The following is a 72,089-nucleotide window of genomic DNA, read 5'->3' as shown; positions in this document are numbered from 1 at the left end:
ATATCATTCAAACATTACCATGTTTGAATATCTGGTTAAGTATCAGTTTTAGTAATTTAGAACTTCTTTAAAGCTTCACCGATCACTTATTTTTCGACCGAATTTCAAACAATTATTACAGTTTATAGATCACCTTTTCAGCTAAATTGTGAAAAGAAAAAATCAATTTTCGTTCAGTAAAACAAAAGTTATGATGAATTTCCTGGTGTTCAAAATCGAAAAAAAAACATGTAAGGAGGTGAGCGACGCTTTTTATAACTGCTTTACATAGCAACCACGTTGCTTCAGCGATTACTGTTGCTACTAATTCGAAAAGAGAAGTAACACGTGAAACAGAGAATGAAAACATGGAAAGGTAATAATTGGAGGGATTTTATTGAAAGCAGACGAGTGCCTTACATTATTATTACATATGTGTTTATGGGAGCAAACAAAAAGACTGAAATTTAAAAAAAAGAACAAGTGAATTTATTGGAAGCCTGGAAAAATCATGGATTACAATAGAAAATGCGAGCATGAAAAGTAATATGGTTAAGCTTAAACATGGAAAAGTAAATGATTAGTTGTTAAAACTGGAAAAGAAATGGACAAGATATTCTAGTAAAAAATATAATAAATTTGTATCTTAAATATGGCAGAATTAAAAATTGATAATATAATGTTATAAATTGAATTTTAAAAAAATCTTAATACTGCAATATTTTAAGTTAAATTTATTATATTTTTTTACTAGAATACCTGGTCCTTTACTTTTTCATGTTTTAGTTTAATCACATTAATTTTCACGCTCGCATTTTCTATTGTAATAAAGTATCGCTAGTCCCGTTTCTTTTTAACAGCAGCTGGTTCAAGATCCTCTTGTTTCTGAATTGTAACAACACGATCAAACTGATACTTTGTAATCATTGAAAAAAAGGTTAAAAAGCAAAACATTTCGTCAGTTCTCAGAATTGTCTATCATTTTTCTAAAAGAATAATCACCTGCCTTTGAAAGTATGAAACTTGTCTGCTGTCCCTGTCCATAATGAGAAATCAACGTTGTAGAAGTAATTAAGACGAAGGTAATGAATTTTAAACGGAGTAAAATTTGAACAATAAAAAGTACAACATCCAATTTCTCGCATTTCTAGCGACAACCATGCATTATGTAAATAGTTTTAATTATACATCTGCTACCATTTCAGACACAGGCGCGGTTTCAGTAACGCTCATGTAAATCTCGTACCATTCGAGAAAAAAAATTATTATACGTATTTTTTACAAGGAAACCTATCACAGAATGTTGTTAGGCGCAGATTGTTTTCCCGCCTGAAATCTTTAAATATTTTCCCCTAGATGCACACGCACCACCCCACACACTTATATATATATATATATATATATATATATATATATATATATATATATATATATATATAACTACTTCATTTACTCACATAAAATAAATATACAAAAGTATAAATTAATGCGTAAACTTTAAGTATTTACTTCAAAAGTGCTCAATACGTAGGTAGAGCTAGTTAGTTAGTTATAAAATATATATGGCAATTAAGCTACACTGAATATTCCGCGTTTCATCCACTCTAGGATTCTTCAGGCTTATGCGCGAATTTTGTGGTGGTCTGTCCTTTTTATTCAGGCACCTTCTATTGAGATTTTAGTTAGCCAATCAGCTTTCTAGTATCCACCGCGCCCTTCCTATCAGCCAATGGACACGCACTTACCGGACAAAGGCCTATTTGACCTCTGGTTGACCTATTCCTTTGTGTATTTTCTATTTTGCCTGGATATCTAGCTTTAAATTTAGGTTATTTTTTATGTTAGTTTATATATATATATATATATGTACACACATATATATATAAATAAATAAATAAATAAATATATATATATATATATATATATATATCCTTGCTTACATTTCTAAATTTCGCTATGTAATCGTCTTCTCGTTACTCCATCATCCGCTGGAGGATGCACAAACGACCGGAAGACGTGCCATTTTTCCTTGTTTCTCTCATCCGGTTCGATGAGTCGGCGACGCCGTATTACTGTGTTTGGCAGGAGGCCCAGTTGTTTCAGTATTTTGCCGGCGGGTAGGTAGGGGTGCCCAAAAGGAAATGTTTATACATTGAGAAGAAAAAAAAAGACGTTAACAATCAAGACAAACATCCTACTTTTTCTACACCCGTTTATGTTACGTTGATCCATCAACATATAAGAGGTCACTTACAATATTGTACAATATTATTAATTTGTTATCGCTATAAAATAAGTTATTGCGTACTTCCTCGCGTGCTAAATGCATAATATATGTGTGGCATGTCCGAGGATGTATCGGACCTTGTGTTTTTGTATTGATACTATTTGAGGTTCGCCTTGGCACCATTTTGGCATTTAATTTCTTATCGGAATAACGAATGTCCCGGTTTGGGTATAGGAAGTGCACCCTCCCAGGATTTACTTTTACCTTGTTAAGGTGGTTGGTTAATTGCCGCTCGCCCGAGACGCACTTATCGGGCATATCGACGATTCCGTTATAGGCTATTTTTGCAGTCAACCAGGCAATCTGGTTTTTCCAACTTCTGGTCTCCGGGCAATCTGGTTTTTCCAACTTCTGGTCTCCGGGCAATCTGGTTTTTCCAACTTCTGGTCTCCGGGCAATCTGGTTTTTCCAACTTCTAGCTTTGTGCCTATGTACAATTAAATAGGTTCATTGATTATTTGTCTTTTCACAAGAGCAGATTTTCATAAATGTAGTTTTTAATGAATATAAAATAATGCTCGCCAAAATGTGAACACTGGATTGAAATAAAAATAAAAATGTTCTTTCTATCTCGAATGATTACTTCATCTCTGACATTGTATCAGAACAGTTACTACACGTTGCTACTATTCAAAAAGCCAAGCAATTAAATAAAATCGATTCGAGGATACACTTGAAACTATAGTCCGATAACCAAAGTAAACGTAGCTTTTCCTTAGTAAAATTTTACAAATATTTCAATAGTGATATTTTTGGTTATAGTCAAAATTGTCTACTCTTTCTGACTTCCGGTTTCTGCTCTGCAGATGAGAAAAATATTGCCCTTCTGATTAATGATAATATTTCTTTTAGATAACGTGAATGCGCCTCCTTCACTATGTTAAGACATCATTTATTTTCCGCTTATCAATGTCTAATTATTGACTATGAAATAAATAATAAAAATAGGAAATCGTAGCTATAACCCATACTTATGCTTGTACAATTGTATTTTTTTACAATATTATTATCGCAACCTATATTCGCACTAAGCATATATCTATAAAAATGAAATTGTCTGTCTGTCTGTGTGTTTACATTTCCCTATCAAATAACTCTGTCAATTTTCAGTCTACAAACTCGATATTTGACATAAGGGGTATTGAGATTTGGGAAAATCTTTTTAATCGGGTTTCGGCCAGAAATTTGGCTGTCAAAATTCAACGATTTAACCTTTGAAAACTCTACCAAACTCCTCTGCCAATTTTGAGTCTAAACACTTGAAATTTAGATGTAGGTACCTTGGACATAGATCAAACTTTAAAAATTTAATTTGAGCCCGAAACACTAAATGTTAAGAGGTGAAAATTAGTGTCAGAGTATTAAAAAATGTATCCCTGCGGCCTCTACCAAATTACTCAGCCAACTTTTGGTCTAAACATTTGCAATTTAACATAATGTGTATTCAGGCATAGAGTAAGCTTTTTAATCGTTTTTTTGCGGATAATTTAGCAACCAAAGTGTCACTGTTCAAAAGATTTGACCTTTGTGGTCTCTAGCAAACTATTCAGCCAATTTTGGGTCTAAATATTTTAGATTTTACATAAAGGGTATTCGTACACGCAGCAAGCTTTTTAATCAGCTTTTGGCCGAAAATTTGGCTGCCAAGAGGTCAAAGTTATAAGAGTTGATCTTTGACTACTCTATCAAACTCCTCCGTCAATTTTGGGTCTAACCACTTGAAATTTGAGATGTAGGTTACCTGGACATGACTCAAACATTTTATTATATATATATATATATATATATATATATATATATATATATATATATATATATATATATATATATATATAAACAGAGATGTGTGTGCCACAGACGATTTCTGATTGGTTAATCCAATAATCACATCTCCTAAAAAACTATAGTTCTTACGCTCTTAACTTTACCATAAAATATTTTGGTCTTATTTATTGTCCATCTTGGAAGGGTTTAATTTTTTTCTAACTTGCCATTCACAAATTACAAAAATACGAAACTTACACCAGACATCACAATCCAACCTCCGACTCAACGTCCGCGATTCTGGCGCTATCCGCACACACGTACACACAACAGGAAAGCAAACGCTGGACAGATTACTACTACTACTACTACTACTACTACTACTACTACTACTACTACTACTACTACTACTATTACTACTACTACTACTACTACTACTACTACTACTACTACTACTACCCAGCACACGCGCACACACGCACACACACTCTTTATAACATGTTCTTTTGAAGAGACGATTTTTTAAGCTGTTGACACACATGTTTTAAAAATCTAGCAAAAATTAATTTTCCTGAAATTTTTCAATATTTAAAAATAAATTATGCCGGCTGATAAAATTTTAAAACTTTTTTTTAAAGCTAGAAAGATAAAATTTAAAAATACTTATATATATATATATATATATATATATATATATATATATATATATATATATATAAAACTAAACTAAAAAAAAAGCGCGTTCACTCGTGGTCTTTTCATTTCGGGTTTGTATTACTGTACACATAGATTCGAAAAAGTTGTCAAAAAACAAATATATAACAAATAAATGTTATCAAAGGCAAGATAAGTTACTTTTCTGCCAAACTGGATATATTTTTCGTGTTTTTATTCAATGTAACATATTTATTCAGCTCGAAAAACATACAGTGTTTACCGATGTATTTAAAAATTCAAGATGGCGTCTCACACCCTCTTTAGCACCGTAAGTTTGGAAAAAGGTGTTATAAATAAAAAACTATACAAAATACGGGCTTGTATTACTGTACACATAGATTCGAAAAAGTTGTCAAAAAATAAATATATAACAAATAAATGTTATCAAAGGCAAGATAAGTTACTTTTCTACCAAACTGGATACATTTTTCGTGTTTTTATTCAATGTAACATATTTATTCAGCTCGAAAAACATACAGTGTTTACCGATGTATTGGAAAATTCAAGATGGCGCCTCACTCCCTCTTTAACACGGTAAGTATGGGAAAAGGTGTTATAAATAAAAAACTAGAAAGAATACTATTAAAAACCCGCTGAATATATGTCAAGCTATGTCACGGCAACATATATTGAGCGAGTTTTTAACAGTATTTTATCCAGTTTTTTATTTATAACACCTTTTCCAAAACTTACCGTGTTAAAGAGGGAGTCAGACGCCATCTTGAAGTTTCCAATACATCGGTAAACACTGTATGGTTTTCGAGCTGAATAAACATGTTACATTGAATAAAAATACGAAAAATATATCCAGTTTGGTAGAAAAGTAAGTTATCTTGCCTTTGATAACATTTATTTGTTATATATTTGTTTTTTGACAACTTTTTCGAATCTATGTGTACAGTAATACAAACCCAACATTCATTTTGATTTTAAAAAAATTCATTTTGATTAAAAAAATAGTTTAATTTTAATATTTGTTTATTGTCTTAACTCATATCAAATGTTTTGCTTGTGTTCTGCTTCAAATATTCATAATCTTACATGCATAATTTTCATTTAATTATATTAAATAAACTTCAAGTTTACTACAAATCAAATCGTGTTCCTTCACTTTTTAAAAATGTAATTTATAAGTAATTAAAGAACGCATTCTAATCTTTAAAATCTATAATACAACGAAATATTCAATTGCTTATAATACTTAAACAAACAACTTGTGTTTTTTTTTTTTTTATTATTAATATTAGATGAGTTTCAGTATAAATCACCGTGTTCTTTCTTTATTTCTTTATTTTAATCCAATTTTGAAGTTTTGTAACGCTGTCTGTAAAAATTACTGTTCATTATTGACAGTCTAAGAGTTCCACATATCTTACTTGTTGAGACCTCGGCGATGACGTCATTTTTTCAGCTGGCCGGCCATCTTTATAACGAAGGCCACGCCACCATCCCCCCACCAAAAGGGGAAGCCTGGCATTTTCTCACCCGAAAGGGGGGAGCTTGGCAGTTTCTCCCCCAAAGGAGGGAGCCGGTGTTCCCCCAAGGGTGGGGGGGGGCGAAGAGGCCAGGAGGAGGTGACTTTTTTCTTTAGGGGGGGGAGAAGCCTCCAGGCACCCTCCTCCCTGAAGGTGGGGTTGGGGATTATCTCTCCCTGAAGGGGGGAGGCCGGCACCAAGCATGTAAATCCAGAGGGGTGACTTTTTTTGTTACCCCTCGGAGTGCGAAGGGGGCCGATCACCCAGGCAACGCCGGGTAACCCCTGCTAGTATATATATATATATATATATATATATATATATATATATATATATATATATATATCAAAAGCGTCTTATATTATTTTATTTATGAAATGTTTACATGAATTCCTACTTCTTAATCTGGTAAAATTGTTAAACTTAAGTATTTAAATTGTTTTTATAATTGAGATCCTTTATTCTTTTTATTCGTGTATTCATTTTTCTTGTACATTTTCTAATTTTAACATTACATTCCAAATTCATGACTCCAGTTACTAGTATTGAGGATGGAGTATACTATTTACATATGATGTCCTATTAAAGTGTTGCATATTTTTACGATAACATTTGCTTCATTTGAAGTAAAATATCTAATAATACAAACAAGAGTTTTGATTGTCTTTGATACACAAAATATATATAAATCTATCTATATATCTATAAATGTGAACGTGTCTGTCTGTCTGTCTGTCTGTGTGTCTGTCTGTGTACATTTCCCTACGAAATAACTCTGTCAATTTTTAGTCTATAGACTCGAAATTTGAAATTCCGGGTACTGAGATTTGGGAAAATCGATGTGACGGGTGTCAGCCAGAAATTTGGCTGTTAAGGGGTCAAATTTCAACGATTTGACCTTTAAGAACTCTACCAAACTCCTCCGACAATTTTGGGTCTAGACACTGAAAATTTTAGATATAGGTTTCTTGAACCTGGATCTAACTTAATAAAGTGATTTGAGCCCGAAACTATAAATTTTAAGGGGTCATAATAGGGGTCAAAGTTTTAAAAAATTAACCATTTTTTTTGTTTTTTTGCTTTTTTTGCACAGCATACACCTCCAAACACCCGAGCAACGCCGGGCACCCCTGCTAGTATATCTATAAAAGTGAACATGTCTGTGTGTCTGTGTACATTTCCCTACGCAATAACTCTGTCAATTTTTTGTCTACAGACTCGAAATTTGATATACAGGGTACTGAGATTTGGGAAAATGCATTTGATTGGTTTTCGGCCAGAAATTAAGCTTTTAAGGGGTCAAAGTTTAACGATTGGACCTTTGAGAACTCTACCAAACTCCTCCGACAATTTGGCGTCTACACACTTGGAGTTTTAGATAACGGCTCCTTGGACACGGATCTAACTTTATAACTTGATTTGAATCCCAAACAATAAATTTTAAGGGGTCATAATAGGGTCAAATTAAAAAAAATTGACCGTTTTTTTTTCTTTTTTTTTTTGCTCAGCATGCACCTCCAAACACCCGGACAACGCCGGGCACCCATGCTAGTATAATTATAACATCCAAAAATCCCCGTCTAAAACGCTGAAATTAATTGTAAGTTATCGCAATTTTCTATGGGTTATGCAATTAAATAAAGAGATTATGTCAATATTGTAGTAGTAATATGTGTGTATAGTGTAGAAATAAAAGTTCAATTTTTAAAGTAGATTACGTAGAGAGGATTTTCTTTTAACAAAATAAGGTTAGTAATTACCTTAACGTGTTCAACAATGTGAAGCCACGAATAGGAAGTCTGGAAAGTGATACGTGGCAAGTATGGTTAGATCATTCTACCGTTCCAGTTGGTATCTCACTGTTGATGCAGTACTCTATATGTATAAAAACGCAGTACGTTCTAAAATGGAGTGCTGTTGCCACATCTAGGCAAGAACTGTTCAGTGCAACCTATCCTGCTTGACAGAGTTCAGAACCGGCTTCGAAACCTAGTAGATGATGTCGTTTTCACTCCTTGCAAACTCTTTGCCACAAAAGAGACGTTGCTAGCCTTTCTCATCTCCATCGCTATTTTCATGGCAGGTGCTCGTCTTAGCTTTACCTTATGCCATTCCTTGGGAAACTTTCACAAAAGAACACTCGACTAGCTAAAACCACTATCAAAGATTTCCCCCCAACTCTCTATCTGTGGCGAAATCTAAATGCAGATTCCATGAACAAAGTCTCCTTTCTAAAACTGCCCGCCTGTAGGTCATTGTTCCGCTGGCTTGCTTCTTGTCGTAGTCAATTTCAAGTCCAATGTAAACAAGTTCTTGTTGAACCGCATCCGTAAAATATCAAGTTCTATCCAACTTACACTATTAACGATTACTACACTACTGCCTAATATTCATTAACATTTATCTTCGAGTAGCTTTTGGACTTTGATAAGTGGTGAGTTCCTTGTAAATAAAAGTTAAACAAGGGGCGTGTCCGGTTGTTGCGTGACAAATGTTTTCCAGAAAACTTCTACATCCCTTTATGAGATAGACTGGCATATTAGACATAATAGTTTGTGTTAGACTGATACTCATACGTAAAGTGAAAATATGTATACTAATCTATAAAAAAAAATCTATGTCGACCGAAAAGCTAGTGGCGCATGCTTGAGACCATATTGAATTTTCATAGAACTATACATAAGAGTATTAAAACTAAGAGCAATAAATAAATGTCCGTTTTAATTACTATGAAGATACAACAGAGCGACTGATGCTAGTAGCAGCAGCAGCAGCCACCGCGTAAAGATATGCAAATGACCAAGTCGGCTGCGCAAAGGGACGTCATAACAGAGACAAAAGATGTGTGGTGAGAGAAGCAGATGTTCAGAGAAACCCATATCCGAGATGTGTTCGGAGAAGCAGAGGTATTCGAGACGTGTTCTGCGAGGAGAGATGTTCGAGACGGGTTCAGAAAAGCACGTGTTCGAGACACGTGGGCGACGTCACAACCGAGACGAGAAGTCAAACGAGGCCGAAGAAGGAGAAATTAACTGTTTAAATATTTAGAAAAAAAATGTGTTGTTGGAAATACTAGATATAAAGGATTTTTTTAAATAAAGAAAAAGCGTGCGGTTTTTTTCTTTTCTTTTTTTTTTTCTTGCGAAGGAGCTAGAAGGATTTGGGTCCATTAAAATTTAACGGCATCGTTAAAAAAACTGTACAACCATACAAAGAGACATAACAATTTCCCTGTTGCTAAAATCGTTGTTCACACCAAAGAAGAGATAGATGCAAAATGTTATGAAGAAAAAGAGATAGACAAAGGGAGATACCAACTCTACAGCGACTACCAAAACAAATATAACAGCTATTACTGACAGATAAAAGAATTAATATAACAAATAACAAAGAGTTCGGATCAAAAGGTGAGAAGGCTACGTCTGGGGAGGTGGATCTCTTAGAATTGAATTGGATAAAAACCTATACCTCAACCAACATAGAAAAATGCATCTTGACAATGGCTTACACTCTGTTGCCTTTGGTGTCAAGAGACCCCCCCTCCCGGCTTTACATGAATTCCGTAGAGATTTCTGAGTTCGACAAGGAATGCTTGAAGATTGACGGATGTTGTTCTTTTTTTTTTGTTTATTTGCCTCCCCGCAAGGGCAGAGTTAGACATAAGGTCGGTTTTAATGTGGGGGTGGGGAAAATCAGTTCCTCCCAAAGGGGCACTCTGGCTAGTAACAGAATAGTAACAAAAATTAAAAAAAATATGTCAGTCATGAAGGATTTCTTCTCCATTAACCGAAACTAAAAAATGAAATTCAGCATTAGAACAGATACTACACTTTGATCTTGGTCAGAAATCCAGGAAACAAAAATGGGAAGATGGTCGGATGTTGCAGGGTTCTCTTTTATTAAATAAAACAAGAAACTGCAAGTAACGTTTCCTAAAAATCAGCACTGTTTGTATAATACCCGTCAAACATGACATGATCATTTATTTTCACTATAAAAGAATGTCTATGATTGCTTTGGAGTATTTGGGGGTCATATCTTCTTGTACTTATTAAAAGGTTCAAGAGCATCTCGGTGTAATGAATCTATCACGAGAAGTGTATGTTTTTGCTAGCGTACATTATTTAAAAATGATATATGCGATATATGTATGTAGGCAGACGGAATGTTAAGATATATCAGACGAAGGTATGAGACTGAAAAGGGGATTGAAGTAGTAACAAAATTCCAGGTAAATGCACACTCCAGCGGGCTGATGATCGCCAACGAGAGGAGATAAATGTAATGAAAATAAATGGTAAGCAAGTACACTGTTTTTGGTGAGGGCCATTAACATTGCGCGCGTTCATCCATGCAGATCTCGTGCTGGTCACGGCCGACGAGATCTCGTCGGGCAGATGTTCCGACGCCGGGAATGCAAGCGTGAGATATGATTTTTATTTTTTTATTTTTGAGCAGGGCAAAAATGAATGTTACATGACGAGTTGTGGATGGCGAAGACGTGAGAGAGGGTGGTGGTGATGGTAGTGGAATTTTTTTGCCAGGTTGCGGAGGGGAAAAGAAAAAGCGTAAACTGGACGAACACGAGACGAAGAAACGAGTTGAAATACTGACAGGGATGGCAGGAAACTTCGGGGTATAGATTATTATGACTTATGAAAGAAAATGGCGTACGAAAATATTTCTGAAGTAAATATTTATACGCAGCCATGTGGAATAAGAAAGTATCAAAACTAAGGCAACACACACACACACACACACACACACACACACACACACACACACACACATATATATATATATATATATATATATATGAATTTCATATTTCTAATTATTTTTTTATTTTATATATTTACTAGCTGGGCGCCCAGCGTTTCCAGGTCATACAATACGCTTAAACATGATATCGTATGTATTATTATAGAATCAATCCACTATGGATTATTATATATTACGAGGAATAAGCTCGGTGGACTTATTCGTAAAACAAAAAAAAAAAATAGATAAAATAATTAAAATAATAATAAATAAAATAAATAAAATATTAATGATAATGTCGTTCATCAAATTCCGTCTGTGTTTCTTTACATTATCACGTCAGCTGATATTAGGGCTTGACGATCTTAAAAATAGTCTTTCGTCTCTTACAGATGAAACAGAACAATTTTTACAAGAGGCTATTTTAAGTTACACCAACCAAGGTTACACAGGTGTAACGTAAAATATTCACCTGTAAAAATTCTTTTTTTAATCTATAAAAGAAGAAAGACTATTTTAAGATCGGATTTTTTTTAGATTTTCGATACTTATCGGATGTATTTCTGTACAAAACATATCTAAGAACACTGCCAGACATATGAATTACCTTTGTGTGAAATTTGCAAAATATAGGCTCAGCAGTTTCGGAACACATGAGGAAGGTACTCACACACCCACACAAATTGACTTTTACATAATAGTCGAAATATTATATATTATTTTATTGTTTTATAATTTTCTTATTTTTCTTATTTATTATTATTAGTTATTTCTTATTTTTACATTTTTTATTTCATTTATATCAATGTATTCCTAACCAATTGTATGAATCCGCCGGATCACTTCGCCGCCTTTTTTTTATTATCTCCCTTCTATCTCATGATTTTCAACACTTCCCTCCTAATCTCACCCTAGGCTTCTGGTCATATTCCTCATACATGTAACCTCGCTTCTTCATCCTCTTCTGATGAAAACGATTAAGCTTCGAAAGGCCAACGCATAAAGAGCATACATAAACCTTATTCCACATTGATGTTTTCCATATTGAACTAACAAATAAATCAACATACACCAATTATATTTTGTCTTTTCTATAAAATACTTTACACACACACACACACACACACACACATATGCATATATATACATTGTGTATTTAGGTAGTATGTTTTCATTCAGACAAATATTGTAAAATAGCACAGAGTGTTTTTGCTTAATGAGCTTTTTTTGAATTTTTCAATTTTTCGGATTGTCGTTCTTATTTCTCGGTCGAATCTGTGCAAGGAAGTCGCATAGTCGTCTTGCCCATCTATTTTTTCTTTTGGTTTCGTTTTTTTTTTTTTTTTGCATTTGTTTTGATTACTGTTACGTTTAAAATCTGGATGCTTTTATATGCTTCGGTTATAATCACAGTTAAACTTCTTGAACCAGTGAAGCGTCTCGTGTGCGTAATATATATATATATATATATATATATATATATATATATATATATATATATATATGCATATATATACTAGCAGGGGTGCCCGGCGTTGCTCGGGTGTTTGGAGGTGTATGCTGTGCAAAAAAAGCAAAAAAACAAAAAAAATGGTTAATTTTTTTAAACTTTGACCCCTATTATGACCCCTTAACATTTATAGTTTCGGGCTCAAATCACTTTATTAAGTTAGATCCAGGTTCACGGAACCTATATCTAAAATTTCAAGTGTCTAGACCCAAAATTGTCGGAGGAGTTTGGTAGAGTTCTTAAAGGTCAAATCGTTGAAATGTGACCCCTTAACAGCCAAATTTCTGGCTGACACCCATCACATCGATTTTCCCAAATCTCAGTACCCGGTATTTCAAATTTCGAGTCTATAGACTAAAAATTGAGAGAGTTATTGCGTAGGGAAATGTACACAGACAGACAGACACACAGACAGACAGACAGACAGACAGACAGACAGGCAGACACGTTCGCTTTTATAGATATATAGATATATATATGCATATATTTTATAATATTCCTTGTTTATGCAAACATTATTGGCTATATATCTGCCTACATGCTTTCAAGGCATTTTTCTGGGAAGCCATTAGTCTCAGTTAGGAAATTGGGAAATGGGATTGAGAAGAGGAGAAATTTTATGCTATTTTAGCAAAGTATTCTATGAATATTTCCCAGTGATTCACACATATAATTGTATCTGGTTACTTTTTATTCTCTAGTCATTACATGCGTTTCATCATAAAAAATATACTTCATTACCCAATAATCTATAATAAAAATCTCACCTGTCTGTTTAAATGCATGTATGTATGTATGTATGTATGTATATCTCGCAAAAACTTTCGCCAGAGGAGACGGATTTTCACAAGATCGCTATATCATTTTTAAGCTTGGACCTCTGGACGACAAATACCGAAAGATTAGCCAAAAACATTAATTCATTCGCCCTCAACTGGGAACTTTTCTACAGGGAGGGTAGCAAAAAATCGTTCCTTCATGACAATTTAGCCAAACACGCATGCACAAAAAACGTTCTTTCATGAATAAAATATGAAAAAATCAAACGCTCACGCGATCATAGATCAGTCGGTATAGTCGCAGCGTCGTTAACACGTTCGAACCTAGAAACCAGATATATATATATTTTTTCCATTTTTAAATTTTAATATATTTTTTTCGATTTTTTAAGTTTTAATATAAATATTATGTAATAAAGGGTAATTTATTCCATTTTCGTTCGTTTTTTTCTTTTTTTCCATCACGTACGCTGTTTTTTTCCGATCACTTAGTCTTTATTTTGCATCACATTCGCTGTTTAATGTTTTGTTTTTGTTTTTCCGATTTAAAAAAAAAGTTATAATATTACACCACGATTATTACGTGCGCTAATTATTTATTTTCCATTTTTTTATTTATCCCCCCCCCCACCTCAAAACACCCGGGCAACGCCGGGTATCCCGGCCAGTAATGTCTAAACGAGATTTTCATGTCTATTAGAATTGAATACTCCAACCAGCTGTTAACAACAATTAAAAATTGTAAATATATATTTTTTTCACAGGATCGGTATCATTTTGAAGCTTGGACCTCTGGACGACAAATACCGAAAGATTGACCAAAAACATTGATTCGTTCACCCTCAACTGGGCACTTTTCTTTTTTTTTTTGGGTAGCAAAAAATCGTTCCTTCATGACAATTTAGCCAAACATGCATGCGCAAAAAAACGTTCATTCATGAATAAAATATGAAAAAATAAAACGCTCACGTGATCATAGATCAGTCGGTATAGTCGTAGCGTCGTTACACGTTCGAACCTAGAACTCATATATATATATATATATATATATATATATATATATATATATATATATATATATATATTCCATTTTTTAAGTTTTAATATATTTTTTCGATTTTTTCAGTTTTAATATAAATATTATTTAATAAAGGGTACCCCCGCAAGTAATGTCTAAACGATATTTTCATGCCTATTAGAATTGAAACTAGCTTTTAATAACGATTAAAAATTGTAAATAAATATTTACTCAAGATATCTGATCACTCTGCATGTTTGCGTTTGAAACCGGTTCAAACTATCTATCTGATGTGGCTAGATTTCAAAAAAAAAATATCGCAGTTGAAATATATATGCATATATGTAGCCAATAGTGTATGCATAAAATATTTAAAAAATGCAATAATATAATTTTAGACGTTATTTAGCACTATTCGTATAAACAATAAAGAAAGCACGATAATATTCGAATCTCTGCATCCTGAACCTACTGGAGATGTAAGGCCCTTGTTTTTCTCTGAAATTTAAAACACTCTTTCCTACGATTCTATACCATTTCAAGTTCAAAATGATAATCAACTTCAAAATGGACTTATTTTCAAGTAAAACAATTAATCAACTTCAAAATGAGAAATAATCAACTTACAAAATGGAATAGTTAATTCAAAATGAGAATTAGTATACTACAAATAAATTTAATATCTATTCTTTTACTTCAAAGAAATACAAAATAATATCAACGTTTCAAAAGAAATATATTTAAAATTTAACATAATCTAACTAAATTACAGGGGGGAAATCTCTGTATTCCAGATATGAAGTTAGTGCAAGTTTCAGTGCAAATACTATTACTAGCCTCGGATATCATCGCTTCTACCTTGCTGAAGCGAAATTCTTTACCACCTCCCTTAAAATACCAACAATTGGGTCTGCCAATAATTATTTCTACGTAAGCTTTAATGACTGACCAAACCTTTTCAGTGGGATTTAACATAGGACTATAGCGGGCAAGTCTTAAAATTTGGTATTGCGAAAATACATCCTCTCCCGCAACTTCTTCTATTGAAGTATGACGAGGGAATTTATCAATAACTAAGACAACACCTCTTTTCATGAATTTTATTCTCCTTTCTAAGGCACTTCCTGGTCCATTCTTTTGCATCCAAATTTTCACATCACACACAACCCCCCATATATATATATATATATATATATATATATATATATATATATATATATATATATATATATATATATATATATAATAACGACGACCAGTCAATTTCCTAACTCATGGGGTAAGTTAATTTAAAAAAGGACTAATTTACTAAAAATATATAACAATTTAAAATTTCTTAATCCATTTTGAAGTTGATTATTTCTCATTTTGAGGTTGTTATCCAATTTGAAATTTATTAATTTATTTTGTAGTTGATTGCTCTATTTTGAAGTTGATTGATCCATTTTGAAGTTGGTTAATTTTTCACTTGAAAAACAATCCATTTTGAACTTGAAATGGTGTAGTACTCTGTACTCTTTTACTGGAGATATGCATGGTGCATCTCCCCTTCAATGGTTCCATCCCCATCGATCCATAACGGCCATTTTGTATTGTACCACCTGAGGTTGGTACAACCATTTCTTATGAGAGTGAATCAGATTATGGGATTTTTATGACGTTCAGTTTATTTGAACTTGTATAATCTTCTTTCTTTAATCGGGTTTTATTTCTGTATCAAAGTATTTCTGGTCGGTTGATGTTATCTTGTTGCATGGGTGTGTTTCCATATTCGACTATTTTTCATTATATGTTTGATTAGGAATATATACGTTTACTAATATATATGTTAGTTATTTATGCCATTTTTCACGTACGCTGCTTTTTTTTTTTGGTTTTATTTTTCAGATTTTTTTAAGAAGTTATCCGGTTTTTTGTTTTTTGTTCAATCACATCTGCATTTTCTCTTTTGGTTTTGTTTTTCCGATTTTAAGAAATTTTAACATCGTTGGTCTGCATTACGTTCGTTTTTTTTTTTCGATTTTTTAAAAGAAGTTTTAACATTGTTTTTTTCATAATATTTAAACAAGGTTATTACTTCTCTTATTCTTTTGTTTTGATGTATCCCCACCCGAGCACACACGCACCTCTAAACACTCGGGCAACGCCGGGTACTAACGCCGGGTACTCCCACTAGTATATATATATATATATAACTGTTGAGTCTCTGACTCGGCCGTAAACAATGGTGTATGTCCCTTTGGTGTCTGTCTCTGTATCTATAGCTATCTCTGTAACTATTTGAGACCCAGATAGGTAGATATATCTATCTGATTCTCTTCGAATTACATTTGGTTAAAATTCTGTATTTGTCATTCTTAGTTGGTTGGATATGTAGTGAAAATTATGCTTGTCACTACTTTAATATTTTCTTTTCGATAAATCTCTATTGCTGAAACCATGTTTTCAATTAATGATTAGGTTATAGTAAAACTGTCTGCTCTTTTCGACTTTCAGCTTTGTGCTGCCAATTTAGCTGGACAAGAGAAGTAAATCAGAAGGGACGATATATTGCTTATCACAGTCGTCCGTATGTGAAAAAAAAAAACGGAAGTAACAAAAGAACAGACAATGTTCACTATAACAAATTGTTATTAATATTTGAGCAGAAGCGTTTGCGAAACACATTCTGAGGTAAGGAGGATGACAACACAACAAATATGCCAGCTATTTGCATAAATGCAACACGTTGTATAATATCAAACCTCTCTTTAAATTTAAATGCCCCAGCTTCTTTTCGGCAGATGTTGCGAAACTGTGCATAGTACTCATACAATTGTTTCTCTCTCTGTGAAATCTTCATATTCCACATTTCTTTAAGTAAGTTGTGAAGTTCTACATATTTACTTAGTACTTACTTTAAACTCCTCGGCCTAACGTTTACAGGGAACATGAACTGGAATAAATACATTGAGAGCATTGCCAAGGCTGCTACGAAGAAGGTGGTCTCTCTCTACCTTTCTAGAAAGCTACTTACCCTTGAAAGTATCCTGTAACTCTACAAGGTCACCATTCGCCCATGTATGGAGTACTGTTGTCACATTTGGGCTCGTGCATCTGCTCCTTCTCTCTCACTCCTGGACAGGGATCAAAAGAGAGTCGCCAAACTGATAGGTCCTAAACTGTCATCTAAGCTTCAACTTCTGTCCCATCGACGAAATGTTGCATCCCTCTGCCTGTTCTACAAGTACTTTAATGGAGAATGCTCTGACAAACTATAAGCACTTGTACCTCCTCGACGTGAATACCTCCGACAAACTCGTCGAACAGCTAAATCCCACCCCTTCACAGTAGAGATCCCTAGGTGTAAGAAAGCATTCTATTCCAATAGTTTATTCCCCAGAACTGCTAGACTTTGGAACTCCCTTCCGGGATTCTGCTTTCCCAACTGTACTGACATGCAGAAGTTCAAGTGTAATGTGAACAGACATCTTGCAACTCATCCCCTTTCATAATACCCCTGCAACTTATGTCCCTGATAGTAGCCCCCTACTTCAAAGTGGCGATGTGCCTTGTTTGAGGTGAAAATTGAAAAAAAAAGTAATTCAGTTTCTTTTATCTCTCCCATTTTTTTAGCTAGAAACAACGAAATCAAAGCTTTTGCGCGAGTGTCCCTTTTATTGTAGCATTTTAACGTCTGTATTTTTTTTGTTGCTTCGATGAGTCCTTTGTTTGGACTTTCACGTCCCAGACTTTTATTTTGCACTATTGTCTTCAACTTCTCTCTAAAACATTTATCTACATCTTTAAAGTACAATCGTTTGCATAGTTTCCAGTGAACATCTTCCCACGCAAGTGTGTTTGTTTTTGTAATCTTTTCACATTCACTTGTTTTCTTTATTTACCGTTTCGTATTTTTTGTCCAATTATTATTATGAACAGAATAATAAAAAACGGATGCGAAGTTATCAAAACAGGAAACATCAGACTTTGGAATCCAACACGCGGAACTTGCACATTACGCTTACAACCTTGTGCGCTTGCGTTCTGGTGCACAAATGGAGAATATACCCCCCTTCAAAATCTTATGTGAATTTCAATATCCAACGTTTAGAAACGGTTACTTATTGCTACAGTCTTTATTCAGACACTATTCCCTCCTCGTTAAAAATGAACACTTGACTACGGATTAAAAGAAAACAGTTTTTTGCAAAGGGAAGACAAGCATTTTGAATCGAACTTTTATCCATATTCTCGCATGTTATAAAAACTGGCAAACACTCACAATGATTATCGTATTTTATATAATATATAAAAATACTCTCAAGATAAGCTTTTATTCATAATTAGCGAGGGTGGGGGCGCTCGGCTTTGCCCGGGCGCAAAATACGCTTAAATATGATATTTTAATTTGTCCAAATTTCGTCCATATTATTATAGAGCCGTGATTTCAAAAGTATATATATATATATATATATATATATATATATATATATATATATATATATATATATATATATATATATATATATATATATATATATATATATATATATATATATATATATATATATATATATTTGGGTGCCATTAGCTAGAATCGAAACCGTAACAATCAATGCTAGTGACGTTATCATTGTACCAACGTGACACGTACACCAACTGCGTAAAAATGAAAGAAATAAAAACTAAGATGAATGTACAAAATGTTTAAGGATTTTTTCAATTTTGATCCATTTTTGACCCCTTGAATCTATTTTAATCAGCTTAAGACCCATAAAAGGACGGTCCGTAAAAATGTAATCATTTGAAGTCCCTAGCGTCGCTCTGTGACTTTTAGTTTCGGAGGAGATAGAGTTTGAAAATATGGAGACAGACATATAGTTCAAATAGTTATATATTAGATTCACTCTCATTTTATTTTTGGTCTTCAGGCTATTATAAATTTATTATAAATTTAAATTAAAATATTAGCGATAGAGTAAATACGGTATTGTGGTGATTGCCGAAGTAAAAGTGATGGCCATGTGGGAATAGAATGAAAGAAACAGTGTTCAGATGCCACCGTATTAAATATAAGATAGACATAGCAAGGATAATGATTCTCAACTCAATATTTTTGCTGTCATTTTATCTAATTCGTATATATTGTTTTTATCTATCTATATATCTATAAAAGTGAGAATTGTGTGAGTGTCAGGACACTTCTCAACCTATATACTCAACAAACTTTTGATTTACAGAAATGTATATTGAATTTAGGTTAATTTGGTGTATAGAATATTCAGGCATGTAGAAAATTTTTAATCGACTTCCATCCGGGAACAAGGGCTGCTAAGGGGTCAACATTGAAAAATAGGTATGTTGCAGTCATCGTATTTTTATCTGTTTGTTCTGCTGAATGTTTCGAATAGTTTTTATCATTCATTACTAACGCCCCCAAAATAATACTTCGTGTTATTTTTGTTTTCAAATTTTTGTTATAATACACAATTACATCAACTAGTATTTATTAAAATAGAATATAAATATCTTACACTTTGCCTTTTTCCATTTTCGCGACAAATATTAATGAACAAAAAATAAAGTATTTATTTAAAAAATGAATAAAAATATAGCACAGCTGATTTTCTTTTTTTATTTTTTTTCTGTCAAATATTAATTAATAGAACAAATACTAGAATAAAATTAATTATTAATTAATATGGAATAAATATATTACACTTTCCTCTCATTCTTTGGCAAATATTAATGAACAAATGATAATATTAAACAGTATTCTTTAAAATTAGATAACAAGTATATTACAACTATTTTTCCATTTTCTTATGTTTAGTTTATATTTATTAATGAATAAATAATAAACTCAAACAGCATTTATATAAAAAAAAAAACTAATAGAAATATATTAAATTTTTTCTTCTTCATTTTGTTAGTTAAGTATTATTTGGTTGTTAAATATTAAATCAAAAAGGTATTTATTAAAAATGAAATGATAAATATATTATACTTTCTTTTCATTTTGTTGGCAAATAAATAAACAAATAATAAAATGAAACAACATCTTTCAAAAATTGAAATATATTACACATACTCTTTTATCGAAGGTGTGTACCAGAGTAATTTAATTGACTAGCTATTTCGCAAAGAAGAACAGCATATTAATATTTGCAAAATAACACAGAAGAAAACAATTCGTAATATTTGCAAAATAAAGAGAAAAATAAAATCCCGCAAAAAGCAAGCAAGGCAAAATATTACGGCGTAAGATTTTTTGCCCGTACACAGGTCGCAATGTTAAACGAAACTAATCGTAACAATTCCGCAGTCTGCTCTCCATACTAACATGCAAAAATTAAATGTAATGTAAACAAACATCTCGCTGCACAACTCTTTACTTAGAACACTCCTGTATATATTGTATCTAATGCGCAGTAACTCCTTACGTCACGGTGGTAATGAAAGTAAGCAACAAATAAAGATTTGACAGCTATTACAAAGCTAAGAAGTTCAGTATAGATTAGAGATGGTTCATAAAGTATCCCTTCCTGGTAATGAAATATGGAATCATCCCAGTGTTGTGCATTGTTGTGTTTTAATGAATTTTCATATCAACAAAATTGCAATATTAAACTGTGATTTCAATGAAATGCCTAGTGTGTTTTGTCAGATACTTTACGGAGATTTATCTGTCCCTTTCCTTTCAAGCGGGTCTCGATACTTCCGTTGGACATGATGAGCTGCTGATTCGAACAGATCAAAGATATAGAGTTTTTCATGTGGCAAGTCACGCCCCATTCTGAAGAGACGTCTATTTTCGTCGAACCTGCGTAAATCTCAACTGACTGAGTGCGCGGCCGCATTTTCAACAGCTTCGATCCCGACATTACGATGACATCACCGTGGGATCTCTGGATGATCTTGACGTCGTTCACATGGACGGTGACACTTCCAATGTTGGTAGATTCAAATTTAGCCGACGATACTAATTTCTTGCAGATGGGAACGTACATGGGACCGTATCTAAAACATAAGAATAAATACAACTAATAAAATAAATGTTCAATGCATGCTCAATGATTATATATATAAGGAACTTATGAATCCTATAGGAAAGAGAACAGTAACCCTTTATATGTCCACCCCCTCTCTAACCATCCTAAATATATAATTAAACATATCCCCAGATCTATTAGTAGAAGAATTAGCTCAAACTCCTCATCCAAAGAAATCTTCAATAAACACAAAGATTTTTACAGCAAAGCCCGAGTTAACAGTGAATATAAGGAAACCAAATTAGAATATATAGAATGCTCAAGTAATACACCCACATCTAGAAAAAACATGTAAAAGGAAAATCATTTGGTTCACCCCTCCGTTCAACCAAATGATCAAAACCAACTTGGGGAGAAAATGTATTAATCTCATTAAACTACACCCTCCCCTCCCAGCAACATTATCCACAAAATATTCAAGAAAACACCATCAAACTGAGCTACAGTTGCGGCAATAACTTAGAAAAATAATAAAAAACCATAATAATCAAATTTTAAGCAAGGACAAAGAACACAATTTAGTGAACAGAATAACAAAGTGATGCAACTGTATAAATAAGTCCAAATGCCCCCTTAAAGAAAAATGTCCAATTTATTAAGCTAATATTAGGACCAAGGAAGGCCCCACCACTTGCAAATTATACATCAGTCAAACTGGCAATACCTTTAAACAGAGATACACAGGCCACAAAAGCTCTGTCCTAAACCTAAATTACAGAGATAACACATCATTGGTTACATACTACAATGCTCTAACGAGTAAAAATTTGACACCTATTGTTGACTGCTACATCCTAAAAAAAGCAAAAACTTGTCAGTCACTAAATTCACCTTGCCTTCTTTGCTTAAATGAAAAACGATTTATCACAAAATTTAAGGATAGGGATAAACTCTTATATAAGAAACCGGAAACCTCCATAAATTACAGACTTTAAAAATCGCATCTGATCTCTCACTTGCAAATGACTCCCGAATAAATTCAACTCCAACACGACTCACATACAATATCCGATGGTTGAACACCTACACATCCTAACCTCCTCAAGTCCAACATTCACTAAATCCCAAACCACACTTTTCCTGAGAATAACCATGCATCAAAAACACACATCCAACACTTGCAAACAAATTCTCTTCGATACTATAAATACCTAATAATCCCAACCAATCTACCCCATCCATCAACCACAGCATTTATATTTGGCATATGCATGTCTAACCCCGGATAATCGTTCTCACCTCAAACCTCGCTTAAAATATTCACCCGTAGCATAAATATTAAACTAATATTCAGCTCAATGGTATACATGCTGCTCTGCTCGCTACCTATCCGTTAACTTGATACTAACAAGAATAGAAAAAACATCTTGTACGGCCTGAACATATCAAATAAATAAACAAACAAAACAAATTAAAATAAAATTTAATAAATTAATAAAAAAAATTAAATAAATTAATAAATAAAATAAATTAATTAATTGATAAATAAAATAAAAAATATAAGAAATAAAGGACGCAATTATCCAGTAACTAAAAACATTAACCCTTTGTCTTCCTGAAACAAATTGTTATATTTCCACTAAAATGAAACACTCTAATAAAACTTTTAAAAATTATTAACCTCAATATCGACACATCCTTTATATAACACATTCACTTAGTGTTACCGAAATCTAAACGATAAATGATGCACAACACCATATGATATAGACGTTGAAAATAACTCCAGGTAACACTTATATACATCTACCCCGGGTGGTTATATAACATATCAATATATTACTATGTGTGTATACATAGTCGTCTACGTACACAAGATCCGTGGGTACTACTATTTACAAATAATTAATATAACCCCCAGTACAGTTATATCAGTGCTAATTAGTAGCAATTAACTGGGAGGAATTCCTTATCACTAGGTATATCAGAAATGTAGCCGACCCGCCATAACAAACGACTGTTCAAATAGACCCCCAATGTATACAAACTTATAACAAAATGAAAATATAATTTCAAACCTTAATTTTTATTTCAATAAAATGAGCAAGGACCCAATTTTAATATCATAAAACGTTTAATCGAGAAATATACAATTTTTTTCCTCGATTTTGTTTGAGATAGTTTTCACGGAAAGCCAAAAACAAACGCTAGTCGAATTCTTATATAAATATATAACTGCCAAAAAATCACTTACCGGTTCCATTTTTACTAAGATTGGCTTTCTCCTATTCTTTCTGTATGAGAATTTATCAATAATTATATATTATAATCCATGTATTTTTTAAATGAAAGGATTTTTCAACTAAGATTAACAGCTTGTTGCGTCTCCGATAATACTCTTTTGTCCATTAAAGAACCCGAATGTTAAAGGAATTCTCACTTTGTTAATTATGGAAGCATGTAAGTGGAAAAAATAACTATTTCCCAAACGTTACTTAATTAACTGTGCATTTCTTCATGGAAGCTACTTGTTCTCTGGAATATTAATCATTAAAATTATTTTCCGTTAAATTGTGTTCATTCTCATATATATATATATATATATATATATATATATATATATATATATATATATATATATATATATATATATATAAATATAAAATAAAAAAAATAGGATTTATATTTTACATTTTTCAATGTAAATAAGATTTTACTCAAATAATTTTGAAAATGTCTTTAAAACAAGAAAATAAATAAAAATTTCCAGCGTACATTTTGAATTCAGAATAAAGGTATAAATGTTTTTATTTAAACAAGAAAATATAAATTTTCTTGGACAGATTTAAATTCCAGAATAAAAAAGTTTTCAATTTTTTTTTAACAAGAAAATAAATAAATTTTTCCAGCAGATGTTTGAAATTTGGATTAAAAGGTTCGCATTAAATTTTTATTAATCAAGAAAATAAGAAAATATAAATTTTCTTGGACAGATTTAAATTAAAAATTAAAAGTTTACAATTTTTTTTTAACAAGAAAATAAATAAATTTTTCCATCAGACATATTGAATTAACAATAAATGGGTTTTAATAATTTTTGTGAAATGATACATTAAGAGAATCTTATTTTTCTTGAACAGATTTAAAATGTTTACAGAATATTTTTTAACAAAAATTTAATTTAAAATTTTTTGTACTAATTTTAAATTCTGGATGGAAGTATAATAATTTTAAAACAAGAAAATAAGTACAATTAACATTAACAGTTATATATGTGAATTAAACAATGGAAAAAGCAATTACTTTAAATTTTACTAAGACTAAGATTTTTTACAACTAAGACTATAACTAAATTTCTTTTGTAAATATCGTTTTTTTAAAAAAAGGCAAGGATGTAAAAAAAATTTTAGATAAAAATTAATTCGTTATTTTTATAGTCTGCTGCTAATTCATATTTAGTTGATACAACCTTTTCAATTACTTCATCTTCCTTATCATATTCTAGAGTATACTTGTTATTTTCAAAACTAATTACTAGACTGTTGAATGCTTGATATACATTATTATCCTCCTAGATATGTAAAATACCCCTACCTACGATACTGCCTAACAAAATATCCCTAATTTCTACATGATCTGTGAACTTCTCTATCAATAGGTTATTTGGAAGAGATGGATGATTTCTTTCTAGATGTTTAAATTCTTATTCTAATTGTTTTCTATGTTTATCTGAAATTCTTTTCCTAACAGTTTTATTTATTGTTTTCTTATATTGCGTATTTATTTTACGGTCTTCTGTGCTCTGTTTAATTGCTAAACTTATTAACTTATCTCGAAATTCTACATCTACTTTTTTACGATGAAGAACATCTAAAACCTTATTTCTATTTGCTTTGATGAGATTGCTTATTGTAAACGTATCTAAAGTAGATGAGGACTGTTTCCTACCACTATACTCACCAAAGACACTTTCTGCTTCCATAGTGTGTAACCTAGCTGAGGTCAGAGCATCCGTTCTTAATTTATCTACCCTAGCAAAACTAACTGTATACTGCCTTTGGATGACACCGATGATAGCTTCTAAAGACTTTTTCATAATCGACGTAAACAAGTCACAATATTGGGAAGGAGGACGCCTCATCAATTTACCTAAGTCCTCATCTAAGTCTATTGGATTCCCAAAAAAATCAAAAGTGCTTTCCACCACTTTTGTGGGATCTTCAACTAAAATCTTTAATTTATCAACTACACCTTCCACTGTCTGGATCCCATCTGTGACTGTATACTGATCTTTCAGGGATGTGTAAAAAGTTTTCATCCAAGAACCTGAAAGAAGCTTACCTAAAACACCTAAAACCTGTAATGCTACTTCATTCCCAGAGGCAGCTTCTAAATCTTTGCACAAAGATTTAGTATTCCTAAAAGTCCTTAAAAATGATAAAAAGTCTATGTGTAAAGTAAACCAAAGCTAAATGAAAAATTATATTAATTCTATTCCCTCTATATCTAGGAACTTCCTTAGGCGAAAATTTACTTCCTAAGAAATCCTTAAACTCTTTGATAAAACCTAAAATATTATTATATATAAGAGAAGATATTTTCATAATTATCTGATGCCCTATACAATCCTTGCCACTAAGGACTAGCTCACTAACATTAGCATCCTCTAAATGCTTCAATTGCAGACATACCTCCTTTGTAATTGCTTCCAAAAGATGTGTCTTGCAATTGAGCTCTATTAATTGCTTTTCACATTGCAATTCCAATATCTCGACACTACGGTGATTGACAGCAGCTCTGTCTGTCAAACACGAGCCAAGTTTTTCAATTATTTTTTTAATGATAATTGCAGGTTCACCAAAAACTTTAGAGTGTACCTGAGCCAATTTACTAATGCAGTCATTGATGTGATTTGCATAGTCCTTTGCATAACCACCAGGTACACTCTGGACAGCTATGACATGGGTTGACTCAGGCGTTGTAATCATAACATTATTAATATGTTCGCCATCCTAGGTGGTGGCGTCAAAAATCAAAGTACACGCAGCAGAGTTAAGGATTTTATCCACAGTCATATAGTCTGCAATAAAACCTAACTCTGCTGGCATCTTAAATACTGTAGATGCTGAATAAATTTTACATTTTTCATTTAAAAATTAACAAATTGAATTTACCAAATGTGGAAAATTCTTTGTTGCCACATTATGCAGCTTGCATATGTAGAAAATAAATCTCGAAAGATATGTAGAATTTTTTTTAATTTGTCTGCGTTGATGCATTGCATGTGGTTTTTGTGGTGCTGGTGTTTAGGTTACTCATAATAGTGGTGCTGGTGGTGGTGCTGGAGGAATAGGACGTGTGGTGAAACAGTTTATGCACAGGTCTCTTGCAAAGTAATAAACTCTGCAGACTTTGAATAGAAGAAGCATTTCCTGTAGTTCTTCAATCTTTTGGCAACATTGGCGACATTAGAAAATGTAACTACAGGAAAACCATTTGCTACATTTTTTCCAGTTGCCCACTCTGATATCTTCCAAAATGACTTATGTTGAACTAACATATAAAATATGTAGCCAGTCAAAACTGGATCATTGCCTTCAACTTTTTCAAAATTCTTTATAATGGAGTCCAAAAGTGTAGTTTTTTTTAGACTGAAAATAATAGAAAAAGAATTCTTTTCAAACTTGGAACCTAATTTCTCAGATTGGATAACATTTTTGAAAATCGAAACGATTTCAATAATCCCCAAAAGCAAATGCTACAAACAAATTATAGTTATTAAAATTATTACATTTTAGGATTTGTATTACTGTACACACAGTTTCGAAGTAGTTGTCAAAAAACAAATATATAACAAATAAATGTTATTAAAGGAAAGATAAGTTACTATTCTACCTAACTAGGTAGATCATTTTCTATTGTTAATTAATGTAATAATTAACATATTCATTCAGAACGATGTATTGGAAAATTAAAAATGGCGCCCAGAAACTTTGTGAAAATTATTGAATAATTCGACCCCCTGCTTTTCCAAGCTTATAACTACACGAAAAATGTAATTCAAACCCTAATTTTTTTTCAATTAAAGGAGCAAGGACCAATTTTTCATTAAAAAAAACAAAAAAAACATAACATGATTTAAAAAAAAAAGGTTTTAAACGTTGTTCTATACAGGTAAATTTCTAAAAACACTAATTTTTTGTTTTAAATTTGAATATATTATTTATTGATCTTTTATCTTCAATTTGTGATATATAAAACTTTGGTGAATACATTAATTATTTACTTTTTAATAGATATTCCAAAATGGGGTGGGGGTGAATTAAAAAAATGACGTTATATATAATATTATATTCGGTCTATTGTAAAGAGCATAAAATTTCACATTGACCCTGAAAATATCGTAAAAATAGAATTAATAGAAACATTTTGGTAGATTTAAGTTTAAAAATTGAAAAATACTGAACTCGTAAAATTCCATTAATTCCATTACTGTTTTTTTTTTTTAATAAAACATAATATTTCTATTACTTTTTATATCAATTTAATAGTTTATTTTGGAAGTATAATCCACAAAGAAAATAAACAACCCACTTTTAAAAGAGAAATATATATATATATATATATATATATATATATATATATATATATATATATATATATATATATATATAAAGCAAATGATCTTATTCCAACGACAGAGGTTTGTTTGCGCGTACGTAAACTTGCAACAGTGGTTAAAAGCTTCGGTTCTCTCCCTTTGATGATATATTGCTAAACATTAATTTTCTTTAGCTATTTTTTTTTCAATATTTGATTTCCACTCTGAGTAGAATGTGTTTGCTGCTGTTACCAGGCTGCCGTACATACGAAATACAAAATTTCATTCATGGATTTTGACCACTCATAGCTCCATGGATCAACAACTTTTCTATTTTTTTAAAATCTCCTAAAGAAATACATGAATTCTTGATTAAATATATTGAACCTCTTATTTAGCGACTGGAATTTTTTTTTAATATCGAAAAAAAAAGAACCACATTGGATAAAATAGGAAAAAAATGTTGTCATCGGCCAATATTAAGTGAATTATGTAAACCTAAAATAAGCTTCCATACACAAAAAAATACGAGAAAATCAACATGATTTTTTAAAAAACAAAGTTTTAAAAGTTGAACTTTACAGGTAACTTTCTAAAAAACACTTCTTTTTTTTTGCTTTAAATTTGAATATTTTATTTATTGATCTTTTATCTTTATTTTGTGATACATACAACTTTAGTAAGTCAATAAATTTTAATAAACATTTCAAATTGGGAGGTGCATTTCACAATAAAACGTTTGTCTAAAATATTAAATTTGTTTTATTGGAAAGAACATAATATTTTACATTGATCCTGAAAATATCGTAAAAATTGAACCATTAGAAAACTTTTGATAGATTTTTAAAGTTTAAAAATTGAGAAATATTTAATTTGTAAATTTCAATTGATTTCATTACGTAAAAAATGGCGTCATTGAAGGCCCTGCGTGGCCGCGCCTGTACTTTGTAAACACTGTTTTATAAATAATAAAAATAATATTTCTATTATTTTTAAACAACTTTATTAGTTTATTTTGGAAGTATATTCGATAAAGAAAATAAACAACCCACTTTAAACAGAGAAATTACGAGTTTTTTATATTTTATTCGCAGTTCGTGTTAGGGGTGTCAAAAAATTCCCCCCAAATTCTGATACACTTACCCTATCACTCTCCTAGCTGAATAACTATTATCGCTGCCGCAAAAAAAAAAAACAAAAAAAAAACAAAACAAAACAAAACAAAACAAAATTTAACCATCATAAGTTTAATAATGACATATATTCTAAGTTTTGCAATTACTATCATTATGAAAAATTTTAATAAATTTACAAATGCAGGAATTAACAAATCAACATTAAATGAACAAATGAAATAGTAATTAATATTGGGGTGTTCAAATAAAAACCTATTTTGTGTAAGTAAGATAAAACAAAGCCACCACTATTTAAATGATGTTACCTTCTCTTTCCCTTTCCTTCTTCTCTCTTCCTTTGTCTTCCCTTTTTTCCTTTTTCCCCATTCCATCTCCCTTTCCCCTTTTCTTTCTTTCTTCTTACGCCTCTAACCCCCTTCCCTCCCTTCAACTGTTTACTGGAAACCCAAGCAACGGTCAATAGAACCGAATAAATTCCTAACCTCTTCGCAGATATAAGTATAAGTATATTAAATTAAAATAAACATAAAAAGGGTAATTTTAAGACATACTGCCCCTTGAAAGTCTCAGACAGACGGTAGACAACAGACAAACGAGTCTCATCTTTATTGAAGATAACATCTGCATAGCTCTAGCTTTTAGAACCCAATCCCCTCAACGCACTAACCCTACAAACTCTATTCCCTAGCACCAACAGAAAAATGAATGAATAAAGACACCGATAAATAAGTTAATAAACAAATACGAAAACAAATAAACTAACAAATCCGCACCAAATTCAACCCTGTTCTCCGTGTAGCTTTATCTTCACCCTCATGCCCCGTTTGCAAAAAGAAAAAAAATGAAAAAAAAAGCCTTCATTTAGAATTCCGCTTTCAAAAATAAGGGTTGTTGCCTGAAAAAGTCTCTAGTTAATAAATACTAGTAGACCGAAACATACTCATGACTGTGTAGCAAAAAACCACTGCTTATGTAAAGGCAAATTTTAATATATATATATATATATATATATATATATATATATATATATATATATATATGTAAAGCAAAACACCGAACAAATAAAAGTAAATTATATTCAATTAATCGTATGTTTTGCTGGATGGCATGTGTTGGACCGCTTTAAAATGACTTCCAAACTTATTTATCTTTCACGTTTTTTCCTCAAATTCGTTCTTATCAAATCTCTCATATTTCGTTTTTTTTTTCCTGCCAACTGACCGTGCTTCTTCAACTGTTTCACACTTTCTAACTCTAGAACACTTTTGCATGTTTTCTTTTACAAATAATCACCACTTATCAAGACCCGGAGGCCACTCGAGGATAAAGGGTTAATGAGTGTACAGTGGTCAAGAGGAACATGCTGTACTCATCGTTACTAGCGGAAATTTGATGAATCGAATAACTTAAGGGGATGACTCATCAAGAATTTGTTCACGTTGGATTTGGAGACGACTATATTGTAGTCAGTTGGAAAGCAGGAAAACAGAACGGAGTTCCACAGTCGTACAAATCTAAGAAATAAACTCTGTTCATGGAATTTAATTATAAGTTTAGGCACAGATAAAGAGTAGGGGAAATTATTGATAGTGTTTTCAGCTAGACGAGTGTTTTTCGTGAAAGTCAGGCCAGGGGTACCATAGATAGGGGCTCAGACGAACATGTATCACCAAAATAACGATAAAACAGACAGGCTCGCAAGTCTCTTCTGTGGGAAAGAGGTTCCAGTGAAGAAAAAAGGGCATCCTCGACGAGACGACGAAGTCTGTTTGAACTCTGTCAAGGCAGGATAAGCTGCTTCTAGTAGCTACTGTCTAGATGTGCTAACAGTATTCCATGCTTGGACGCACTTGACTCTTATACATGCAGAGAACTGCATCAGCAATGAGATATCAACTCAGCGGTAGAACGACCTCACCATTTTCCCAGCAGCCATGGCAACGGATTTGATATACGTGTTCCACCTCAAAGCATCTTTCAATGTAACTAAAATAACGAAATCTCCTGTTCGGCACATCTTTCATTATGTTGTTCAGAGTTAATTTTCATGTGTGGACATCAGATATAATCCTTTCTTTAAGACTCGCACTACTCATCGTATCATTCTCGTATCATCTCTCTCCATGCAACGGATGTCCTCAATCCTAACTGGGCAGGATCACTTTCATACATTATCACATATCTGTTTATGATTATTTCCTTAAATAAATATAACTACATCTTTTAAATTAATTTCCTTTTTTCTGTATGATTTTATATAATAGCCATTTTGTGTACCTTTTAAAAATTGGAAATATGACAAATGTCATCGTATATTTATAAGATATTACTGGGACCTGTGGTAATTCCACAGTGGCATCTGTCTATATGTTTTTCTATATATATTGCTGTTAGGCATTCTGTGGACGTTCAGCATGAGTGGAGATGATGCAATATTATTGGAACCTTTTGTTAAAACTGTACAAATATTTATGGTCGGTTGTTTTTGTTTTACGGCATATCAACCCTTTTCAGGTTATTTGATGCCGAATCCAGTGATTTTGAAGAACAATTTTTTAATAGAATATATTTGAGTTTTGTTGTTTTTTTCAAGTCGGTTTCTATTTAACCCATAGTTGGGACCCTAACAAGTACTACCACTCCGGGTCAGAGTGGACCTGAGAGCAATAGCAATTAAAAGGTTGGCTCCACATTCCCTAAAGCCCGCAAGCTGTGGCCTTACCATCGGATATAGTTTAAGGTCATATCCACGACCACACATAATTATCTTGGTAATCTGGTTAACGTAGTGTCAGAATATATCTGGTTTATTACGGTTTATCTCCAATATCCTTACAGGAGTCTGTGACACATTTCCATTATATGGACGCCCGGCACACACAGAAACCCCACGATATCATGATGCAATCATTAAATAAAACAGGTACTACTCTTAGATCCTGGCCAGAAGATCTAGAAGATATATTTTAGTTTCACGTACGGTCCAAATGCGCCATCATTTTTGTTTTCATTTTAATTTTTTTTTTGTGTGTGCGTCTTCCGTGATCGGGAGATCCTATTTATTAAAAATGGAGGATAGAATGTGATAACATACTAAAAACATTACATTAGCGTATCTATATAATAATTTAATGTTATTATTAGAGTTGTGACAACAGCATATTCTTTTCATTCTTTTGACTCTCAAGTATATATCCGACACAGTAAGACACAGTCAATCAATCGAGAACCACATCAGTCTATATAAAACATATAAAATATTAACGGATATGCAATCAAGGGTCAAAACAATGAAAAGAATATGCTGTTGTCACAACCTTAGTTATTACCTTCCATCCTTGTTTTTAATAAATAAGATATCCCGATCGAATAATTTATAATCTGGAAACCGTAACACACGTACATACCTACGTACGTTAAAGGTATTACGATATTAATATATAGATTATGATAACGACTATGCAATTAGAAAAATAAGTATTGCCGCATAAAGCTATTATACCAAAGAGACGTTTAAGTGAACAAATCTCACAACGTTGTATATTCAGATTATAAGAATAATCTATTTTTGGATTAATGCTAAATATTAAAGACAAATTTTTGAAAATCTTTATTTTAATTAGCCACCTTTAATTCTTTTTTGTTTTATTAACAATAGTTTTATTGATATAGAAATTGATATTAGTTTTATCTATATAAATAAACACATTGGATGTATGTGTATCTATCTACCTATGTTTATGTAAATATTTAACCAATAAAATCTCAAACTAATGGACACAAGACACCGAATTGGACCAGAAATAGTAATCATGATCCAAGGACGGTTTGTAACGAATAAAATCTTTGTTTGGCTGGATGAATAACGCTTAACAACATATATCGGAAAATTGAAAAACAAATTGTTAATTTCAACTTAGCATCATATTTTTACGCATGCCTAAATTCAATTAATTTCTTCAAATCGTTTACTATTAAACCCTTCTTACCTTTATCCGATTGCTACATCGGTAGGTGATGCGATTGGTGCTTTATATGTTAGGTTTTAATTCTAGCTGATGGTACCCAAGTCCTTAAAAAATCTTTTGAAATCAGTACTATATGTTAGGTACAATATAATATTCAATAGAGAATTAACTCTGTATTAAATAAAACGAAATCCGCATGGATTAAGATATATTTAATCGTATTTTACGATAGTAGTTAATAAAAATGCTCTTATTACAAAATCAGTATGCAAGTATCGAGTAGTTTCATTGGATGTCTTGCCAGCTTGGCAAGCTGAGAGCAGGCTCAATACATTTTCACAAATGGTGGCAATGGAGAGGTACTCGTACAGACACGCCTCAAATGTTCCACTTCATTAACAGACCAAGGCTGTTCACGGGAATCAGTTGAAACACAAATCTCTCGAGAAGATCGTCATGTTTTAATTGCGTTTCTCTGATGACGCTGCTGCACGTCGAGACTATCATGCCTGCTATTTTTCTGGCGAGAGCATGAAGGTTTTGGCAAATGTCGCATCCTTTATAAGCAATAATTGTCTAATTTGTAGTAATTCTTTGACAAACGATTACGTTTAAGATTTGTAAAATAAAACCTGCCAGCTATACAAAATTTGATGCAAAAAACAAACGAGCAATTATGCATTTAGTTAACAAATAAAAAAAGGATAATAAAAATTCAAGAAATGACTTTTACAAAAGGTAATAAAAAGTTTATTTTCTATCTACTGCATTTTTTGTGCGTTTTGAACTGTTTTAAAGCATTTTTATTTTAATTTAAAGATTTGTTCAACTCGAAAACCGTTATAGTCTAAATTCAAAATGGCTGTGTCGACTTTACGGGAAATCACTAAAGTTTTAGTATTTTTTATTCGTTATTTTATCCTTTCATTTTGTGCAGAAAAGTCAATTTTATTGCGTCTGAAACAATTATTTGTTTTATATCTGTTTGCTCATTTTCCTAAAGCAGACAGAACACTCTTTAATCTGACTTCAGTGATTTCCGGTAAGTTGTTCGTCCGACATTGTAAGATGTAACTCTAATTTAAACGAGATCTTAAATTGAAATAAAACAATGCCTAAAAATTCAAACAAGTAAATAGGTGGAAATGTAACTTTTATTGCCTTTGGTAAAAGTTATTTGTTGAATATTTGTTTTTCTTTTCACCTCTTCTTTTTCTTGTTAATTATAATGCACCACTGCCAGAATGTTTTGTACTATTTAATGAGATTTATGTAATGACTAGCAGGGAGACCCGACGTTGATCAACGAATGCTTCACAGTTCCATATTTTTATTATCATCGAAATCAATAGAATATCCTATTTTTCAATCAAATCAATTGATTGTTTACTCAAATAGGGGACCCATCACGATGCACCTGGAGGAAACCTCTCGCATGACTGTTCACAATATATTATAGTCTACATTGTGTTGTAGAGAATCTGCTGTTGATTTTATATTATATTTATATATAATGGTTTGCATTAAAGTTTAAAATGCAAAAGTCAAGTATCAGGCTTTAATTATGCTCTAAACAGAAACGTTTATTTCGAACGCGTCCTTTTCATATCAAAGAACCTACTGTTGGTTTTATATGCCTGACATTACTGCTTGTGTAGTGATAATCACTTAGATTTATGTTAAAAACAAAAAAGTCAAGTATCCTTATGAAAGTATGCTTTCAACAGAAACATTCATTTCGTACGCGCCCCTGTCATATCATAGAACCTATCGTTGATTTTATGTTTGGCCTTTTTGGCTCAAGTAGTAATAAAACATCTCAAATACACTTGCGATGTTGGGCGGTGTAAGATGTTAACTTTGGTCAAAATCGCCTGTTCCTTTTTTTCTTGGGATAATTTTGATTATCGTTTATCGACACTTATCGGAGACATTCCGATGCAAGAGTTATCTAAGATCATTGCCAGGTACATAAATTACCTTCCTGTGAAATTTTATAAAAATTGACCCAGCCGTTTTGGAATCAATAGGGAACGAAATCACAGGCACACAGACAAAGTTTCTTTTATACAATATTAAAGTATTAGTAGATAATAAGCGTATTTTGCGGAAGTGATCGTCACTAATGAAAAAAGTTTTAAAAGAAAGAAAAATCCCAGCAGTTATTCGCATTGATTAAAATATTCTTTGGTAATCATTACTAATACCGACACAACTTATTTGAAATGAAATACAAAAAAATAAAAAATAAAAATAAATAAAAACATAAATAAAATAAATAAATAAATAAAATAATCAATAGAAATAAATTAACATAAAAAATAAATAAAAAACAATTACAACGATAACTTGCTCTAACTATTTGTTTGTGGCTTATTTACCTTAAAATATATATTTAATGTTTCCTCTGCAAAACATTAAAAGACAACCAATGAAAACAATTTCCCCTACTCTCTCTCTCTGTCCTTAAACGCAAATTCTTGTTGAGCTGTCGGCGTAAATAATCAAATTCTACCCAATTTTCAATAATACCGATCATTACGGTATTGTTTCACCGCCTTGCCCCCGATACTCATTAACACTTTTCCTCAGTGGCTCCTCTACAAAAAAGATATTTAGCATAATTCCGATTGCGAGCAAAATAGCCGTTGTATTAAGGTTAAAAAAGATGGCTTACTTTAAGGGCTAAGAGTTTCTATTAAATATTTATGCTTTTAACGGGAATAAATCAAGAAAAAATAAGTAAAGCAAATATTTTGATTAACAATCAAAATATGTTTTCTTCAAAAATAATTCATGTCATTAAAAGTAATATTTTATTCTTACTAGAAGTTGTATCTTATCTAATACTAGAAGTCAAATTTTCTGCTTTGTTTTACTAGAAACCGCATCGTGTTTGTTTTTTATTTTTATTTTTTTTACTAGAAACCGCACTATGTATGATTTTTTTTTACTAGAAACCGCACTATGTATGATTTTTTTTTACTAGAAACCGCACTATGTATGATTTTTTTTTTACTAGAAACCGCAACATGTGTGTTTTTCTTCGCTATGAGTCGCATTTTGTCTTTCTTTTTTACTAGAAGCTACCTTATTTTTTTTACCAGAAACAGCACCATGTATTTTTTTTTATATAGGAGCAGCACCATGTCTGTTTTTTGTTGTTGTTAATAGAAACCACATCAGGTCCTTTCTTAACAGAAAACGCACCAGATTTTTTAATAGAAACCACATCAGATCTTTTTTTTTTTTTTTAAATAAAAACCGCATCACATCTTTTTTCTTTTTTTTTTTTTTAATAGAAACCGCATAATGTCTACTTTTTTATGTAGTAACCGCATCATGTCTGGTTTCTTTTTTTTACTAGAAACTGCACTTTGTCTGCTTTGTTTTTCACAAGGAACTGCATTTTGTCTGCTTTTTTCTTTCACTAGGATCCGCATCTTGGCTGTTTTTTGTAAAGTAAAAGTCGCATTTTGTTTGATTGTTTTTCACTAGAAACCGCATTTATTGTCTATTTTTAGAAACCAATTTTTCTAAAAGAAATAAAATAAATATTTATCAATAAAACTTATCGTAGATTTATTTAAAAATCTTTATTTATTGCATTTCTATGTTTCTACATTGAGAAAACTATACGATAAATGCTTTATCGCACGATGTTTTTTTTTCTAGAGTTTTAAAATCTGATCAGTGCTCCGCATAATCCCGTGGTGTACGCAAGCTACGGGAATATGTCGGCGCAACTTCACGGAAAAACAGGTCGTACACTGCAATTTAGCAGTGTCAGAAATTTCGTGAAAATAGTGAATAATTCTACCCCATCTTTCCAAGCTTATAACTCCTCGAAAAATGTAATTCAAGCCCTAATTTTTTTTCAATTAAAGGAGCAAGGACGAAGGTTTTATTAAAAAAAACAAAAAAAAAAAAAACAATGTGTTTTTTTTTTTTTTAAAAAGGTTTTAAACTTCGGACTTTACAGGTAAATTTCTAAAAAACGGATTTTTTTTGTTTTAAATTTGCATATATTATTTATTGACCTTTTCTCTTCAATTTGTGATATATAAAACTATTCAACATAAATTAATTATTTACTTTTTAATAGACATTTCAAAATGAGAGGCGTGAATTATTCGACCCCCTGTCTTTCCAAGCTTATAACTCCTCGAAAAATGTAATTCAAGCCCTAATTATTTTTTCAATTAAAGGAGCAATAACCAAGGTTTCATTAAAAAAAAAAAAACAGTGTGTTTTTTTTTTAAAAAGGTTTTAAACTTCGGACTTTACAGGTAAATTTCTAAAAAACGGATTTTTCTTTGTTTTAAATTTGAATATATTATTTATTGACCTTTTCTCTTCAATTTGTGATATATAAAACTATTCAACATAAATTAATTATTTACTTTTTAAGAGAAACTTGAAAATGTGTAACACTTACACAAATGGGGGTGTGTGAATTAAAAAAAACGTTTGTCTAAAATATTATATTCGGTTTATTGGAAAGAGCATAAAATTTCACATTGACCCTGAAAATATCGTAAAAATAGAATCAATAGAAAAATTTTGATAGATTTTTAAAGTTTAAAAATTGAAAAATATTGAGTTCGGAAAATTCATTACTGTTTTAAAAAATATATATATTTCTATTACTTTTAAAACAACTGTAATAGTTTATTTTGGAAGTATAATCCATAAAGAAAATAAATAACCGACTTTTAACAGAGAAATTACGAGATTTTTATATTTTATTCGCAGTTTCGTGTTAGGGGTGTCAAAAATTCTTACAAAAATTCTGATACACCTAACACTGCATAAGTACAAAAACTAATCATGACCCTAACCCTAATATCGGCCCTTTTCTTAGTAAGAATATTATGTAGTAGGTTGAATACAAGAAAGTTTTTGTAAGTTATTTATCTGTGTGTCGATATATATATATATATATATCAATAATATATATATATATATATATATTATTGATATATCTCTCGATCTAGATATCCATCTATTTCTGTATCTATCCGTCTCAATCTACCTATCTATCTAATTGGAGAGATGGACAGGAGATGAATGTGAAGAATGTTGAAAATCTGTCAAAATATGATAAAATCATATCACAGACAAGTTTACCGGAAGTATCTGGTCAGCTGACGGAAGTACGTGTATGCTAGAATTGTCCACCCAAGCAAAGATATTCAGTTTCCATTCTTCTGCGACTGACACCTGGAAAGTAAATAAAAACTATATAAAACCAACCAGCGTTCTTGGAAGTGAATGAATATTCGTCCAAACAGTTTCCAGCCTCCCCTCCAAGAACAAGATTAATTCCAGGTGAACAAGATCAACGACACATGAAACTAAGGTATGCCCAAAATACATGTAAGACGCACATACCCGCATATGAACATTTAGACGATCATAGGATTGGGACATAAATAGACCGCAACAATAAAACTTAGGGTTAAAATAGTGAAGAACCAACAATAGATATGTAGTGACAGGTATACACATAAGGATGAACTTTTCGTCCTAAGTACTCATATCGACATATCGTGCTATGGTGCACATTACTCAACAGACCCCTTGTTTTGTACAACAATTACACAACATACCTCTTTTTGGTACCTCCTAATACAAGAAATGTTTGGTGTTTTCATATTTTACAAATCGTGTTGCTACTAGAAAGGAATTTAAAAGTTAAATTTAGGTTTTACGGTGTTTTTTAGGTTTATGAAATTGTTAGGTGAAAGTACATGTTAAGAATGGTTTCTAAATAATAACGTTATTATTCCAACACGGTATATTCTCTGCATAAGATTAATATTGTATATTAAATTGTTAGCTGAAAGTATAAAATAATAGAAAAGCCTTTAATTCCATAGTTTTCTTAAGAAGACCGTTATTATTTCAGCACGGTGCATAAACTGCAAACGTACTGAAAATCCATACACACGCCACACACACATACACACGCAAATCCTCCTACGCACCTGAGTCAGCAAAAAACAAAAAGTTCACTTACAAAACTATATGATTGGAATTGACATTAAAAATATTCTAGTCCAGCATTGTTTTTACAGCAAAAAAAAAAAAAAAAAAAAATGTCGGCGTTGTAATAACCGTCAAGCGTCTACGAATTTTGAAAATAATTTTCTTCTGAAAAGAAACATTATTCCATAAAATAGACACAACCGACGCAAAACAGCCGGAGTAGCAAAATGTTTCATTTTATATTTACTTATTTTTTAAATACTGCTGGAAGTGTCTTAATGTGGTTATATTTTGTTTCTTAGGCGTTTTGCTTACTCCATATATATATATATATATATATATGTATATAAGTCATCCACATACAGTACTGTTTCGTTGTATCACAACTCATCAGTGCGGCTAGACAAACACCTTTCCCCAGCCGTGAATCGAACCTACAACCGTCGCATTGATAGTTGGCAGCTATCACCATTCGGCTACGAATCAGTGCAGTAAATATTTCTCCTAGAGTGTGTATTAAATCCTTGGGTAGTATTTTCTCCTTTATTCACGTTTCATTTAAGAGCAGAGGAGAACATTCTTGTTTGTTGCTCTTACAATCCATTTTTTTTTATTTTTGACGGACTAGTTTCCGAACATTCTGTTCAAGTGTAAAAAGACATTTGCCGTATTCAATTAACCAGGCTCAATACGAAACGGATGGTACGCTTAAATGCTTTTAAGTATTCTAAGTATTATAAAACGATTTTAACTATTTCATTTTTTTATTTTTTATCACTCGACATCACCTGACAATGACCTATAGAGGTTGAAAACGTTCACGAACACGGCAAATTCCTCTTTACACTTGAACAGCATGTTCGGATACTAGTCCGTCAAAAAGAATATATATATATATACATATATATATATATATATATATATATATATATATATAAGTGATGAGACGATACTAATATTTTTTTCCAATTCATATAAAATTACCGATTCCGTACTAAATTTCTGATTCCGATGCAATTACCGATTCCGATTCTTTATAAATCACTAAATATTTAACGATAGAGTTATTTATTCGGCGATTACCATAAAAACATATGTTGTATCTGCAGATATTTTCTCAAACGTAAAAATAGACGTGTGTGGGGGATGATCTTTCGATATTGGTTTTACTGTCAGTTAAGAATTAATAAATATTTATCAGCTTATTATCTCTACAAGTATTAGAGTATTTTGCTTTTATTAAAATCAAATAAAAAACAATTAAAGGATCGTTTTTGGCATCGGAAAATAGACACAAATTTTTGCACACCAATACCCCCCAAATTCTGACATTTCCGATTCCGATTCGATTAATCATGCCAAAACTCATATATATATATATATATATATATATATATATATATATATATATATATATATAAGAAGCTGATTGGCTAACTAGAAAATTTGAATACCATGAGTTTATATAAAAATGCGTGATAACCACAACTTTTCGCATAAGCCCAACGAATTCTCACAAGGATTAACCGCGGAATATGCTGTGTAGTTTAAATTGCCATATGTATTTCCAAAACTTACTACCTAGCTCTATCTATGTATTGAGCACTGTTGAAGTAAATACTAAAAATTTACGCATACAAGTTTATCTTCTTGCATTAATTTATGCGATTAAGTAATCAAGTAAAGTCACTTTTTCAATATTTATTTTTTAATTCTCTTCTATTTTTTTTTTTAGCTAGGTGAACCACAGGCTACATTTTATATGTTCTACGGCAAGGACTCCACCGAAAATATTTGTGAAGAAATAAACCGTCTTCTTCATATTTCAACCGCCACAAAAATAACATAATGTAAAATATTTTTAAAAAATATATATAATAATCACCAAAGTAAAAAAAAAAATCTTACAATTAAAATAACACACATAAACACTAAAATAATCAAAGTTTCATAACTACTCTTATATAAAAAAGACTTTATATATATATATATATATATATATATATATATATATATATATATATATATCTTTAAAATCTTTGCAAGGATGAAATATAGGTCAAATATTTCACTTGCTTTCTCCTTATGAGGTAAATCGTTTCCATAATGTTTTATTGTTACTTTTTTTTTATTCAATAAGTCTGACGAAAGGCTGTTCTTGTGAAAATTTTCAAACGACATAATGTTTGAATTTGTCCGAATAGTCTTTAAACAATTGTAACTTACGATGAAATACACTATTTGTTGCTATAAATCCATTCCTTGATGTTTTGGTTTTTGCTAAAACAATATACGAATGCTCAATTATGAAATATGATAATTTTGTAGCTTACAGTTTAAGTCATCCCTTTTTGGCTTAAAACTTATTGGTATATGAACGATTACATAATTTTCAATTATATGAACTCAGTAAAATTGTGAATACTATAAATAAGACTATATATATATACATATATATATATTCATCCACATAGAGTACTGTTTCGCTGTATCACAGCTCATCAGTGCGGCTAGACAAGCAACTACCTCAAGCCAGGATTGAAACCCGACCGTCTGTACGACAGCCAACGCTCCTGACCACTACACTATGTGACTGCCATGTGAGTGATGCGTTTAACGATGTTTTGACATCGTCCGAACTACCTAAGCTCTATTTGTTTACAGAAAAAGCATCGATTTTACGCTAATGGTAATTCGTGTATCACTTCTCAATATGCTCAACTCAAAATGAGGAGCGTATATATATATATATATATATATATATATGGTATATTTAAGCAGCATATTCTTATTAAGAAAAATGTTATTGAAAAGCAGGGAATTCTTTTGTTTCACTGTCTTCTTTTTTACTTTCTCTAATATCCGAATAATTTATTTTATGTTTTTATAAAATTATTTAGGCCGGATCCATATGTTTGGCTAGCGCTTTCGATCGAAATACTTCCATCATCGTCAGACATATTATTTCTTAAAATTGCCTTATAAAAGTAACGTTTTGGATTATACATATATATTTTTTGTTACCATCACGTGGTGGCTAATTAAGAATTAGGTGGACAGATAATTTTAACAGGAGAAGGAGGTTCACATCATTTTTGTTTTTTACATATATACCTATTTAATATTTAAAATTTACGACCCTAAACGTTTAGAAATATTTCTACTACATTCGTAATTTACATTATCTATCTGGAACTATATATATATATATATATATATATATATATATATATATGTATATATATATAACATCATTTGTATATGCGAGATAGATTGTAAGGTTAATTATTTTCAGATTACTTTACAAAATGACATTTTATTAATTAGTTATTCCTTATTTATTCTAATATAACATGTCATATAAATAAGTTCCATTATAAAAATATTCTTTTATTTCTAAGACAAATGTTCTTCTTCTTCTTCTTCTTCTTCTTCTTCTTCTTCTTCTACTTCTCTTTTCCAATTCCAATGTTTTATTTTGAGGTATTGACGTGAATCTGGACAACTTGCTATTTTTTTTTTTTTAGTTCAAAACAAATCTCCCCACATCATCGCCAAGGCAAACTGATGTTTTATTTCTTTTCTTTTCTTTGCAGATAAATAAATTGGTGCCTCTGAAGTTTTCTTTTTGTTTTGTTTTTTTACAAGGGAGTCCATAGTTATCAAGCCCTGGAACCCACTCGAGGATGATAGATTATAAAGTGAAACGTGGTCGATGTTACAATAGCGACCATGTTGTAGTCTGCTGGGAAACAGGCCAACGGAACTCGACATGAGGATGGTTCTAGAAAGGATCTTTGTTCATGCAATGTGCATTTAGATTTGCGATACTTTTGCAGATTTGGAACTGGTAGTATCTAAGCGTCCGTTTGACTTTAACCGGAACAGGAAGTTAACCTCCGGATTCGGCCGAGCGTCGCCGATAATGAAATCTTTACTGTACGAAACAGAAAAAATAGAATTAAATAAAATACGCATCAATTGGGCTTGAAACCAAATCACAACGTGATATTAGGAAAATAATCAAATATTTTACTTGTTTGAAATTCATCACAAAAATATTTCGGAGGTATACTCCATCTTCAGTGTGTTTTGTTTCTTTTTTTTCTTTTTCTTCTTCCTTGTCATGTTGTAAATTTGGAGAAAGGAGTCTGTTTGTATAGAGTCGCGCGTTGTATCTGGCGGTTGTATTTTGAAATGTTTGAACTGTGCGTAGGTAGGGCGGGAATAACGTCAAGAATGAGGGTTCAAAATACAACCGCCAGATACAACGCGCGGCTCTATACAAACAGACTCCTTTCTCCAAATTTACAACATGGCAAGAAAGAAGAAAAAGAAAAAAAGAAACAAAACAACACACTAAAGATGGAGTCTACCTCCGAAATATATTCGTGATAAATTTCAAACATGTAAAATATTTGTTTATTCTCCTAATATTAGGTTGTGATTTGATTTCAAGCGCATTTGATGCGTATTTTATTTTATTCAAATTAAAACAACGTTTCTATTGAACTCTCATTCTTGAAGAAAAACAGAAGTTATAAAAGCAAAAATAAAACGCCTTTCCGTAATTTTGTTTTAATAAACATTTAATGTTTTATGGTAAATATATATATATATGTTTTTTTTACAGGGATGTTACTATAATCATTTTTTATTTTATTTTTGTTTGAATGTTTGATAGATGATGTTAAGCTAACAAAATCTGTTGTTTTTTTTTCACACCAATCTACTTATCTTTCTTTTTTTCCTTTTATTTTTTATTATTTTCAAGTTTTTTTCGTTCAAAATTTTTCTTTTCAATATGAATTGCAAGGACAGGTTTTTAAAAGGTTCAATTCTTATTATTTTTAAATTTTTTATATCCTTTTCTTTGTCAAATAAAATTTTCAATGGTTTATGCCCTTCTAGCCACATCCGTGGCTTAAAAAAAAGCCGCTCTTTGCAGTGATGCATCTAACGCCATATGTAATGCAATTCTTTTATGGAATCCGATCAATTTAATATTTTTGACAAAAAAAAAAAAAAAACAAACTACTTCGAGCGTCCGCAGTTGTTTCTCCAAAACATTGATAAATTGGCGCTTTTGGATAATTCGTCTCTAGCCTGAGGGAGATAACTCCATTTTATAAAGAGATCCATTCATTCTTTTCATACCACCAGTGACGAATTATCCAAAGGCGCCAATACACTCATAATGCTGTTGGTCTCCATTCTTTCCATGTGACATCTAGTTTCTTTTTATTCTCTCACTCTCCCCTCCCCCTCTCTCTCATTATTTATCCGAAAAACGTCTGCTCGTTGCTCGGCGTCTTACGTCATATTACAAGCAAACCCTCGCGGTTGACATCATGTCAAGTGCAAAGCCCACAGCCGAGCGGATACTTAGATACGTCGAGTTCAATATCTGCCCAAGTACCGGTTTTCGTTTACACCTAAGCACAGATAGAAAGTGGGAGAACATAATCAGTAGTGGTTGTAACTAGCCGACTGTTTCTTTTTATGCATGGACCGTGCTGAAATAATAACGTTATAATTTAGAAAACGATTCCTTACACGGAGAAGGGACTTTGTTAACTATTTTATACTTACATCTAACAACTTAATAAACAAATAGATCGTAAAAATTGAATTTTACAGGAAAATCCTAATCAAAGGGTAGCATGCTCTGTAAACAGTAGAATGCAAGCAAATTTGTATCACAGTTATTAACATGTAAATGTTTAACTATGACAGTTAACTATGGAGTAAATGTGGTTTTGTGGCGACTACTGAAATGAAAATGGTGGACAAACAGTGAAAGAATGGAATAAATAATTCTTGGATGCATAAATCAAAATGTGTTCAGTTGAAAGTCGAATAAACAAGGGATAACCATCGTACTCTGGACTCCCCACACTTCTGAGGACCTTGTGCCCAAGTTGTCTAAATGCATCCATGCTCATAGCAAATAAAGGAACTTATGCAGAGAAGGTACCATGCTATTTTTATTCATAGTATTTTCAAGTTAAATTCAACTTTTGAATTATCTTTTTCTGTATTAGATTGTTAGATGAAAGTACAGAATAGTTGCAAAACACCCTCCCCTCCCTATGTTAAGAACGGTTTTCTAAGTAATCATGTTATTATTTCAGCACGGTATCTTCTCTGTAAAAATTCCCAAGTGAATAATACAACGTGTAGTATCTGTTCTGTGCGTGCCGGAGAAGACATCCTTCAAGACTGAGGCAAATATTTATTTTGCCCTAATTTTGTCTGAGTCTGGTAAATGGGAACTGAATTTTTCCCATCATTAAAAATTGGCTCTAACATTACCCGCATTTGAAGGTACTTGTACAGTTTAATTAAGACATCAAAAAATGGAACTATTGAAAAAAGGTATCTGTTTCGAACTGAAGATCTCCGAAAATATTCACTGAATTTAATCAAGTAGTTTTTATTTTATTTCGTTTTTATTTTTATTTTTATTTTTTTTGCAGCGCCCCCCCCCCCACGCACACACGTTTTTATGGGAGCGCAAAGAAGGTAACCCTCTGTGAATTTTTTGAACACGCCACAGGGAGATAGCTCAGATTAAAGCGCCGACACTCCCTCCTCATCTTTAATACTAGCTTTTCTTCCTAAAAGTCGAAACATGCCTAGCTTTTGCTCGGTATCCCAACCAATTGTTTTTGGGTTGTAAAAGTAAAACTACTTGATCAAACTAAGTGAATTTTTTTCCGGAGAACTTCATTCCATAACGGATAAGTACAATGTAACTCTTTTTCAATATTTTCATTTTTTAATATCTTGACCGTAGAAATAGACTGTAGTTGAATAATGCATATACACACACGTGTATGTTTGTATATGTCTACTCAATTCGCTCTTCATGAGATTAGACATAAGGATCGGTGCGGTTTCGAAAAGCCAATGCATTATAGTTAGCGTTCTCTATGCACGACCAAAAACTGAAGACAAAAAAGAAGTTTCTTTTAACGAATTAAAATCTATTAAATCCATTATTTTAAAGCAACTTTTTTCTCCAGAAAGATAAAAGCTTGAATTTAATTATAAAAAAAAAACTATTTAAACATATCGAGGTATGAAAAGTGCATAAGCACCCCCTTTTTAAAATTTTATAGACATAGAAGTAGAGTTTTTCGGATGTGCTGAAAACGAATATCACATTCAAATTTCCGTAAACAAATAGTTTTTCGGATATTAAACAATATAATTCTTTGTTATTAGTGGTGGGCATTGGTGTACGCATATTTTTGCCGTTGATACCCCGTTATTTTAAAACAGTTTTTGTTTTTCAGATTAAATTCAAGTTTAACGATGTCTTTATTATTATTATTATTATTATTATTATTATTATTATTATTATTATTATTATTATTATATTGTTAGATAGAAGCATAGCATAGTTACAAAACATTCCCCCTCTTTCAATGTTAAAAATGGCTTTTGAAAAGTGCACAAGTATAAAATAAAAACAAATGGCAATAATCCCTTTTCTGTGTTTACAAATTGGGGGATCGATTTACTATAACCTTGTAACTAAAAAGTGAACACCCCTTTCAAATGTTGAAATAATAACCTTTTTAATTTACACACACACACACACACACACACACACACACACACACATATATATATATATATATATATATATATATATATATATATATTACTAGGGGATCGCCACTTAACAAGGGTTAATGAGTGTAAAATGATCCCGGATAGCATAGTAATCGTTAGTGGTGGAGATTGGGTATAATTATTTGATTATTTAAGGCAGCTGAACAAAAACTTGTTTACATTGTACTTGAAGACGGTCATATTGTAATTAGTCGAAAAGCAGGCATGCGGAACAGTTTCACGGGCGGAAAGCCCTAGGAAAGAAAAATGGAAACCGTGCTTAGGTTTAGGCAGAGATAGAGAGTAGAGGAATTGTTGATAGTGGTTGTAGCTAAACGAGTGTTTTCTATGAAAGTTTAGCAAAGAGGATTATACACTCATAAACTCAGAGGATCACTTTTCCATGAAGATAACGACAGAGCAGAGATAGGTTGGTAACGTCTCTTCTGTGAGGAAAGAGAATCCATGGGAGAGAAAAGGGGCATTATCCATTAGGTTTTATATCAACGTGAAATCCCTCCCCTCCTCACCCATGTTAAGAATAGCCTTCTAAATGGGGAAGGGGTGACGCCGCATTTTGAATTAATCGTCAAGCAATTTTCATTTCGGCATCTTCTAGTTGCTAACGAACCTGCCAGTTGACCTACTGAGATTAACAGCATCCCGACAGCATGAAAGTCACTGTCGGACTAATGTTGAGGACATATCCGATTTGTTAGGACACACGTGCCCAAACTGTGTCAGCTAAGTAGGTGTGTATGTACGTGTGATTGTGTGTGCGTGATAAAGATATGGAATTTATACTTACAATGCGGAAAATAACAGCAAATCTACTGTATAATCAATCAAGTCCGTATCCACAAAGTGACATTTACTGTACTCTGATGTGCCGAAATTGCCAACCTTATCAAACCAAGCCACCTGGCACCGGTCACCCACGGTAATGTGACCCGTCCTGATCTTCGCCTGCCAAATGTTGCCCAAAGCGAAATCAGCTGATGATGTACTTTGACATATTACACCCAAGCTGTGGTTAACACTGCAGGCTTTAGTCCGACCGGAGACGGTGGCCGCCATATTCTGATTCAAGTCGACCAATCGAAAGGCCTTATCTACCGTCACTTCCAATAGGATGCCCTGTCTCAGCAAGATGTTTATAAAGCCTGTCTCGGTAACGTAGATAGAAGGGTGGCGGTTAATTCGGCCGATAAGAAGCTCGACTTGTGGATCAAGCGGCGTGATGTTGTTCGGGTGTCTTAGTAACATTTGTTTGCAATACACGGTAGGAATGGAAGTCTCTCGCAACCTGGAAGCCTCGCCGACATTTTGATTCTTTTTTTGCAATACGTTAAAAGAAGATTTGGACCGAAGATTATCTTTTGGCGATCCGTCAAGAGAAGAAACGTTGAGCCGTTTATTCTCTTTTTGCGGCTGATTCAAACAAGAAGGATTCAGTTGTTGATTCTCGTTTTGCGATCTGTCGAAAGAACATAGGTTGGGCCGCATATCCCCTTTTTGTGATCCGCCAGAAGGAAGACTGGGTCGTTTATTCTCTTTTTCTGGTTGATTAAAGCAAGGTTTGAGTTGTAGATTCTCTTTTTGTGATCTGCGTAAAGGGGGATTGAGCCGCAAATTCTCTTTTTTTGATCCACTACAGAAAGGGTTCAGTGGTTGATTCTCTTTCTCGAATTCATCTGTTTTCAGAACAGTCTTTAGATGGCGGCTCATCCTTTGTTCAGCCACACGGAGGAAGGATAGATCGAAGTATTTAGAATTCAAGAAATTTTCGCGTCGCAATCCGTCCGATTTATTTCGATCATTATTGATGTTTATTGAACACAGTTTAGTAAATTTCGCCCTTCGCGAATGGGATACATTTCCGGTTGAATTCGTTTTAACGGTTTCACATTTCATCGAAATCTTCAGATCGGTAGAACCACGAATATTTTCAGTTGATATAATCATGGTTTCCTGATCTAGTGTGTCAGTCATTTTCAGCAGATTTCCACCTTTGCTTTTATCATTTGTATTATGATCGTGTAGATTAATGAGCCGGCTAAACGGCAAAAAGAGTTCATCTTTTAAGATTGAATCCGTCTCTCTGAGCTCCCCGTAATATTTCAGTAAGCGCGTTGGCTGCATGCTATGGGTGTATATTTGATCCGTACAAGTAATTATATTAAATCTAAATATCGATTTGAACTATGGACATTAAATTAATAGTTTAAAATTCACTGTTTCTCTTCAGATACCAATTTTTAATCTGTTCTTAACAAATGCCTCGCTTCAAATAGGGAAGCGTCAGTTACGTTTAATTCAAGAGCCGTTATTGCAGAAAAGACAAAAATCTCAATGACGTAACATAACGTTCTTTCACTTTCTAAAGTTGCATGATCATGTATGTTTTCTATCAACATAGGGAATAATACGTTTAAATATCCGATATATGAACAAACATGTACTAGTTTAAAAATAACTATAATTATCTATGCTAGTTTAATACGAATTTTCACCTTTGTTTTTACTGGCGTCTCGTTTCAAAAATAGCAGCGTCTCCCTCCTAGTTTGCGAGAGACGTTATTTCAGAAAAAAAGAAGAAAAAAAAAACTTCGTGACATAACAAGTTTTTTTCCTTCTTTTTTTTTTCTCGGTCGTTAAGTAACAGGGATTCCGTGGCGATAATTCACGTGAGACGCGACGCTTCAAAACAAACAAAAATAAACGACTAATAAAAAAACACTTTCTAAATTTTCGAGATGTAGATTGATAATCCGTTTGACTATGAAATATATTTAAATTATAAATTCAAAACAAGTAAAATATTTCTACATTTTCGAAATGTTGCGTTGTAATTTGGCTTTCAAGCGCACCTGATGCGTATTTTATTTTATTCCAATTAAATCAACGCTTCTATAACGGAACTCACACCTCTGATATATATATATATATATATATATATATATATATATATATATATATATATATATATATATATATATATATTCAATCACGTCTGATTGAACACGGCAGAGTTATTCTTTTTTTCCGATTTTTCTGGATTTAGAAATCTATTTGTTCATCTATCTATCTATCTATCTATCTATCCCTCTATCTCTCTATCTATCTATTTGTCTGTCTGTCTGTTTGTCTTTTTATATACAATTTCTTTCATTAGGCCACTATAGTAGAAATCCATGTCCGTTTCCCCTTCTGTGGCGTTCCCTCTATGTAACGAGTGTCATGCTGCGCACGCCTTCATCTCGTTCCTCGTTTAACTTAAAAGCAATAGGATGTTCGCCCGTTTCCAATAAATTCTCCTTCCCCGGCGCACTATAAGTCCATTCGGGGCGCCATCCTCACTTCTCAACCGATCCTCTATCGATCCTTGCCCGCCGCCCTGCCGCCGTGACGATCTATCGCCGCCGGGTCGACTGCGCCGGGGGCCATGATTACTTCAATTTCGGCAGTGTACGACCAACGTCGACACTGGTGACGAAATTAATTGTTTTTTCCGCCGTCCGGGTCACGTTCCCCACCGTGTTTGATTTTCTATTTCTATTTTCTTATTTATTTTAGGCAGAAGGGGTCCACGTAGGCGCTCGTACTAATTTTCTTTGCTCAAATGCACGGTCACGTGACGAAAATAGTGTCGTGTTCGGTCGACGCCGCTCAACTTTTTTCCTGATTGTATTATTACTTTATTGGTCATTGGAAAGAAATTTCTGTCTCCGCCCGAACCTTTTCGTACCATTTTGTCGTTATCTTGTGAAAGTAAAGTTTTCTCTCCTGATATATATATATATATATATATCGTGTTCAGTCAGATATATATATATATATATATATCGTGTTCAGTCAGATATATATATATATCGTGTTCAGTCAGACGTATATATGAATATATATATATATATATATATATATATATATATATATATAACGTCTGACTGAACACGATATATATATATATATATATATATATATATATATATAACGTCTGACTGAACACGATATATATATATATATATATATATATATAACGTCTGACTGAACACGATATATATATATATATATATATATATATATATATATATATATATATATATATATATATGATCCCTTAAATTAACATTAGTACTATATTGAACTTGAGGAACAAGTTTATCATTGATTGCAGGTGATTAAATGACTTACTGACTAAATTTCTTAAAGTTTTTTCTAAAAAATAATAAAAATTTTTTAAATGAAATAAGTTTTTTGTATAGTTTTAAAGGTTAAAAATTGCAAAACTGAAAGTAGATTCCCCGAGATATATATGTGTGTGTGTGTGTGTGTATGTGGAGAGAGAGAGAGAGAAAGAGAGAGAGAGAGAGAGAGAGAGAGAGAGAGAGAGAGAGAGAGAGAGAGAGAGAGAGATACAGATATATAAATAACAGATATTTTTTTAAATGCAAACGTATTTCGTTGAAGGTGCCCGGAACATTCGTCTACGGAAAACTCGTCAACTTTTGCTAAGTCGGAAAATGGGGCCATCAATGAATAAATATCGATTGAAAACACATTTTAAGGTCGTTATTAAAAGAGATATTGCTTTTTAAAGAAACTACACACTCCATAATATTTTCCTAAAGTATAAAGTTGTTTAAAAAAAGATAAAATTGATTTTTCTAAGTATTCATTTTCTACCTAGCTTTCTAAGTTTTCAGTGATTTAACTTATTTTAGAGCGTTTCTTCAATTAAAAAAACAAGTAATTTCGAGTGTTTCGCGAAAACAAGTGTAGAAATCGCTCAAAAATAGAAAACTAAAGAAAATACTGAGGGAGGTATAGCTTTAAAAGAGCCCCCTCAACCGAAAGAAAATAAATGTTAGTATTTTTTAAATATAATTTAGGGAGGGCAGTTTTTTAAAATTATATCTCGCTGACTATAAAACAATAAACAACAATAAACAACAACAAAAAATAAAATAGAAAGTAAAAAAGATTCTTGAATAACGGACGAAGAATTTTTGATATAATTTATAAATACATTTCTTTTATTGATTTCTTTTTTTCCTTTTTTAATGATTTAACAATTTTGAAGTAAATTTTTAAAAAAAAGTATAGGAGACATTTTCAACACACATCCTCTCTCCCGGTCAAAATGTTTCGCTTTTTATTCATAGTAAATTATCATTTATATTTTTAGTGTCTAGGCATTACATTTTCTCATTTATAACAGTATTTTTTGGAGTATTAAAAAATAATTTCAAAAAAAAGAGGAGAGTTCGATTCTTCTCTGAAGTTTTCCGGTAGTTTTTGTTTTCTTTTTGATTTTTAATTCGATTATTTTTTTACATACCAAATGCATTAACTCATTGTTAGGAAAAAACAAAACAAAACAACAACAACAACAACAACAAAAACAAACAAAAAACAAAAACCCAAAAAATGAAAAAAGAACTCTATTCTCGTTATTCAAGAATCGTTTTAATTTTATTTTTTCCTAGCAGTTCCGCCCGGCTTTGCTCGAGCCCTATGTACTGTTCATAAGTTTATGTGCATATGTATATATTAAAAAGTGTGAATATGTAAAGTAATGCCTTTCTGTATAATAGTCTTCCTTAACTACCATAGAGAAAAGACAGATAGACATTTTCACTTTTATAGATATATAGATAGATTGGATGCAATATATAGTAATGATTTAAAAAGTATATAAAAAAATTCATGTGCCACCACAGAGAATCGAAACCAAAACATTTAGTTCGCAATTTTTTTTTGCCTCTGCCGTCAATGACTGGGCTATGAAAACATCTTTACTGCAAGGCTAAAAATTAAAACATGAACCAATAGCTACTACTTTATGCATTCATAATGCCGGCGTTCGACCTTCACCTGGCAAATTTCATTTAAAAAAAAAATTCAGACTTGTGCACCGATTTTTCCGGGCTAAAACCCAAATATAAAGGATTCAATAAATTTCAGAGAAATATATATATGCCATATATATATATATATATATATATATATATATATATATATATATATGTGTGTGTGTGTGTGTGTGTGTGTGTGTGTGTGTGTGATTATTAAAAAGGATAAAATGCGACGATAAGAAATTTAAAATGGAGGCAGAGAGACCTAAAGGTTCGACGTTTCATCCGTCTTATGCGGAATTTCTCAAGCTTGACAAAACCCACATAAGGCGGGCGAAACAGCCAGCCTCTAGGTCTCTCCGCCTCCATTTTAAATTCAATATATAGATATGCATTTAGTGCCTATCTAATTCTTTCAATTCTGAAAACTAACATCCTAATCCATTCTCCCCTACTCCCAAATTTAAAAAAAGACTAAATTTAATAAAATATACTCAAATTCTATAAAAACGAAATGATCAACAATAATTACGATACATCTTCAGGAGTAACTATTGATCGATAATTTCATGCTATATTTGATTTGAAATCTAATACGTAAAGTTACATTGAATATTGCGATTTCCTTCTTTCTGACAATTTGGAATTTATTTATATTAAAGTTTTATACTAATGCACTTCAGTACATACTTAAGTTTTAATTATGCTTATGTATCTGGGATGAATAATATACACAAATTTTACATTCATCTATAAAATTACCTCCAACTCATAATTAATTAATTATGTACATACGAGCTCTAATTCCCTTCGAAGTAATCTACTTCGGCTGCAATGCACTTGTTATACCCTTTCAACAACTTCTGGTGGGCCCCATGAAAGTCCACTTGTTTGAGCATGTCAATGACCCTCGTCACACCCTCTTTCCTCTCCTCAATTTTCTCATAATGAGCTTAGAAAATAACCAAAAGTCAGAGACCTCAAGGTCTGGACTACAGATAGCCTGTGACAAGTATGAAATTGTGGACTGGTGCATTGTCACGGTGGAAATGCCATTGACCTGATTTGAAGACTGCTGGCATCTTCCGACAGAATCTTTTCCTTAAGTCCATTAAAACCTCAGCATAGTTTTACTTGTTGACTTTCTGTCCAGTGGGAACCCAGTTCATGTAGATCATGCCTGTGCTGTCAAAAAAGGATCATCATATGTGTGTGGGTGGATTTGCTCTATCAGTCCTTCTTGGGTCTAGGAGAGCCGGCATGTTTCCACTGAGAAATCTGTCTCTTTGTCTCTGGGTCATAGAAGTAGACCCAGCTTTCATCGCAGGTTACCCGAGCATCAACAATTGTGGGATCTGAATCAATCAACTCGAACATCTCCCCGCTGTCATGACAACGTCTTTTTTCTGATCTTCTATGAGCGCACTTGGGACAAACTTCTCCCAAGTCTTCCGCATTTTCAGTTCCTAGCGAATAATTGTGTGTACAATTCCCACACTAGCATCAAGTTGTGCCCGTATTATCTATTTAGACGCACAACGGTCCTTATCCATGAGCTTCTTTTTTTGGCCAATCAACTCTGATGTTCTGACTTTCTTACTCCTCTGACACTTCTCATAATCCCTCACAGACAACCTGTCTTCCTTGATTCTCTTATACCACTCAAAAACTGATGATAGATTCATGTAAATAGTCCAAAGACAGCCCGAAGCACACTATACGTTCCTGTGCCCTGTTTTCAAAGTTTAAAACATGTTTTTTTTTTTGCAGAATTTTTTGTTTTTTTGCTATCCCGTTCAGATTGCATTTTTAAAATTCACCTACTGTGACAATTTGGCTAAAGTAGGGTCTATTCCAATTCCTGCTATAGCTGTTAATTAAAACCTGAAATCATAAAAATTGGTCAGTCATAATATGTGTGTGAAACTTCTCTACCAAACTCCTTTCTGAATATTAGGTCTACAAATCTACACTTTATATATAATTATATGAAATTCGGAAACACATTCGGTTTGGTTTTCAGCCTGTAAACATTACTACTAAGGGGACTAACTTGTGAACAAAGAAACAGATTACTTTCGCAGGAGTTAATCAACTATTTTCCTGAGCATGCGTATATATACATTTGAAATCATATATATATATATATATATATATATATATATATATATATAAATGTATGTATATATATAAATGTATGCATATATAAATGTATATATATATAAAATGTATGTATATAAATGTGTATATATATATGTATATTAATATATAAAATAAAAATTACAATTAAATTTTCCAAATTGATCCAAGATGGTAAAACTAAAGTATATTATAAATATTAAAGAATTAATATTTATAAAGTTATTTCAGCCAGATGTAAAAGCTCGATAAAACCAAATAGGAGATAGAGCTTATAATACGAGAAACAGTTAATAAAAGATGTTAAAAACACTTTGAAAAAGAGTTAAAAACATATTTAATCTGATAAGTTGATAGTCCTTAATCCATGGATTAAGGACTATCCACTTATAAAGTGTTTCCTTTTCAGATTAAACATGTTTTTAACTCCTTTTTAAAGTGTTTTTAACATGTTTTATTAACTGTTTGCTCGTATATATATATATATATATATATATATATATATATATATATATATATATATATATATAAAAAGGCTAAATACAGACCAAAAGGTATAATGAATTTAAATAATAAAAAAAAAATGAAAATACAGGTTAACTAACCAGGTTTCGTTCCTCACTTATCAAAGCTAAATTGAGGAAATTACGATTTAAAACAAACAAAAAAAAAGTCATGAATATGGCGGGGGTAGGAAACCCTCCCCTAAAAAACAGAAATAAACGGGGGAAAAATTACATAGATACTAAATTAAGTCCTAGAAGATTTTCTTTTTGCTTGCAAAGAGAAGATCTCAAAGACTTAATAAAAAGAGTCTCTAAAATTTTCAAATGATAGGGAGAGTGCAATTTACTAAGGATCGTAAACATGTCAGCACTGAAATTCGTGGCACACGCATGGTTATTTATAAGATGGTCTCAAATCGCAGAACCATACGCATTACTCAGAACATCCGAGGGTGAAACATTTGCATAACGAATCTTTTAAGGCGCATGCTGTTTCAAACGAAAATCTAATCTTCGCGATGTTCGCCCAACATAGTGCGCACTGCAACTACATTTAAATAAATAAATAATAGAATTATTATGATGGGGGGGGAGAACATCTTGGCGAATAGACGGAAACAGAGGCCTAGTTGAAAAAAACAACATGTGAGTTTGATGCAAAATAACACCGTTGCACAGACAAAGAAATTTGCTTAGCAAATCGGTCACTGATGTTACCTAGCCATCTATTAGCTATAATTTCTTTGGCTTCATTAAAATTGGAAACTTTCTTATTGATAGTAGTTTCAACAATAACCAAGGGGTAACCATTATTACAAAGGGTCTTAGTGATAAATTTGAGTTCGTCATCCAGATTAACTTCAGAACAAATAATCAAGGCCCTATCTACTAAAGTTTTGATTAAATTATATTTTTGGTTTATAGGGCAAAAGGAGTCCCAACGCGTATAGAGACCCGTAAAAGTTGGTTTACGATAAACAGAAGTAAGAAAACACGAAGCTGCCTTGGACACAAAACCATCCAAAAACGGAAGAGTAGAATTCGTTTCCTTCTCTACTGTAAACTTAAGGGCTGGATGAACGTTATTAAGGGACACAAAAAAAGCATCCGCATTCGTGTCGTTATCAAATAAGCAGAAAGTGTTGTCAACGTAACGAAAATAAATGTCTGGTTTATGCAAACCAGACAATAGACCCTTTTGATGAAAACCCACAAAGATATTAGCCAACTCTGGTCCCAATGGGGAACCCATGGCCACACCATCCGTCTGTCTGTACATAATATCGTTTAAACTGAATTCTACCGATATCGTGGCGAATTTTAACAATTCTACAAAAATATTTTCTGGTATTTGGGAAATCGGAAGTTTAATCCGATATAAAGCGTCAGCACAAATATTAATAGTCTCTAACAATAGGATGCAAGTAAAAAGACTGGAAATATCGAAGGAACACATAAATTTGTCTGAATGAGTATAATTTTGTATAAAGTTAACTAAGCTAAAATAATCTTTAATACAATATGAACTATGAAGTTCCAAAACAGGTTCTAAAATAATTGTCAACCATGTTGCTAGCTTATGTTGCCAAGATCCTATCATAGATAATATGAGTCTCAACGGTACCCCCTCTTTATGGGTCTTAGGAAAACAATACAAACGAGGGCGAATAGAACCAGTAGGAGGAATTAAATCAGAAATGAAAGTGGGAAGAATACCATTTTTTACCTATTTGACAAGGTGTGTCGGTTTCAGTGGTTGAAAAATGAAGAGTAAATCGTCAGAGAGTTAGGATTCCAAGGAGTTGAAGCCGAAACCGCTCCATTTGGCTATGTGGACCGCGGATTAAGGAGCACCCACCTTTGGATTATTCCACCGAACAACGAAACCGTTTGTATAAATCAACTTTGCAAATTTGTTCTTTTATATATACATATATATATATATATATATATATATATATATATATATATATACTTTTTATTCTACATAAGCATTTGTATGTTGCTGGACATTCATGAGTATGTTTCGATCAGTCAGTTACAAGTAATTAGAAATCTCTTCAGGTGAGCTTGCTTATAAAAAAGTGAACTCTATAACGTATGGAATTCACTTTCGTATATGCAATATCGACTGAAGAGGTCTTAAATAACTTGCAACCGGCGGACCGAAATATACCCATGAACGTGTAGTAACATAAAAAATGCTAGTGAAAACAAATAAAGCAGATATCTAGCCATTATTTGGTACTACAACTTCATTGGTACATTCACCTCTGGAAAACTCATTAATCTGGAATTATAGATATCTCCATAACTTACCACATATCTACATACTTATTACTACTTAGCAGTATTCCCATATTGAGCATTGTTAAAGTAAATATTGAAAATCGATGAAGCACTACCTAAATGCATATTAGCAATACTTTTCCATCACCAATGTGTAGTCTCCAAATAGCGATATATATATATATATATATATATATATATATATATATATATATATGTCTGGTGACGAATAGGCTCCCATATGGTTGACTATTAAAAAAAAAACTGATTACATATAATGATAGAAGATGTATCGAGACACAGAAATGAGTATGTTTGATCTGGCAGAACGGTTGTTCATTAAAATTGTGGGGTCGGCGTTCGCGCCTGGTCCACAAAGTATTGAAATAAAAAAATTAAAAATTAAAAAAAATGTTTCCAAGTGTTTTTGATATAGATGTACATAATAATACTTTAATAAGTATGTTTTAACTTAAATATGGATGGTATAATAAAATTATGGGGTCTGCGTTCGCGCCTGACCTCCACAGAATGGAAATAGGCACACACTTTAATAAAGACTTTTCATATATATCTGCGTAAGTATACTTTGATAATTATGTTTCAGTTTGAAGAAATATGGTATAATGAAATTATGGGGTGTTCGTTCGCACCTGACCTCCATAGAATGGAAATATGTCACAAAGTTTAACAAGGTTTTTTAATATAGATCCACAGAATATTGTGATAAGTGTTTCAGTGTGAACAGGTATGGTATGATAAACTATGGGGTTTATGTATTTTATTTTTACTTTCATCATATTTTGCCTTGGTTTTGATACCCCCAAATTTGAAGCTATCTCTTTACAACCTTCCTTTTCATAACCTATCATACTTTCATGAATCTGAGTCCATTTTCTGTAGGCTGTTTTTGAACCCAGTCAACGTCGGGTACTTTTGCTAGTATATATATATATATATATATATATATATATATATATATATATATATATATATAGTTATCCACATACAATACTGCTTCGCTGTTTCACAGCTCATCGGTGCGGCTAGACAAGCAACTACCTCAAGTCAGGATCGAAACTCGACCGCCTAAATGCCACTCGGAGCTTCTACCCATTGCGCAATTCGGCTGCTGCTATGCGGACAGTTAATTAACAATGTTTTGACATTGTTCCAAATATCTAAGCTCAATTTGTTTTACATAAAGAGCATCACTTAATACACTTATGATAACTTGTATATCACTTCCCAACATGCTCAACCCAAGATACTGGAGCATTATAGTCATCCACATAAAGTACTGTTTTGCTGTTTCAAAGTTCATCAGTGCGATTAGACAAGCAACTACCTCAAGACATGATCGAAACATGGCCGCTCAAACGACAGTCGAACCTTCTCACCGTTGCGCTATTTAGCTAAAGTTATATTCAGTTATAATAGTTTTTAAGCCATTGAAAGTTCAGTATAGACGATTTTATTTATTTTGATAATTTAACAACGCCGTTCAATGTATGATAAACGTGGATTTATTAAGACTACGATATTGTAGAAATGGATGGTTGTTGGCTGCCGTCCTCTTGGATTATTCTCATAACTAATTTCAGTTACTAAAATATCGCTCTCCCAGCAATCACCGGAAATTATTCATCATTGTATATTTTCGCAAACTCAGGTCGTAATTCTTTAATTTTGTTATTTCAACCGAACATCAAAACACATGACGTCTGTTTATTCTGCACTCCGGAAAATAGAAATTCTTAAGTCATTACAATCTTGTTACACAACAAATATTACCATTGTCAATATTTTATAATGTAAGATATTTGCTTGCTTTTTGCAAATATAAACCAAAAATAAACAGTACATAATGCTATCTTATAATATATTCACTGTACATATAATGTTTTATATAAAAGTAAGTTTAGAATTAAAGATGTCTGAAATAGGAAAAATAAAGGATATGAGGAAGAAAAGCACAGGAAGTATAGACCCTATGTATCGCTTTATTGCAGGTCAATATTCACTTTAAAAATGAGCATAACTTTGAAAATATTTGATCAAATTCCCTAAAAATCAGTGAAATAAGACAGCTTATTTTGCTCTTCCAGTGTACCAAAAGTTCCTTTCTCTGTGTTTCATAACAATTTCAAAATTTTAAAAATATTGAGCTGCAATAAAGCGATACACAGGGTTTACAGACAAGAGAAAAAAGAATAACGTTTGTTTAACGAGTTTCATCACAGTTTTCTTACTCTAATAAAAGGGGGTTTTACGATGTCCTGCTTTTAAATAATTTTAAACACATATGGCCTATGTAGTCAAATAAACATAAGGATGTAATAATGTCTCAACAATGTCACGTTTCTATGTCTTATTGTTAGATGTGTCTAGAAGATGCATAAACAAACATTCACCTAGCAAATTAGTATACACGCACACACACGCATATATATATATATATATATATATATATATATATATATATATATATATAGGTACGTGCGTATGGAATGATAAATTAGACAAGTTAGAGGGGAAAAAGATATCTTTAATTCTTGACACACTGGCAGAAAGATTGACTGACACTGGCACTTAGATAGAAATACCCGAAGACAGATGACTCTATAGATAATCGGGCAGATGAAGACACAGGAAGTGTCGAAATTGGCTCTTACTCTCAGAACCAGTATCAGGTTTCGTAATTTAACAATAGTTTAAGTCACATTAAAATCAGAGGTAAAAAATCCATTTCCTTCCAAGAAAACATTTTTTATAAAAAAATATCTATGTATATTAGGTTAGTTCAAAATGTATACACATTTTGATTCCTCCATTTACTTAAAAAAATAACAAAAATATCAGGAAATTAACCAAGTTTTAATGACATTTTAAGCATTTATCAAATAATAACCAAGAGATATAATGAACCCATTATTTTTATTTGAATCGTCGTGAAAATGTATTATTTTGTTTAAAAAAAAACACATTTACTAAAGTGAGTGTGGTCGGTCGTAAAAAATATGTGAATTTATTTTTGCTATTTATAAAAATAAAACACCGTGAATTGGAACTATAAAAAATATTTTTTCATGAACGTTACGAAAAAAGTCCCTAAAGTCCGTTTTAATGAATTTGATATAACTCGAAGAAATATTAACTTTTTAAATTACCGATATCATCATTATTATTGAATTAAACATTGTTTATTTAATAGTTTAACAGGGAAAGTTATAATTGCAATAAATATTTTTAGAATTAATACGTATTAAATACGTTAGAAGCCAAAATTGCAACGCGAAATTTATAAAATAAACGAGTGTTTATTTTATTTTTATACAAAAAATATTTTTACTTTTATTTTACATAATATGTTTCAGGCAATTTTATATGTAAGATTCTAATATTTTCCTTGCTATAATGAACGTTAAACTTTCGGCGTACTATCATTTTCATATCATCTTGACATTTTTCTTTTTTTAATTTAAAAGAGGAAACACAGAAAAAGAAATTAAAATATGGTAAAACTTTTACAAGCATTCATGATAGGAATGTACGGATGTAAGGTTGGAAAAAAAGAAATTAAACACTCCCTTCCTCCCACTAACAACCTTACGTCATTTTCAGACGGCATTTGGACTTTCTGATATTTTGTGCTTCCGTAGAATACACGCTTACACGCCTTCATTCATTTACGCTTTAACGAAGCTACACATTTGCGCTTTTGGGGGCTAATTAAGTTATTTTTATTTTTATTTTTTATACAAACAAGGTGTTTTTTCATTATTTAATTCGATATCTTAGGACTTTATTACTTAGCTTTGAAGTAAACACCAGAAAACTAATATTAATCTTTTAAAAGATTTTTATTTAATCTCAAAATTTAGCGCTGCATTTGCCAGCTTCCGAATGTTGCCGAGAAAAAAAATATGAAAACTTTTTTTCACGTCAACAAATATTTTTGAAAATCAATTTTATGTTTTAATCTTGTAAATCTTATCACAAAATAGTAGAAAAGTTACAAAACAATTATGAGAAACCGACTTTCAAAATTATGTCACCTATTTCGTCCGCCATTATTGCCCGAACACCCCCCACAAATATATATATATATAATATATATATATACATATATATATATATGTTTATAAAATATGTATATAATATATATATACATATAAGTTTATTAAATATATATATATATTTATATATTATATATATATAAGTTTATGAAATATATATATATGTATATGTTTATTAAATATATATAATATATATATATATATGTTTATTAAATATACATATATATATGTTTAGTAAAAATATATGTTACATATATATAATATATATATATATATATATATATATATAATATATTTATATGTATAAAATAAAATACGTATTATATACGTTTGAAGCCAAAACAACGCATTATCACAAAATAAACATACATTTATTTTGTTTGAAATTCATAAATATGTTTCGAAGCAAATCCTTATCTTCAGTATATCTTTCTTCTTTTTTTGCTATGTTGTTGTTGAAGCAGATAATCAGAAAGTATAAGTCAGTTAGTTGTTTTTACGGTAGTTTTTTAAATGTCGAATGAACAAACAAAAAAAAACACTAAAAAATAAATGTTTAAATTTCAACAGTATTTCTCGTGGTTAACGATTGCCGGACGGATGTTGTTCTTGCTAATAGAGTCAGAAATGGCTTCGTTGCCCGGTTCGAATCGTGACACCCTGCGCTGATGATTCCCAAAAGGATGAAACACTAGTGTCGGTAGGTATTTAATATATATATATATATATTAAATACATATTTATATATTATACAATGTATATATGAACGATCAACGTTTCCGTCTTTTTCAAGAGGGGTGGTCAATGACCATCCCCTTTGAAAAAGCCCGCATAAACTGGGCGAAACGTTGAGCGTTCAGGTTCTTCCCCTCCAATCTATTTTTCATTATTATGAATTTGTTTTTTTTTTGTGTATTGATATTTATATTAAAAACCCTTTTTATTCATTGAAACAGAAAATACAACTTTGTTTTATATATGGATCATTGAATTGCATTCATCTGCAAAAGATCTAGCCAATTTGCATATTCTTTGAAGCATATATTTAATTAATCCTCTATTAGGTTTTTAGTTTACTTATGGGATGATAATTTTTAGTTTACTATTACGTGTAATTATATTCATGCAGATATTCTACATGATTTATGCTTGACTAATATTTGCGTAAAAATATTATATACGCAATAGAGAATAAAGCTTATTATACGAGAAAGAAAATTAAAACTTTAAGTCGAATTTTACAATAAAAATTTATTGTTCGACTGAATACTCCAAATACAATTTACAAAGTCCTTATTCCGTGCAGTTTAAAATAATGCTATTCTTGTAGTTCTTCTCGTCAGGACACATGAATAAATCAGCAAATTATATTTGTAGCAATGCTAGAATTTGCTAGTTAAGGCATTAAGTGAAATCGCAACTTATTTCAGTTATAAATTGCCAAATAAAAAAAGAAGTGAAAAAATGTTGGATATATATATATATATAACCAAACGGCGCTATTTCAGATTGCATGAAAATTCCCTCAAGTTGATCCGAAATGGGAAATAGTTCTTTAGAGAGAATGGAGTCCAAAATAACACCAGCGTGACGATGCATATAATCCGATTGGAAAGCCTTCAAAACAGCTGAAAAAATGAAATTTTCTTCCGGATAATGCAGTAGCCCAAAGAGAAATATGTCCCCAGTAGAATGGGATGTAAGAATAAAAATAAGAGAAAACCAGTATGAGGATCTTCATCACCGCCTTAATTAGAAAAAAAAATAATTAAAATTAATGGTGGCTAATTAATTAATTAATTAATTCTCGATCCTCAGTGTGTTGTTTTCTTTCCTTCTTCTTCTCCTTCTTTTTCTTCTTCTTCTTCCTTCCTATGTTGTAAAGTTGGAGAAAGAAAAATCTCTATTTAAAGAGCCGCGCGTTGTATCTGAGCGGTTGCATTTTGAAATGTTGGAATAGTGCGTAGGTAACGCGAGAATAACGTCAAAGGTGTGAGTTCCATATAGAAACGTTGATATAATTTGAATATTTGTAAATACAACGGCTCAGATACAACGCGCGACTCTTTAAAAACAGACTTTCCTTTCTCCAAATTTACAACATGGCAAGCAAGAAGAGGAAAAAAAGAAAGAAAGAAAACAACATACTGGGGATGGAGTATAGCTCCGAAATATATTTGTTAGAAATTTCAAACAAGTAAAATATTTGTTTATTTCCTAATATTATGTTGTGATTTGGTTACAAGTGCATTTGATTCGTATTTTATTTTATTCAACTTTTTAAAAGTTAACTCTACGTTCTGAAAACACGTTTATTGTATTAATTTCCAAGCTAGTAATACATAATACATTGATATACGAAGCCTTTAAATTTAAACGGCACGCGCACAAAGCCGTTGTTTGTTATATGAAACGCAAAATCATTAAACATTTTTATTGCATTGAACAGTTCATTCAAATGCAGTTCACATATCTAAGCCTCGACTCAACGAATGTGGCCGATACGAAAAAGAACGTAACGTGGAAAATACTCACCTTGATTGGATTTACAATACCTTATAACAGCCGAGTAGAAAACAATATTAATACGAGAAACACGAAATAAAAAAAAAGAAAAAAAGAAAAAAAAAAAGAAAAAAATTAGCTGACGTTACAATCTAGGCGAATAGGAATACCGCGTGATATGTTCGCAAGGGTCTACAGTGTAGTTATTACTGTGAGTAGATTTTTCCTTTTTTATGTGTTTATGTACACATATATATGTATTTTTATTATTGTTATGTATATATATCTTTAGCTATATACATATATATATATATATATAGTATTTTTATCATTTTTGCTGTTATTATTATTATTGTTTATTATTATTATTGTTACTACTAATATTATCATAATTTTCTTCGATATGTGTGCGTCCTAACAAATATGTTAGACGTAGCCTTTGAATATTGAACAACATGCGCAAAGCTGTTGCTCGTAACAAGAGCCGTTTAATTATCAAACGTCTTTTCTTTTAACTTTATCGAGCAGATAATTGGGCCTCACATCAATGAGGGGGGCCGATACGCGAACAAGCCATAAAGAGGAAGACCCCGAAACAGTGCGTATTCTCTCTTGATGACCATACATTATCTATAAGACGAAATTCACCCAAACATGACTACATAAAGTTTTAAAGGATATGCTATGAAATACACCCCCCCAAAAAAAACGCCATCCTATAAAACTTAGACGAGAAAAGCCCTAGAAAGGCGCTTTATCTCTCTCCTGACATTAACTTTATCCGAAAAGAAAACAGCTAATAAACATCAGTATATAGAAGACTATAAGGTTAGCTGTTTCGCTTGCTTCATAGCGAGTTTCTACTACTGTTCCGGTAGTAATTCTTATTCTCTAGAGACATGGCTAGTACGTTGACTTTCAAGAATAGACTGAATGGCGACTGGGAATAGACCAGTGACACCTGGAAAGACAGGCAACGTTGGGAAAGACCAAATGAACTCATCGGGCCAGCAACCCAGAGTTCTTATAACATAAGCTAAAGACACAGACAAAGACAAATGCCCTCCAGATCCACCAAAAGGGAGGGAGGATGATGGACCCAAAAGAAACGAACGGAATATGACTCAGCCATAAAAATGGATTATGATTAAAGAACATACGGAATTCCCATGCGTTTGTGGACGAAAATTCAACCCCCAAAAAGGAATGAAGATTCACCAAAGCAAAAAGGGATGTGTCAGTCATCCAGTGACTCATATGCAGCGCTTTGATACCTCATAAAAGACGTCGGACACCAAGGCTAGGACACAACCCACAGTGCCGAGGATATCCAAGCAATTATGCCAGTGGGTGAGTTGAAACTCCGCGAAATCAAATTTCCACCGGCGGCCAATTCGGAAGGATGGTGTATGCTTGATCATACAATAAGCAATGCATTACATAAAGAACTGGATAGAAAGAAGTATGATCAACGGTTAGAAATGTTATATACCGTATTTGCATTGCATTGTATGGTGAGAAAGTGTAATCAACTAAACCACCCGTCAAGAAAAACAGACGACAGCGGGAGATGGCAGATCTTAGGAATAAGAAAATACATCTGAAACAACAACTCCGCATTTCAAATCTTTTTGAAAAAGTAGGTTTATTAAAGATCTGGAAAGATTTCAAAGATAGACAGAGTGCTCTTAGTAAGGCGGAACGCGCCAGGAAAAAAACGACTGAAGCGGAGAAAAGAGCGCGAACGGTTCATTCAAGGACCATATAAATATGCCCGAAATCTATTTGAACAACCAAAATCAGGAGTACTAAAAACGGAAGAACATGTTTTAGAAACTCATCTACGACACACATACTCAGGCCAGAACAGGCACATCCCACTGGAAAAAAATAGCAAATTGATATGGCCAGAAATTCTCCCCCCAAAAAAGTTCAATATGAACATAATGACGTATGAAGAGGTAAAACGCGTTGTCTTCAAAGCTAGAAATAAATCTTCACCAGGTCTGAATAGAATCCCCTTCTTACTTTAAAAACGATGCCCAAAAGTACTTAAATGGCTTTATATTAACTTGAAGTTGGCACGGAAAAACCGTCATGTCAGTAACCAGTGGATGAACGCAGACGGTGTGTACATACCTAAGGAGCAAAACGCAGAAGCTATAAATCAATTTCGGCCAATCTCACTTCTTAATGTAGAAGGAAAATATTTTTCGCAGTAACGGCTTCAAGAATAACAAAATACCTACTATCAAACAAATATATCGATATTTCCGTGAAAAAGTGGTATCCTTGGAATAACAGATTGTCTGGAACATGATATGCGAGGCTATACAAAGAGCGAAAAAAAAACTGACTTGGACGTCATTTGGCTCGATTTTGCGAATGCATATGAATCAGTGCCTCATCAAATGATTCAGCTATCCTTTCAAATGTACACATCCCAGAGGGAATACGCAAGATGATTACAACGTATTTCGATGGGTTTCACATGCGGCGTACCACAAATAACTACATGACAAACTGGATGAGACTCGAGGTGGGAATTGCAATGGGATGTACAGTATCGCGTATACTATTTTTTTAGCGATGCAAGTAATTCTCAAAGCAGCAGGAAACAATGGAACCCCTACTAAATTAGGTGAAGAATGTGAAATATCACAATTAAAGGCTTCCATGGACGATACAACGACCTCACATCAAAAGAAGCTGACATCCGCGAGTTACTCATCATTATGGATGAAATGATAGTTTGGTCCAGAATTACTTTCAAGCCTAAGAAGTCCAGAAGCCTCTCTCTTAGAAAAGGAAAAGTGCACGAAGATATCTGTTTTTCAGTGGGTGGTCAGAAAATTTTTACTGTCCCAGAAGAACCGATAAAAAGCCTGGGAAGATGGTACGATAGCACCTTGAAAGACTCCAATCAGGTTAAGTGACAATAAAAACCGTCGATGACAGTCTAAAGACGATCGGGCGTTGTTCACTTCAAGGTAAATACAAGGTATGGTGTCTTCAACACATGCTCATCCCAATTCTTTTATGGCCTCTTCTCATATATGAAGTAACTATGAGTACGGTTGAGGCAATTGAAGCGAAAATCAACTGATATACGAGGAAATGGCTGGGTTTGCTTCCAGGATTATCAAATGTTGCTCTATATAGCAAACAATCAAAACTAAAATTACCGCTCAAGTCTATTGCAGAGAAGTCCAAAGCATGGGAAGTCAGATTCCAAATGATGTTAGACAATTCCAACGACACTGTTTTAAAGACAGTAAACCCTCTGTTAAGCAGGAAGGGATGGAAAGTCGGAGATGCTATAAATGAGGCGAAAGAAAACCTAGCCTTCAAAGAACACATTGGGATCACTCAAACAGGGAAATCTGGACTGGGAATAACCAGCATTCAAAGATGGCCTACGGCTACAACCAAAGAGCACCGAGATCTGGTCATCCAGGAAATAAGGAGCAAGGAAGAAAGCAAAAGGCTCGTAAAAGCCATTCAACAGTCACAGCAAGGTCAATGGACAAACTGGAAAGAAGCTATGCAAAGATCCATTACGTGGAATGACATCTGGCAAATGTTGCTGCTAAGGTTGAGTTTCATAATACGCTCAACGTACGACATGCTTCCATCAATGACTAATCTTGCCAAATGGATGAAGGTGGGCGATCCAACCTGCCCTTTATGCGAAGAAGAATCTCAGACTATGAAACATGTTCTTAGTTTCTGCAGAGTGCCCCTTGCTAATGGGCGATATACGTGGCGGCACAACAGAGTATTGGAAGAACTGACAACAACAATAAGTAACCATATGAAGCCCGAAGCAGCTAACATAAATCACAAGTTTTTTTCGGGAGGAGGAAAAATGTGGATCGGATCAAAACGTATAACTAGCCCATTGCTAGTAAAGAACCAAAATATTTTTGAAATCAATGATGATTGGATAGTCGCCGCAGATATCCCAGGCTAGCAAAGTAATTATCCAAAAATTATAAAAGGAAAGGGTCAACGGGCAGACATTGTTCTCTCGCCAATAACAAGGAAAACAACTCTTGATTGAATTGACAGTACCTTATGAGAGCCGGGTAGAGAAGCAACACCAATACAAGATGGAGAAATATGAAGACCTAAAAAGAGAATTGACCCATGAAGGTTACGTTACAATTCTTCGAGCTGTTGAGATTGGAGCAAGGGGTTTCATTTCAGGCTCTTTATATAAACTTTTAGGACAGCTTTGAATTAAAGGCCGAAAAAGAAGCGCAGAAAACATCTAACAGAAATTACTGAACAATGTGCTATCTGGCTCTGGGTTAAAAGAACTATCGTGTGGTAGTATTTGTTCACAGTGCAGATTTATTTCTTCATTTATTTAATGATTTTCATTTTCTTTGCTTTTGTTTAATTATTTTTACAATTTTTATTTATTTATTTATTTTATTTTTGCCTCCTTTTTTATTTACTTTCTTTCCGTTTTTTTTTTCTGTTTTTCTATTCTATTCGATATGAGCGCGTCTTAACGGAATTGATAGACGCAAACTTTAAATTTAAACGTCACGCGCACAAAGCCGTTGTTCGTTATATGAAACGCAAAATCATTAAACATTTTTATTGCATTGAACAGTTCATTCAAATGCAGTTCACATATCTAAGCCTCGCATCAACGAATGTGGCCGATGCAAAAAAAAACAAAAACAGAACGTAACATGGAAAATACTCACCTTCATTGGATGTACAATACCTTATAACAGCCGAGTAGAAAACAACATTAATACGAGAAGCATGAAATTAAAAAGAAAAAAATAGAAAAAAAGTGAGCTGAAGTTACAATTATTTTTTATTTTTGTACCTTTTCTCCACGTTAAAAAACGACCCTGGTGTCTAACTCTGTCCCGTGGGGAGGCATAGTAAATAGGTACAATCTAGGCGAAAAGGAATACCGCATGATATGTTCGCAAGGGTCTACAGTGTAGTTATTACTGTGAGTAGATTTATCTTTTTTATGTGTTTATGTATACACATATATATGTAATGTTATTAATGTTATGCATATATATCTTTAGTTATATACATATATATAGATATATATATATAGTACTTTTTATTATTTTGGTTATTATTATTGGTTATTATTATTGTTACTAATATTATCATTATTTTCTTCAATATGTGCGCGTCCTAACAAATATATCAGACGTAGCCTTTGAACATTGAACGACATGCGCAAAGACGTTGCTCGTAACAAGAGTCGTTTAATTATCAAACGTCTTTTCTTTTAATTGTATTGAGCAGATAATTGGGCCTCACATTAGTGATGGGGGGGGGCTGATATAGAGGAATGCCCTGAAACGGTGCGTATTCTCTCCTGATGACCCAATATTATCTATAAGATGAAATACCCCCAAACATGACTACATAAAGTTTTAAAAGATATGCTATGAAATACCCCCCCACAAAAAAAACACCAGCCTATAAAACTTAGACGAGGAAAGCCCTATAAAGGCGCTTTATCTCTCTATTACAAATTTTCAAAATGCCTACCGTTCCTGTGCGTAATTTTTCGGCCACAATTAACATCACCCACGTCTCTAAAGTCATTGTGGTCCTCGGCCGGGGCACACGTTCTTCTTTTTATAATAATTTCCCACTTCGCACACGGCTCGGTCATTTGCATATCGCTGATATACGTGCGTCGGCGCTCTGTTACAATGCCCCGGTTTATGCCAAGAATTTGGATTTGAAGATGACTATGTTGTAAGCAACACGGAAGCAGTCCTGCGGTAATGTTGCCTAACCTAAAAGTAGGTTGAAATCATACAAACAGGCATACGTTTCTCATAAAAAAAGTATAGATGCACGCATGTGCGTGTGTATGAAATGATAGTCGATTAGACACGTTGAAAGGTTGGTTGGGTGAAGAGGATACCCTTTATTTCTTAACAGTGACACACTGACAGATAGAGAGATAGACTGACGTTGGCACTTAGATAGAAATACCCGAAGACAGATGACTATATAGATAGTCGGGTAGCAAGAGAGGCAGAAAGACAGACAGGGTAGACGATATCCCGACTGCTTTAAGTGGAGGACAGAATAAGAGAAGTTTGGAGATAGCAACAAACTAATACACTTTTACAATACGCGGCAGCTGTGCGCATTGCCTTTTTTTTGGCGCTCGCCTTTATTTCGCTTAAAAAAGCTAGATGCCATATCTAACTACGATTGATGGTATGGAAATGGGAAGAGATGTTCGCTTACACACTCATGTATATATGTGTGTATGTATGTGTGTGTATATTTGTATGCGTACTTGTGCGAGTTTATGTTCTTGAAAAAAAAAGAAGTAGGTGAGAAACACACATGTGTGCATGAACAAAAAAAAAGAGAAACGATAGTGTTGTAGAATTAAAAGAAGAAAAAGACGAGGAAGCAGAAGAAGAAACACAACAAAAATAAAAACAAAACAAAGAAAGAGGTGAATAATAATGAGAAGATGCGAAATGATAATAACTCGAAGAAAAAAAGAAGAAAGACAAAAACACACACAAAAAGAAAGAAGGAAACGGACGAAGGAGAAAAAGAGGAAAAACGAGGAAGAAATAGAGGACATTAACATAGAATGAGGGAAAGAAAAAAATAGAAAAGGAAACGACACACAAAGGAAAAGGAAAAATAAGAATAAGAAAAAAGTAACAACAAAGAGAAAAATACAAATAACAAGAAATAAAATGAAAAAAAAACATTTAGAATAAAAAGACAAGGAAAACTAGTAAGATTTAAGTAAAAAAAAAACAAGATATAGACAAAGAAGACGAATGATCAACAACCAAGAAAAAAAAAGAACAATAATATAAAAATATGAAGAAAAAATATGAATGAAAAATACGCGTAAGGATATGACAAAAAAAAAACATATAATAATGAGACGCAGAAGAATAGAAAGAAAGGATGAAGAAGAACAACAACACACCAAAGAAGAAATAAAAATAGAGAATAAAAAAATAGAGAAAATAGTAGAAGGAGAAGAAAACTGGAAGAAGAGAAAACGCTTGATAGATAAAATAAACGGAAATTAAGGCACGAACAATAGAATACATCACGTGTTATGACAAATAACAACAGACGTTTCTTGCTGATAAGTGTACTACTACTACTACTACTAATAATAATAATATAGTTGAACGTGGAGACTAATACACGAGCCACATGCGCGGGCCAGAGACAAAACATGAAGCGTCACATAGAACCCAGAATAATGAAGTTGCATGTCTATAAGTTCTCTAATCTCTCTCCCATTACCCAATTATCGCCCCCCTCCCCCAAAGAATGATGCTAAATAGCCGGGAACGCACAAGCAGGATGGGAAAACTGAGGAGATTGCGCTAACCAGACCTCAGCTGGACAAATGCCAAGGAGAACTGGTACCTGGGGGAGGCTTATTGCCACTAAAACTCTAGTGGAGACTAATGGCCGCTGTTAGCGAGAAATCAACGGTAAGCGGTTGTTGCGATAATGAAAATGTTATCGAAAGAGGTGGAGATTGTTGGAAATCTGGGGAAACTTGTTGTCACCCAGCTTCCTGGGAACTTCACAGGTTGTTTTCAAGTAGAGACCCTTTATGACTCGTGTGACAGCTCCTTGTGAACCAATAATAATAATAATAATAATAATAATAATAATAATACTACTACTACTACTACTACTACTACTACTAATAATAATAATAATAATAATAATAATATAATTTGTCGTTATATACATACACACGCCTATATTGCCTCCAGTAAGACATGCAACACGCCACCTGCCGGAATATCTCCAACTGAAGTATATCTGAAGACATGTAAATATGTATATAACTTTTCTTCCTAATATATTATTGTATACCTTTACTTTCCGCGTTCTTGTTAATTATTTGCGCAGGCACAACAGAAACATAGAAAACGCAAGATCAAGACATAAGATGATATTCCGATCAGAAAAATAAAGCGATACGTAATCTGAAAACTGTCGATGCCATAAAAGAAACCCATCACATTAACGAACAAAGAAAATTAACAAAATACTAGGAACTGGTCGAACAATCTCGTGGGAATAGACGGGTGTTCTACTTTGATCCTATAGAGGTTG

At 32.4% G+C, this 72,089-nt stretch overlaps 2 protein-coding genes across 2 annotated transcripts; one reads left to right on the top strand and one right to left on the bottom strand.

Moving 5' to 3' along the window:
- Positions 1-20,006: 20,006 nt before the first annotated feature.
- LOC145278316 (uncharacterized) lies at positions 20,007-49,030 on the bottom strand. Its single transcript, XM_080130608.1, has 2 exons — positions 47,392-49,030; positions 20,007-21,292 (listed from the first exon to the last, which is right to left on the bottom strand). The coding sequence occupies exons 1-2, from the start codon at positions 48,723-48,725 to the stop codon at positions 20,923-20,925; spliced, it is 1,704 nt and encodes a 567-aa protein (XP_079986734.1). The 5' UTR covers positions 48,726-49,030; the 3' UTR covers positions 20,007-20,922.
- An 18,164-nt stretch (positions 49,031-67,194) lies between these two features.
- Positions 67,195-67,932, top strand: LOC145278187 (uncharacterized). The gene has a single exon (XM_080130470.1). The coding sequence runs from the start codon at positions 67,195-67,197 to the stop codon at positions 67,930-67,932; it is 738 nt and encodes a 245-aa protein (XP_079986596.1).
- The last annotated feature ends 4,157 nt before the right edge of the window (positions 67,933-72,089 follow it).

This window comes from Euprymna scolopes, chromosome 6, assembly GCF_053919585.1.
Source record: "Euprymna scolopes isolate OS-2025 chromosome 6, ASM5391958v1, whole genome shotgun sequence".
In the NCBI taxonomy this organism is placed as follows: Eukaryota; Metazoa; Mollusca; class Cephalopoda; order Sepiida; family Sepiolidae; genus Euprymna; species Euprymna scolopes.
The sequence above is the reverse complement of the archived record's forward strand: the minus strand, read 5'-3'. Positions and strand labels throughout refer to the sequence as shown.

Coding starts and splice junctions, on each gene's coding strand:
- LOC145278316 (XM_080130608.1), bottom strand. CDS start 48,725: ATGCAGCCAACGCGCTTACTGAAATATTACGGGGAGCTCAGAGAGACG. Junction 21,293..47,391: donor TTGCTGTTATTTTCCGCATT/GTAAGTATAAAT, acceptor CTTATGTTTTAG/ATACGGTCCCATGTACGTTC.
- LOC145278187 (XM_080130470.1), top strand. CDS start 67,195: ATGATGTTAGACAATTCCAACGACACTGTTTTAAAGACAGTAAACCCT.